This window comes from Mytilus galloprovincialis, chromosome 2 (genome assembly GCF_965363235.1).
Source record: "Mytilus galloprovincialis chromosome 2, xbMytGall1.hap1.1, whole genome shotgun sequence".
In the NCBI taxonomy this organism is placed as follows: Eukaryota; Metazoa; Mollusca; class Bivalvia; order Mytilida; family Mytilidae; genus Mytilus; species Mytilus galloprovincialis.
In genome coordinates this window covers 72327974-72400062 of record NC_134839.1, presented here as the reverse complement: position 1 = coordinate 72400062, position 72089 = coordinate 72327974, and the positions used below count along the sequence as shown (strand labels likewise).

At 32.0% G+C, this 72089-nt stretch overlaps 3 protein-coding genes across 7 annotated transcripts; 1 reads left to right on the top strand and 2 right to left on the bottom strand.

The window, feature by feature from the left end:
- Nucleotides 1-20386: 20386 nt before the first annotated feature.
- Nucleotides 20387-34118, bottom strand: LOC143064321 (uncharacterized). Of its 5 annotated transcripts, none has more exons than XM_076237072.1 (5): nucleotides 33596-34116; nucleotides 26729-26890; nucleotides 25087-25222; nucleotides 21606-21890; nucleotides 20387-20706 (listed from the first exon to the last, which is right to left on the bottom strand). In XM_076237072.1, the coding sequence occupies exons 1-5, from the start codon at nucleotides 34078-34080 to the stop codon at nucleotides 20500-20502; spliced, it is 1275 nt and encodes a 424-aa protein (XP_076093187.1). In that variant the 5' UTR covers nucleotides 34081-34116; the 3' UTR covers nucleotides 20387-20499. The 5 variants fall into 5 exon arrangements, with proteins under 5 accessions (XP_076093187.1, XP_076093190.1, XP_076093191.1 ...); XM_076237075.1 differs by having other exon boundaries at nucleotides 34009-34111; XM_076237076.1 differs by lacking the exon at nucleotides 33596-34116 and adding an exon at nucleotides 33028-33382.
- On the top strand, nucleotides 29243-32215 carry LOC143064320 (zinc finger BED domain-containing protein 4-like). Its single transcript, XM_076237071.1, has 2 exons — nucleotides 29243-29847; nucleotides 30228-32215. The coding sequence occupies exons 1-2, from the start codon at nucleotides 29671-29673 to the stop codon at nucleotides 31911-31913; spliced, it is 1863 nt and encodes a 620-aa protein (XP_076093186.1). The 5' UTR covers nucleotides 29243-29670; the 3' UTR covers nucleotides 31914-32215.
- A 3052-nt stretch (nucleotides 34119-37170) lies between the features above and the next one.
- LOC143062538 (uncharacterized) lies at nucleotides 37171-46514 on the bottom strand. Its single transcript, XM_076234203.1, has 4 exons — nucleotides 46353-46514; nucleotides 45727-45833; nucleotides 44668-44994; nucleotides 37171-37224 (listed from the first exon to the last, which is right to left on the bottom strand). Exons 1-4 carry the CDS (start codon nucleotides 46456-46458, stop codon nucleotides 37171-37173), a joined length of 594 nt encoding a protein of 197 aa, XP_076090318.1. The 5' UTR covers nucleotides 46459-46514.
- Nucleotides 46515-72089: the final 25575 nt, after the last annotated feature.

The following is a 72089-nucleotide window of genomic DNA, read 5'->3' as shown; positions in this document are numbered from 1 at the left end:
AATAAAAAATAATCAAACATCATGTACAAATACATGGCATGCCATTCGGATATTTTTTTAAATTTCAATTCAGCTACACTAGTAAGCAGGACATGCGCGAAGGAGTTCTTAGTAAGGAACAACTACAAGTTGTCTCTTTGCTGTTTAATCCATATAATTATTGGCGAAATAAACGCAAACATGTTATTTTGTAGATTCAAACTTTCAATATTCCCAATGTGATTAAGTTCACTTATAATCTCGGGTCCTACTAAAATGCGCCCGGGAGCGCCCGGGTGAAGAAAAAGCGCCCGGGGAAAAGAAAAAGCGCCCGGGGAAGAAAAATAGCGCCCGGGGAAAAGAAAAAGCGCCCGGGGAAGAAAAAATAGCGCCCGGGGAAAAGAAAAAGCGCCCGGGGAAGAAAAATAGCGCCCGGGGAAAAAAATAGCGGCCCGGGGAAATTATATAGATATTGTATTGGCATGAGACAACTTTGTGTCCGGCGATGAGATAAGTTATGCACATTGATTTTTTGTTCAATTTTAGACAAGTAATTTGTAAATTAAGATAATAGACATTTTTAATAAAACACAAAAACAAGTATAAATGTTTCAATTTTAACAATAATATATGAATAGGTCTACTATTTCGAAAGACAGATAGTAATGGATCACAGTTTATGCTGAAGATTTATAAAATGTAAGACATCAAAAGACATGTTTTTCAAAAACGATATCAAAATGATAAATGTAAAAAAAAACTTAAATTTCACAGATAAATATCAATCTAATCAATATTAAAAGAGTTACACATAATAAATCAGCAAATAAAGCAGTACTATACATGTACCGCAGTTAAAACAAGGGGGTAAAAAGCGGGAGTTTTGTTTAAATTTAAAACTAAGCATTAAAACCCTGATAAGCATTGCCATTAAAACAGTTGTAGTTTTATAAAAAGATATCATATATCTTTATCAGCATCTGCATAAAAAAGGTGTTCACCATGCAGTTGCTAAAATATTAGACCTCAGGCACTGATTATTTTTAAGTAACAAAATATACGTTTTGATCGAGGACAATATCGTTCATGATTCTTCTATATACTCTCATTTTTATTTATTTACTTATTTATATACAATTTTGATATCTAAAATGCAAGGACAGAATTAGAGTTCAAAATATAAATCTTGATCTTTTAATATAATGATATCGTGCAGGAAATCTTATCAAGAAGACACATGCAAGTTCATTGTAGATAATCTAGTTTATTGAATTATAAGGACAAATTTGAAAAAAAATGTCTGTCAAAATGGTTCAACTGTATAATCAGTATCTGAGAAAATAAGAGCTTAATAAACGCAACAGTAGTATACCGCTGTTCGAAATTCATAAATAGACTGAGTTAAAAACCAAATCCGGGTTACAAACTAAAACTGAGGGAAACACGTCAAATATAATAGAACTACGACACAACACTGAAATGTAACACACACAGAAACGAACTATGATATAACAATGGCCTTTTTCATGACTTGGTACAGGACATTTTTAGAAAAAAAACCGGTGGTTTGAACCTTGTTTTTGCGGCTATCCAAACCTCGCGCTTTTATGGCAATGTTAAATATAACATTAAAATGACAACATTACATGACAGGACTACAGTACAAATAAATGCAAGAACATTCAGGATAAAGAAATACACAAATTATAAGCATTACAATAGGACATTTCGACATGCTATTAGTTATCAAAGCTAACAGGCTTATAATTTAATACACCATACGTGCGTTTCGTCTGCATAAGACTCACCAGTGACGCTCAGACTAAAATAGTAAAGAAAGCCAAACAAGTACAAAGCTGAAGATCATCGGTGACCCAAAATTCTAAAAAGTAGTGGTTCCAAATACGGCTAAGGGTTATCACACGTACCTTTAATTCGAATTGAATTCGAATCGAATGCGAATTAAATTCGCTAATCGCGTTCACACACTCTTCTTTTTAACTAACTCGCATTAGAAATACGTTTATGTTAATCCGAATTAAAAATTAACGTCGTTAGGGCAGTAAAGTGAATTTGACGCGCATTCCAATGACGTTAGGACGTTAAACGTTTCGAATGCGAATTAAACTAATTCGAATTAGTTAATGCGAATCGAATTCGAATTACGTGTGAACTCAGCATCATGCGCCTGGGATAAGCAAATCCTTGGTATTTAGAATAATTCTTACTTTTGCAAACAGTGGAATTATAAAAATGACCATATAATTGATGTTCATGTCAACACCGAAGTGGTGGCTTACCACAGAATAAAAATAAACACGTAAAACAAAAAACGAAAGCACACAAAACAGTACAAAATAACCTTGCATTGTCACCTACAGAATAACGCTACGCTAAAAAATGACGTCACAGGTAAAAGTGATCTGAAAAAGATCTTCCTTTTTACAAAAATAAAAATAAAAAGACAGAATGCTCTCCAACAATTCAATGCCATTAAACATGAAAACAAATATCTCTTGTATTTTGTAATAGCCCAATCAAACATGTGGACAACATTTGAATATTTCTATAAATTTTAAATTGAGGATCGTGAAAGATTGGGTACCACTTTGTTGTGATCGTGAAAAGGATCGTCAAAGATCTGATGTCGCTTAATTGTTATTGTACAAATTATTGCAAATGAAAATTAATAAATGTAATTGGTAGGCTTACAGCAAAAGACTGAAATTACATGACTTCTTCCGGTTCACTTTTGTTTGTAATATTACTGTTAGCCTATAACTATAAGACCGCACCGACTAATTGGTGGTGCCCTATATCAATTACTGTTTGTCTGTCTGTCGTCTTACATTTTGTGTGGTATTATAATGTCAGGATTGTCTCATCTGATATCAATATTTTTGTATGAACAGTATCTATATCTATAAAAGGAATATCATTGCCCTTTTTGATTCAAAAGAAGAAGAACATTTTGTATAAATCTTAAACAAAAAAGGTTTGAGAAATATCATTTGGAGTTACAATTTCAATAATCAAAAATTTAACCGATAATTTCAAATATACTGCATTTGAAAATTAGAGGAAAATTGGATAAAAACTTTTTGAAATTTTCTGTTAAAATGTAAACACAATGAGATTTCCATATGTATGCGCTTCAATTAATTTCAAACAACAATCTATATTTAGGTGTAATATGGAATTCCTAATTGATGGCCTGTGTCATATTTTCGATAATGAATAGAAAAGTAAAAAAAATAAAAAAAAATTAAGAAAACTCTTTTTGTTCTAGGATTTGAACGAAATCAAATAATAAATTTTATTCTAAAAGAAAATCGACGTACAAAAGTGGTTTTATAGTAAAAACTCCCATTAAAGTATATAAAACATATTCAACTCTATTTTTAATAAGAAGTTTCATATGACTTTATACAGTTTAAACTGTTAAAGGAACGTCTATTGTTACGTGTATACATTTACTAAGAATCAGACACTCGGTGATTTATCAAATACTTGTTATAACCGGAGAAACATGTCTCAGTTATTACCCACACTTTCCCTGCTAATTTGAAATATTCATTTAATTTTATATCCAAACCCTGTGACGTAATAACATGGATCTGGTTCATCAAATTGTACACTTTTGTTGGCAGTTTGTCCGTAATGCAACTTAGTCGATCCCTTTTCTGTTGGAATCCAAGTATATCATTAGCCCGGTAGTTAGTATGTTGTTAACCATTTTGTTTTTTATATTGAGACTTGATAAAATTTTAGTTTACTAAAATGGTCATATAAACTTGTTAAATCATTTAATTTAAATGCTGAAACTATCTCCCTGTATAGATACACAAATGTAGGAATTTAAAGCATGAGCTGGATTTTATATTCTGTTAGCTATAGGTTATTTCTGCGTTTTACCTTGTGATTGTTTTGCTAAAATTACAAAAATAACCCCAAAATAAGTTACCGTAACAATATTTTTTCCCCAAAACGGATAACATCAGTGAAAATACTGGTCCTTAACTGTAATCACGATGTTTGATAACTCTGATCAAATATTTGAATATGTTTAGCCTGTAGTAAAATATTTATTTTAAATTACTTCATTTATAGTTACATTTATATGTGTACACTTTCCAAATTCATGCCTTTATAATTTAATCGTGAAATATTATAAGGGGATACAATTACATGTTCGAATTATTCGGTGCTGAATTTTTGTTAAAAGTGAATAATTTTGTCCAGTTAAAAAAGGTCAAACATTAGTATATCTGGAGCAGTCAAACTGGATTTTAGATCCCTATAACGAAGAATTGGCAATATTTAGGGTTAAAGCTAGTACATTTTTGTATGATTTTAATGTTGTGTGTCCCAATATTAGTTCACTACACTGTAAACATCTTTTGGAGATGAAACAAGTGCATTTGTTTTTAACTAGAATATATAGTCTAAAAGAAATACACTACAAAATAACTGTGTTTCCGCGCCATCTGCGCCATCTGCGCCATCTACTTTGGAATACTATATGCATTTGTCTTTAAAACTTTAAGTTTACCACTTTTAGTTAGCATTTTACATTTTGATGTATCATTACTCTCAAATATGTATACCATAAGATAGATGCAGCTGTTTTATCATATCTATATATCTTGATATATATATTGTACTATAGGGTTATTGCATGAATACTGGGGAATATTGTCCCGAGTAGAATTTTATATTGCACGAGCTTGCGAGTGCAATATATGTTCTACGAGGGACAATATTCCCCAATATTCATGCAATAACCCTTTTATTGTATAGCAATATAATATTTGAAAGTAAAAATTGGTTTAAACTAAGATTTAAACGTTGATGACGTCATGAATTTTGAAGATTTATTGCACTAGTGCAATATTAGAATTTATTGCACGCTAACTTTTGGTTACATTCTGTGGGAAATATTATATTGCTATACAATAATAATAAATATTTATTTCAATATGTTTCGTAAATAAATATGTTTGGTTAATAACAAATATGTACATATGAAGATAGTTTTAAAATGTCTATCGTAGGTACGTCGTGAGCAGTGGTCGTTACATACAAACGTTCACGTAATTTGTCCCAGTCAATGGATGAATTTTATGTGTCAATCAATGGCCACAGCCACACTGTTTTGAATTTCATTCTATATATTTATGTTTTTTTTTTCTTTTTTCAGAAATTGAAGCTTTACAGTGCTATTCTTGTTCTTATTCAATAACTGGAAACCCCATGCTTCACTATGATTGTATAACTGAGCCATGGAACGTCACGATGGGTACTCCAATAATACAATGTCCAAATGGACTTTGTATTACTAAAGTTATTTACGAACTAGGTATGTGACGCTTTACTTAAATTGGCTTCGTGCAATAAAACAAAACAAACAACAACAAAAAAACATAAAAAAAAAAAATGCAAAAATTGAATCTGAAATCAGATAAATACAAAATTGAGAAAATGTCGAGGAAAAACAAAATATAAAGAAAAAAAAATCAAATAAATAAAGCCAACAGTAGTATAACGCTGTTCGAAAGTCATAAATCGATCGAGATAAAAACAAATCCGGGTTACAAACTAAACCTGAGGGTTACACAACTATAAGAGTAAAACAACGAAACAACAGAAGCACTGAAGTGAACAAAAAACCCAAACCCACACGCCAATGCAACGAACACATTTTAAACATTTCAGGAAAAATTCAGCACCGAAATCCTTAATAATATTTCATGATTAAAGTATAAAACAAACAATATCATGTCTATAAAGAAAAACTTCGAAAGGAAAAAAAATAAAGTCGACGAAACAGTTCACAGAGAGGATTAAGCAACACGAACCCAGAAAAAAAAATTATGAGCTCATGTGCCCCCTGTGGAAGATTCTTCCTACTAATCTATTGCACTAAGAAATGATGAAAGTAGGAAGCATACATTAAACTCGATTTATAGCCGATTGTATTGAGTGTAGGCATAGGTAATATATTTTTTTAGCTTGCTTGCTAGCTGAACCGTGAAGTCATTATTAGGTTAGATAAACTACCCTCCTTTAAGAGTAGACTAGTTCGACATATAACCAATGTATCTGTCTGCAGGACTAGGCTACTTCTTAGGAGGGTGGCATACCTTAAATAATGATGACTTCACGGTTCAGCTAGCCAGCAAGCTAACCAAAGATATTACACTTGTCTACACACTCGATGCAATCGGCTGTAATGGTAGCATTAAACGGAATTAATTTGACTCCTTTAGATGCATATTTGGGCATATAATGTCTCCAATGATGATCGATGCCAAAATGTTTTAAAATCCAGAAGATATTATACAAATGGTCAATTTTTATAATAGATATAACTGAAAAGAACCAAAAGTATTGTGAACCACGTACAAGGCATCTGTGCATACGGGAGAGGTATTCCTTAGTTTCAAATATTTCCAAAGTTTTATCACCAAAAAAGTGAAATAGCAAAAACACCGAACTCCAAGTACTGGTTGGTACATATATTAAACTGCATGCAATTATGACGAAAAAATATCGATGATCAATAATTTTTTACATTTCAAGTCTTAAATCAATAAACCATTATTTATACATCAAATTTCTCCTACTTCATTTAGGCACACTCAGAGTATGGTCTGCTGACAGAGCATGTAGAGCCCCTGAGGTTATCGACTGTGGTGACAACTGTTGTGCTGAAAATTCTCACAATATTGTTTGTCAGTATCAGTGTTCAGGTGTTGGAAATACAGTTTGTAACAATCGAAATATCAGTAAACCACCAAAGAATACGAATGGTGCAACCGAAACACTACCAACAATAATAACAATTTTAGCAAGTGTAGTATTAATAGTATTAAACTCTTGTTTTGTTTGATTGATGCCGCGATAATGAAAACTAATGTTTATTCGATTCTTGTGCAGTTACCAAGCACATTGTAGGAAGTAATGTGCATTCCTTTCACTAGACACAGACAGTTTTGAATTGACAATTGGATTTCCACGACGTAGCGCTTAGCAGAATCTCATGTAAATTAAAATCTATTTGACTAAACGAGTCTTGGTATTCATGGCTTTTGAAGCACCAGAGCGTAGAAACTGATAGACAGGATACATGTATATAGATAATTTACAAAAAATATGTAAATTTTGTTTTGTCTGTTAAATTGGTATGACCTCAAATTGTGTATATGCTATAGACTGGGATATGTAGTAATAGAATAAACGGTAAGAATTTTGCTGCACCATGAGGATATCGACATTCAATGTCTCTTCAGTGATGCTCGAGGCCAACATATTTGAACTGTTGTAAGGTCAAATATTTGACTAACTCTATATTTCATCATTTCCTAGTTGCAGTCCATCCCCACCATCAATTCAAGTCGAATTAAGCGGACGCCTAACGATACATAAAGTTCGCTAATTTGATCTTTACAAACGTTTCAAACACTGTTTTGCTCCAGTTCAGATAGCTCTCTTTTGATTTGAGCGACTTTAGAAAGTTATTAACATTTTATAGTCGTCAAACCAATATGCTTTTTTTCTGTGAAAATGATAAGTTTTGTGTACCAACTAATTCGATAATATTAAATCCTTGAGATCTGTAAATTGAGTTGTATTTTTTATTTCATATTTTATAAAGTTGCTCTTCAACTTTGTACTTGTTTGGCTTTATAAATATTTTGATATGAGCGTCACTGATGAGTATTATGTAGACGAAACGCGCTTTTGGCGTACTAAATTATAATCCTGGTACCTTTGATAACTATTATCTTTTAATGATTGTCCTATTTCAGCATTTGTCTATCATCTGTTTTAAATTACTAGATGTTCATTTTAAACTTTTACATACGGCAATGTAATATGGGCATGGAAACTAGTATCCTATGTAATTTTAAAGATGAATATGAACACACAAACGTTCTAAGTCATCCTAGTTGGGGTTAAAATACAGCTTAATATCATAAGTTAGGTTGTACGAATTATGTCAAAATCCTCAAATGTGTCGATGTCTGAGGCTCAAACCGAGATTATATAGGTAGTATATAATACATGTTTTTTGTCGTAGCTAAGTGCATTGAGAAATACGTCTTATAGTCTATTAATTTATATAATAGCTGTATATATTATAAAAATTTTAAAATTGATAATAATTCATCCGGATTATATATTATACAGTTTGAATTTATTACAGGTGGGATTTTCCGAATCTGAAGGTTAATTCTTCTTTAAAATTTGTCTACATAATCAATGCGTAGGTTGCAATGGATGTGGTAATATATGTCTATTAAAAACAAATAATCACAATGACGACGCCCATTTCAGTATTTAAATGAAGAATAATATATTTAAGGTATTTTAAAAGAAAAGATCTACCAAAAAAAACGACCAATGTGTTCATTATTTCCAAGAATCTAATTTGTATTATGTTTCAAATAGCAACATTAAATTCTTAAAAAAAACCCACAAGTTAGATTACGTAATCTAATATATTACGATTAAATCGACAAGTTTCAAATTCAGTTTTACAAGATAATTGTATGATGAAATAAAATAACAAAAAATACCGAACTCCGAGGATAATTCAAAACGAAAAGTCCGTAATCAAATGACAAAATCAAAATGGCAAACACATGAAACGAATGTATAACAACTGTCATATTCCTGACTTGGTAGAGACATTTTCTTATTTAGAAATTGGTGGATTAAACCTGGTTTTATATGAAATTTCATCTTTGGTTATTTTGTTATTGCTGGCTTAATGATGTATATATACTTGTTTTATTTTATTGCCAACAACTTTTTAAGTGAAGACATTCTTAAACTGACGGTTGCAATACACTTTGAAATGTTTGCAGTATTGATTGATCCAATTCTAGCATAAAAAATGAGAACACCAAAAGTATGTAAAAAATTGTAAGAAAGCCAAAACAAGTACAAAGTTGATGAGCATTAATTAAGGACCAAAATTCAAAAAAAGTTGTGTCAAATACGGCTAAGAATACTAAGGATACGTGGATAAGAAAATCAATAGCATTACGAATAATTCATACTTTTGCAAACATTATTTTATAAAAATGACCATAATATGTAACTGATAATCATGTCAAGACTAAAGAGCTGACTTATAACACGTAATTTAGATGATAAACAAACGTCATTACATAGAATCTTTATTTCAAGGCAATCATGTTTTATTTGTGAAGTTGATATGCAATATTCATCAGCATGGTCTAAGTATCTTCCGACGAATTTTTTTTGTCGAAAAAGGACGAGGCGTTCTTTGACAAAACCCTGATCAATCAACTTTTTGCTCAGACACTGATGACGTTTAATAAGTCTGAGTAGAAAGTGCAAGCTCTTAAATACCGAATGAGTTGATAAATGTATATTCTGTAAGCAGACTACGTTGGTATATTGCTGCTAAGGTGAGGGAAATTTATAATTTCCAAAACTAAATAGTTTCATTTGTCATAGTTTCGGGTACTGAGAAAACTGGTTATGTGAAATTCGAGATATGTTTAAAAATGAGGCGGAAGAAGTCGTGTTTTGTCTTTTATTTCTTGTTCATTAGAGGATATACCAATGAAACCTAATGAGAAAGGTGTGTATTGATAATGAAAACAAAAACATCATTAATATATTCAAATGTGAAATAAAAAAATTAAAATCACCAAAATAAAATAACGAACTCTGATGAAAATTCAAAACGGAAAGTCTCTAAGTAAATGGCAAAACAAAAAGCTCAAACACATCAAACGAATGGATAATAACTGTCATATCCCTGACTTGATAAAGGATTTTTTTATCTTCTTGTTTTTGACAAGTGTCTGAAGGAACGCAGACTCATATGACAATAAGAATAGGCCGACAAGGAGAGATGCACAGGTCGTTTCAATAGGAACGCAGAGCAATTGTTGAAAAATATTTCCTCCAAGTACAACACTCATGTAGTCAATAGGAAACTCTAGCATACTGATCACTTGTTTCGTGGTGTACTTAGCAGCCATACATGCTGTACAATAACTACATGTATGTGTTATATGTTCGTTTAAATACATACATGTTGGGCTCATTGATTTTAAAACTTCTGTCATCCGCACATTTTCTTTTTATGAATGCCATTAAGAAATTCCAGGCAACACCTTATGTAAAAGTTGGATCTCGACATGGCAGCAACCGTAAGAAAACATGAAAAGGAAAAGAAACATTTTTTTTATTAAAAAAATATTGGATAAAAGTATCACAAGGTCGCAGTTCAGTAAAAGTGTTGCATATAACAATACTTAGTTAGGAAATACTTTGTTATATGCAAAAAGTAAAATCTCAAAAATACTGAGTTCCGCGAAAAATTCAAAACAGAAAGTGCCCAATCAAATGGCAAAACCTAAAGCTCAACCACATCAAACGAATAGAAAACAACTGTCATATTCCAGACTTGGTACAGTCATTTTCTTATGTAGAAAATAGCGGATTAAACCTGGTTTTATAGCTAACTAAACCTCGCTAGTGGCGTTAGGTATCCAAAACAAACAAAGTAAGTCCTCAGAATTGCTGTTCAATGAAATGTTTATTGAGGCAATGAAGGACTAATGATTCGTTAAAATCTTATCCCAAAAAGATAGAAAATCAGAAAAGAATTTTAACAAAACATGCTTTCTTAAAACAGCATATGGTGGTTATCGTATCAAGAAAATAATTTTTGTTAAAGAAAATTTCAAAAATTTAATTTAATTTTGTGTAATGAATCTAAGAATAAATTGTTGTCAAATGCTAGTTAAAATATATTAATTATCTAGGAATTCTGATTATTCTCCCCAAACAATTCGACCAAGGGTACTCATTAAACTGGAATTGATGATGTGTCAGAATGTAAGGATAAAGAATTCTCATTTAGAGAGAATTTAAAACTTTTTATAACCTCTCATTTCTTGTTTATCAGCCAAATTGTTCTTTCCAAACGCTCCACTGATACTAAAGAGGAATAACGGAGAGAAAGATTCCTTAAAAGATTATCACGTATAAATGGTTATATCCGTTGAATATTTGTTTCTGGTGAGAAAAAATTAGATATAGTTGTGACTATATACAATATAATAAAACGAAATGTTCATCAATTTTGACATGGAACAGAGCCGGTTATAAGAGAGTAAGTAGGACAAACATAATCAATTATTTTTGTTTTTTCTTTATTTGCGATAATCGACGTCACGTTGTTGGTGGACTATAATCAAAGAGCATGATAACTCTGATCGATACGATTGCCATTGTTTTCATTGATATATGTATTAGTTTTATTTTCAAAAATAATTCAACTACACAAAGTCATGTAAAATGTAATTTACATAAGTATATTAGCCAATTCTCGATACAAGTGTATGAACAAAGTAATTACTGTGTTTTATTTTTGTACTATCAATTCCAAGTTTACTCTCCACAGCAGTCACTAGAGTGAGAGAAATTATTTCACTTCGTATCTCATCACCTATTTTCCTACGTGAATTCTCGGTAGTACGTAGGAGGAACCCCATTTCTAACTCTTTAAATATTTAAATTCCTTTGGGTCAGTGGAAATGACTACTTTCCGTACCCATTCCTTTGTTTAAATTGCGATCGCTTTTAATATAATAGGATGTCTATCGACAGAACGAGTTAATTTTCTCAACGTATCGTCGTATTTGGAAGTTACTTATGGAAGGGAGACAACTCGAAGCGATAATATGGAAGACTCCATTTCGGTTGAAGGGGTGTTCTAGTTACATCTTTACGTCGTGGACTCCATTTATTTTAATTTAAATGATGCATATGATTTAAAATTATGCAAGCAACGACAATAACCCTCAATAGCAGACAGACATAGAAAGGATCGCATGAGTTTAAAATTAATCAATGGAATGGGGAATCCAGAGCAACCATTCGATCTGATACCCCTTGAAGTCAAGAAAACTATACTCATGTGCATAATTACATAAACAAACCCTAAACTTGTGATTTGTAGCAAGGACGTATATTAAATGTTAATTCATAGATTAAAAGAACTAGATGGTTCTCCATTTCTTTATGGAAGTACAATATCACATATCAGTTTCATAACGGTGACATATAAGAAAAACTCCACTTCAGTTTTTATATGACAAAAATAGATTTATCGGAATTCAGAGAACTCTCTAATTTTATCAAAACTGAAGAATTCCCTCTGACGTGTTTCTAAAATGAACGAAATACAAATATGTAACATATAAGGAAACGACAACCACTGATTTACAGGCTCCTGACTTCGGACAGGCACATACATAAAGGGTGCGGCAGAGTAAAACATGTTAGCGGGATCCCAACCTGGGACAGTGGTGAAACAGTACAACATAAAAACGAACTATAAAAATCAGTTGAAGACTTAAAACATATCAGATGGTGAACGTGGACGGGTACTTGTACATCCCAACAACAAGAAGACACCAAGTACAGATCTGAGAGTACTCACAGTTACTGACAGCAAGTTAAAGCCACTAACAACTTATAAAACTAGAGGCTCTCAAGAGCCTGTGTCGCTCACCTTGGTCTATGTGCAAATTAAACAATGGACACAGATAAATTCATGACAACTTGTGTTTTGGTGATGGTGATGTGTTTGTAGATATTACTTTACTGAAGATTCTTGTTGCTACAATTATCTATATCTATAATGAACTTGGCCCAGTAATTACAGTGAAAAATATTTTCTAAAATTTACAAAAAATTATGAAGATTGTTAAAAATTGACTATAAAGGGCAATAACTCCTTAAAGGGTCATTTGAAAATTTTGATCATGTTGACTTAATTCTAAATCTTTTTATGCTGAACATAATTGCTGTTTACAGTTTATCTCTATCTATAATAATATTCAAGATAACCAAAAACTGCAAAATTTTATTTAAAATAACTAATTTTGGGGCAGAAACCAAAAAAGTGGTTGTCTGATTTGTCTGAAAATTTCAGGGCAGACAGATCTTGATTTGATAAACAATTTAATCCCTTGTCAGATTTGCTCTAAATGCTTTGGTTTCAGAGATATCAGCCAAAATCTACATGTCACCCCTATGTTCTATTTTTAGCCATGGCGGCCATCTTGGTTGTTTGGCCAAGTCACGTCACACATTTTTTAAACTGGATACCCGAATGATGATTGTGGCCAAGTTTGGTTAAATATGGCCCAGTTGTTTCACAGGAGAAGATTTTTTTAAAAGAATACAAAATTTTTTGAAAAATGGTTAAAAATTGACTATAAAAGGCAATAACTCCTTCAGGGGTCAACTGACAATTTTGGTCATGTTGACTTTTTTGTAGATCTTACTTTGCTGAACATTATTTCTGTTTACAGTTTATCTCTATCCATAATAATATTCAAGATAATAACCAAAAACTGCAAAATTTAACTTAAAATTACTAATTTGGTGGCAGCAACCCAACAACGGGTTGTCTGATTTGTCTGAAAATTTCAGGGCAGATAGATCTTGACATAATAGACAAATTTACCCCCATGTCAGATTTCCTCTAAATGCTTTGGTTTCAGAGTTATAAGCCAAAATCTACATTTTACCCCTATATTCTATTTTTAGCAATGGCGGCCATCTTGGTTAGTTGGCCGGGTCACGCCACACATTTTTTAAACTAGATACCCCAATGATGATTGTGGTCAAGTTTGGTTAAATTCGGCCCAGTAGTTTCAGAGGAGAAGATTTTTGTAAAAGTTAACGACGACGGACGACGACGACGACAGACGACAGACGACGACGACGGACGACAACGACGACGGACGCCAAGTGATGGGAAAAGCTCACTGGCCCTTTGGGTCAGGTTAGCTAAAAATCATGCTTCTAAGACTAAATTATCAATCAGTACACATCCAACATCCAATGGATTTAGTGTAAAGACTTCATAAACAAGTCAGAGAAAAACATGACATTGTGCAATGCCAAGATACAGCTATCGACAGATTGTAGATCCATGAATGTAGTTGTGTATATAACAATAATATTTAGTTTGCTTTTAATTTACTGATAAGAAAATCAATATTAATACTAATAAATTAATAACACTATTCAATGATCTAATTACAGTGCTGAATTGGTAACCTTTATGCGTAAGTTTATTTAGTTTATTTAAAGGATCGATAAGTTTACCAGAATCGTTTCTAAATTTCCGGGCATGGTAATCAACATTTACGTAGAAATGAGGATGTTCTATCCCGTTTGAAATAAATTTTCTACAGGTACAACCAATCTTAAAACCAAATCTTTATGTCTATGTATGGTCTATGCAACAATTTAGTAAAGGTTTAAAGTATTTGTGGTAACAAAATCCCTGGCTTAATAATTTACCAGTAATACATAGATTACGTTCGTTAAAATAAAACAAAAACGTCACCACAGACATGGGCATAGCGAACGAGTTGTGAAATATAAACACCGTAAGAGGGTGCCAAAGGAACATCACCATCCAAAAAGAGAAAATTAACAATAAATACGAAACCATTTGTCGTAAATTTTAGTGTGGATGTTTCCCGTTTAAATCCAAAATATCTAAATCTAGGAAAGTTATTACCGTTTAAAATTAATTAATTTAAACCAAGTTCCTTTGGGATATTTCCGCAGTATATTGAGCAAATTCTTGATTATTTAACGAAAAAAATCATAAAGATAACGGTAAGTGTTGTTGAATTTATCAATTAAATGCAATCTAGACGGATCTTTACTGAATTTGGTCATAAACTATGATTCATGATATTTACTCGCAAACTAAAACTAAATTTTTAATCAATGTAACATGTCTATACCATGAAGGTTTTACTACAACTGTAACATAAACTTAAAAATATCAATCATCCAGGTAAATGAGGTCTACGTCAGATAGACATTTACCTTGCAATTATTCCATAAACCAATTATAGTTGACATAGTGCTTATGGTTACTGATAAACGTTCTTCGACTAATGAAGAAAGACAATAAGTTCAAAGTCAAATGAAACCTGACAGACAGAATTGTACACCTAACACTTTAACGGACGCCATCACGGTTGACCGTTATGGAATATCCGTTTCACAGATGATATCGATTATGTTCTCTATGTCGTAACTACAATCCCGTTCCCTTTTCACGAATGTGTCCTACCGAATTTGACCATTTACTGGGTTGATAATAAAATAAGCAACACCACGGGTGCCACATGTGGAGCAGGATTTGCTTACCCTTCCGGGGCACTCGAGATATCCCCAAGTTTTTGCTAGAGTTCGTGTTGCTCAATCTTTAGTTTTCTGTGTGTTTTGTGTGCTATTTTTTGTCTGTTTGTCTTTGTCGTTTTTTACCATGGCGTTGTCAGTTTATTTTCGATCTATGAGTTTGAATGTCCCTCTTGTATCTTTCGCCTCTCTTTTACAATAATTCCATACACCAATTATAGTGATTCCATGTAACAAATATAGAACTTAATCTTAGTATTCCTTATAAATGAATACTAAGTATCACACTAGCCTACTTACTGTACTTCTGTGTTGACGTGACTTCTCATTTATATGTAATTATAGATAACTGTTTACAAAACTTTGATTTGAAATTACTAAGGCTTTCCTACCTCAGGAATAGATAACTTTTATAGCTGTATTTGGCAAAACTTTTAGGAATTTTTGGTACTAAATGCTCCTCAACTTTTTTTGATTCGAGCATCACTGATGAGTTTTTTGTAGACGAAACATGAGTCTGGCGTAAATACTCAATGCCAATCCTGGTATCTATGACGAGTTTATCTATTAACATGACCAAAAAAAAAAAAAGAACAAAATTTTATTTTTCCATCAAAAAACAATAATATAACAGACAGAAGCGTTGTAGCATAAGGAATCTGCATACAAGATTGGACGCATACAGGTCTTAAACCTTCAGGAATATAAAGATTTATACCAGTAGTTTACGCCGTCGCCATCGCTAGAAAGTTACCCCTATGTCTCGCATTTTGTGATGCCACTCGATGACAATCAATATAATTTAAATCGAAAACCGGTCTTTGTCAGGTTAAACTGTTTGTGCAGTTCTGCTGTATTAATACCGATTCTTATTGAGCCCTAATTTAAAGGTCTCATTTATTTAAGGTTAGTTTTTTTCTGGTTCTAAGGGCGGCCGTTTTATGCATGTTTTAGTATAAAGACAACCACTTATGTACATGCATTTGTTTCCACCTGTCCTGTCAGGAACTTGGGATTCAATAGGCTATTTGCCAATTCCCGTAATTGACCCTGTAATTAGAGATCTCTTCTTTTAGTTGTCTCCCTTATGAGGGACATGAATTTTCATTTACAATAGTGAGAGCTAGCAGAAAGAGAAAATTTACCTGTGCGTAATGTGAGTAATCTTGAAGGTTTTCAATTCTTTTAATTACATTAATTTGTTGTTCAGCTAAATACTTTGACATCAGAAATTATTTTTCATGAAACATTAGTTAAACCGCCGATACATCACTTTCAATTCATCATGTTATGCATTGGCAAAAGCTATTTTTGTCCGGTATGGAACCAGTCTACGATTGACAAAGGGAAGTAATTTGTTTAAAAAGTGTTTTTAATAACAGAATCAAATCGGTAATTGGCAAATGGACTATTTACGCCTTTTATCTCGATCAGTGAAGTAACAAACTTTTCAACAAGGTACAATAAAAAGTACAGAAAGGTGGCAAAATAATCCACAATTCATTTCAATATATAAATGGCAGTATACGCTAAAAGTTTATTGCTTTAGGATACAGTGCGGCCCATTTTGTTAAAAGTGAACAAAAATGTCCAGAACGCTACATAGAGGAGAAAGTGATCAGTATGCTTAAGTTTCTTATTGACAACATATTTCTAGAATTTGAGGTAGAATTTATTAAACAATTTGTCGGAAACAAACTGTGTCTCTATTCTCTGGTTTCTTCTTAAATTCATATGAGTCGGAGTTCCTTCAGACACTTGTTAAAAACAAAGACCAAAGAAGCCAGGTCATTTAATACACAATGATTGATTTTCTCTTCGTTAATAATTCATTTTTTTCTGATAAGGGTCTTTATACATCCCTCCAGAAATCAAAATTAAAGAAACAACTGGTACAAGTTCCTCTGCCTTACACCTCGAATTTGACATAAGCAGTCATTTAAATACCAGAATCTATGACAAACGAGATAATTTCAATTTGATACCAAAACAATCCCCACATTAGCAGCAGTATACTATCTGCAACTGCATATATGGGATATCATGTCCCAACTCATTCGGTATACAAGATCTTGCCACTACTACTCAGAGAATTTTTAAATTCACAAAAGTCTGAGCATAAATTTGATGAACCAAGGTTATGTCAAAAAACGTCTCGTCCTTTTCTTAAAAGTTCATTGGAAGATAACAAGAAATTGTTGATAAATATTCTGTATCAATTTCACAAATAATACAGGCTGGTCGTGAAGTAAAGGACGGTATTGAATCTAAGTACTGACATTGCTTATCATTTAGATTACTTGTTGAATTTTCTGTGTTTTTCATTGTATATTTTTTAACCTTTATTGTTAAGTGATTTTTTTTTATTATATATATAATAAATGATGAGGCTCGGTTCTTGTTCAACCTGTCATTGCGTTATAGTGATTTGGATATTTTTGAGATATTGTATTTCAGTTTTGCCAATGAACTTCCTTTATACTAGAATGCCATTTTGAGATTTTTGTTGGAACGGTTATTTTTTTTTTAGAAGTGATTAAGGTTATAATTATTATCCTGGTACCTTTGATGACTATTTCCACCACTGGGTCGATGCCACTGTTGGTGGACGTTTCATCCCCGAGGGTATCACCAGCCCAGTAGTCAACACTATTGTGTAGACATGAATATCAATAATGTGGTCGTTTTTATAAATTTCCTGTTTACAAAAATTTTCTTATCCCAGGCATAGATTACCTTAGCCGTATTTGGCACAACTTTTTTTGAATTTGGATCCTCAATGCCCTTCAACTTTGTACTTGTTTAGCTCTATAAATATTTTGATATGAGCGTCACTGATGAGTCTTATGTAAAAGAAACGCGCGTCTGGCGTACTAAATTATAATCCTGGTACCTTTGATAACTAATTATATTACAAAGTTAATTGATGTACTCCATTTGATTTACGTTTTTAAATATTATGCATGATTGTTTTGCTCATAAATTGTTGTCAATATTATGGAATTCAATGACTGACATACAAGTGAAAAGTAAGACTAGCTTTAATACTAGTTTTTTCATCCACTATTTTCTACATAAGGATATACCTATACCAAGTCAGGAATTAAACAGTTGTCTTCCATTTGTTAGATGTGTTTGATCTTTTGATTTTGCAAGTCTATACAGGGTTTTTCATTTTGAATTTCCCTTGCAGTTTGGTATTTTTGTTATTCTATTGTAATAAAAGACAACAAAAGAACAGTTGCAAGGATTACGGATACTTAATTAAACATACACCTAATGGAAGCGAACTAAAGTAATTTACCACCTGATAATATCCCATATTATGTATCAATTTTCGGGTATTACAGTATGCTAATGTTGTAAAATTGAAACTTATCTGCCAAGTGAATGAAAACAGAAAAGAAGCTAAAAATTCTCAAAACTTTCACTGATACCATAATGAATAGAAAAACTATTCTAAAATATCTGTTTCAAAATTGACAATGGCTATTTTCCTATTTTTGTAACCATAATACGTCCTCTTTTCCTCGAATGTGACATCAGTTTATATATACCTGCATGAGCAGCAAGCTGGATGGTACATGTCGACCATAATCTGCTCACCCTTATGGAGTACCTGAAACCATCCACTGTCCTCGTGGGACATGTTGATCGGGCTTTTGTTTTCTATGATGTGTTATAAAGACTTCTTTTTGCCATGGTATTAAATTTACAGAATTTCTGATTAGCACATAGCCAAGAAAAATTGTCTAACAACTAATTAATAGAGTAAAAGTAAAATGTTTACAATGTCAAGAAAGTGCACTAGACTATTGATTTAAATGAGGACCATTGTTTAAATATATATAACATTGTTATTATATTTTCAATACACATTTGTAATATTTTTATAAATATATTAAAATTGACATGTGATTAGGAACTTTCCGATTTGATTTTCCTCTGAGTTCAGTATTTTTGTGATTTTACTTTTTCAGATTATTTAACTATTGTTTTTGGTTTTCAATATTCTGTCCTTCTGGTAATTAATCAACTGACTAAAAAAACATTGACAACATAATCTCCAATTCTATAACAAATGTACCTGAAGAAATCACCAAGAAACAACAAATTGCAACTTATATTTCTATATTTTTTCTACCAGCTATGACCACGGATCTTCGACCAATTGACACGAAAATGTCAAAAATGTCAATTGGTCTTTTTTCCCTTCATCTGAAAACTGTTTTTTTTCCATAAATATTTCACTTTTTACAAGACATAATTACCCTTAACCCACTTGACCAGAACCTAAATAGGCTTCGTCTTCTTTCCTATATCTTTCATCTTTCAAAGATTCATTTCAACTAAGCAAGCATTTGTTTCGTATAAATAGACAGACAAAGCAATGATTTTCTGTTTTCTATTTTTGCAGGGATCATATCAATCTTAAATCTGCTGACTGTGTTCAAGCATTTCATTATGGAATAATTCTTTGACCGTCAATTGTAAACAAAGGAGTAGGTCCAGTAAGACCCGTTTTTGGCCCCAAAATATAGCAGTTTTACAAAATTGTGAAAATGTAATCTTTTAGCTGTTTATTGGAAAGTATAATGCTTCTACTTCATAAATATGGGCTGTTTTTGACAACACAATGCACATATACATGTATTGGGTACCAGCATCATTAAGTCATGCTAAATTACTAAAATCTTCACAATTTTAGCATTTTAGTTAAATTCTAGATGGTTTCCGTCTAGAAGGTGGCCGCATTCGTGTTCATTCCTAATATTGAAATATAAGTTGTATTTGATGGTAATACATAACATATATAAAGGTTGAGGATGAACACGGATGCGGCCACTTTCATTTTTGACACTAGTGACGTTTTTTTGGTATATTTGATAGATTTTTCATATTTAAGCTTGAATTGGAGCGTTTTTCATGACTAAATCCGTTCAAATCTTTCACAATAACTTATCGAATCAATTGAAATAGACACTTAAGTGTTTAAAAAGTGTCCAAAATCTTACGTTAGATGACCCTGAAATTTGAGGCCAAAATCAGCCCTTACCGGATATACTCCTTTACTTTGAAGGATGATCAATGGACAAGCTTGTGAAACAGCAATAAAATTGAGAATGGAAACAGGACACAATACATTTATTTTTTATCATTTTATGAAGAAATAGTGGTATCTAAATGTTATTTATATCATATTGGTATTTGATAAGTTTAGATCATTATCCCCCATAATTATAATGTACACAACATGTTTCATAAAACACTCACAAAGATGTTGATGAACTACAAAGAAAATTTAATCAATTGTGAATTAACATTAGAATAATTACTCAGTCTTACAAATGACTCAATTAATAAATCCCGATCTTCCTTCTTTAAGAAATCCTTTGGGTCAGAGTAGTATATCCAGCTCCTTGAATTTTCATTCACACTTTCTTTACGTAGTTCATCCATGTGATCATAGTTGAATTCCAACAAAGTTAAAATGACCTAAAATTTAAATTAAATTAAGTGATACAAAATATGTACATTTTTGTACAATCAATTTAAAGGAATCATAATTTTGTTTAGTTCAATCATTAGTGATAGGGAAAAAGTGAAATAATAATTTGCTTTTAGCAGCCATTTGGTTAATATAATATAAAATAAGCCAAAAAAAACCCACAGATAATGAATTATACACTTGCAAATGAATAATTTGACCTCATTAATTCATGTGGACTTACATTGAACCTCTTAGCTAGAGATGGGTTTTACATGAATTAGGCGTGTTCAGCTGTTAAAAGGTCAAGAATGGAAGTGAAACAAGGCTAAACCATTTGGTTGACTGATTGATAAAAAAACCCTCAATCTAATACAGGTTAAAAACCATTATATTAACATATTCTTTTAACCTATAATATGAAATCAAATAGACCTAGAAAAATCAATTGCACGAGTTCTCTTCAGACTTTTTAAATTTGGATATATATGTTTAAGTATGTCATGTATGTTGAAAGTTGAATATGAGAATTTTAGTCAAATTGGTGAACAAGATAAACTCAGTTTAACCAACTTTCTTTTATGAATTATGAGTTTCTGTATTTGGCTAGAAATAATAGTCTCTGAAAAGTAGTCTTATAATGTGAATTCTCTGATACATTTCTGTACAACTAATGGAAGGGAAAATGCAAGGTAAATTAAGAACTAACAAATTTACTTACTTGTTTTACATTGTCATTTCGGGTTTTTCATAGCTGACTATGCGGTATGGGCTTTGCACATTGTTGAAGGCCATACTGTGACCTATAGATGTTAATTTCTGTGTCATTTTAGTCTCTTGTGGACAGTTGTTTCATTGGCAATCATACCACATCTTCTTTTTTATAAGAACTAACAAATATACTTACTTGAGTTCCTATAACAATCATTCCTGGATGTAATCTACAACGCTTCTTTTTACTAGCAAATCTGCCCCCATATGCTGGAGCATGTACCAAGAGCTCTCCTCCATGTTGTCCTAGAACAGTCTGATTAACTCGTTTATAAATTTCTGGTTTCCTGTTATCAGATATTTCATATTCATTACTTGAACTTGAAGTGTCTCCATCCATTCTTCTAAACTGTCTTTTGTTCATGTGTCTTTTCAAAAGGTTACATGTACTTTCATTTACTCCTTGGTACAATTTGTTTTCCTGATTTTAAAGACATATAACAGTAAATAATGATTTCTTTTGAAAAATACCTAGTAGATATCTTTAGCAAGCATACAGTATGGTTGACCAAATTATAACTGGTGACTTTGACATGTTTAAAACCTCTTCTCCAAACATGTTAGCCAAATTCCAAGGTGAGCTGAAATCCATAAACTGGAAATATTACTTAGAAATTCTAACAGACAATATGAAAAATGTAAAATAGAAGTGTTGAAACTAGATGATCTTAAAGAATTGGCTTAAGCTGGGATTTCCTTCATATAAACTATAATGAAATAAGTGTGCACACCCTGAAATGTCTCGCCTGCTGTAGTGAAAACGATAGAATGAATGTTGAAAGTCTTGAAGATAAAGGTTTTTACTACAAGTATCACATAAGCTGATCCATGACAATGAGGTTAAGGTCAGATACTTGCCAGACAGACATGTACACCTAGCAATCATTCCATACACCAAATATAGTTTACAGAATCTAAGAAGAGGATCTAACTACAAAAACTTTACATTGACACTGAACACAGAAAATGAGGTCAAGGAAGCTGATACCTGCAGACCAACATGTACACCTTACATTAATTCTATACACCAAATAACATTGACATATCGCTGATAGTATTTGAACAAGAGTGCACACACTGAAATGTCTCGCCTTCTTTACTAATTATTGATTTTATGTTGTTAGTCCTAAGTATAAAGCTTTACTACAACTTTCACATAAAATTATCATGATCCAAGAAAATGAGGTCAATGCAGGGGTCGAAATTAGCGCTAGTCCGGTAGTCCGGGACTAGTAAAATTTGCCAGTAGATTTTGTTAGCTGGTGGTCCGGCGGACCAGTAGAAATTTGTCGATAAAAATCACTGATTGCATCGCAATCTCTGTTTGTTTACAAAACAATTTACATGTGAAATCATGTAAATTGTTTTTACATGATTTCAATTACACGGTACTGGGGGGTATTACAATTGATCAAGTTAATTAATATCTCGGGTGAGCGTCATTCACAACAATATAAAATGTGGAAATTTTTGGAAGGAGTTAAACCGCCGGACAAAAAAATTAAGATAATTAACTGAAAATCAAAAGGAAGATCGAAATAAAGTACACGAAAGTGACAAAAGGAAACGCAAATACCAAAAATCATGGGAAAAAGATCGTGAATGGTTGCATTATATAGTAGATCGGAATTTAATGAACTGTACAATATGTGAAAAATTTGATAAAGAAAATCATTGAGATTACCAAAGCCTTTATCAAAATCAGAATAAAGACTATTCCTTTGTCTAACTTATGTAAACGAAAGCATCAAAAAAAAATATTAAACATCTGTCATTTATATTTGTGTTTGTCAAATTAATGTCATTTTTGCAGACCAGTAGATTTGAAGCCGGACCAGTAGAGTTTTCAGTCCACTGGTCCGGCTGGCCAGTACACAAAAAAGCTTAAATTCGACCCCTGGGTCAAGGTCATATAAACAAAACCTTACAAGCATTCAATACACTAAATATAGTTTAGACCTATTGCTTATAATTTCTAAGAAACAGACATAATCAAGAAAACTAAACATTGACCAATGAACCATGAAAATAAGGTCAAGGTCAGATAAACCATGCGAGGCAGACATGTACAGCTTATAATTCTTCCATACAACAAATATACCTGACCTTTTGCTTATAGTTTAAGAAAAACAGACCAAAACACAAAATCTTAACACTGAACAATGAACCATGAAAATGAGATCAAGATCAAATAAAATCTTCAAAACTGACATGTACATCATAAAATATTTCCATACACCAAATATAGTTGACCTATTACATATAGTATTAGAAAAAAAAGACCAAAAACTCAAAAAACTTAACTTTGACCACTGAACCATGAAAATGAGGTCAAGGTCAGATAACACCTGCCAGCTAGACATGTACACCTTACAATCATTCCATACATCAAATATAGTAGACCTATTGCATACAGTATACGAAAAACAGACCAATACACAAAACTTTTAACTATAACCACTATAAAACCATGAAAATGAGGTCACGGTCAGATGACACCTACCAGTTGGACATGTACACCTAACAGTCCTTTCATACACCTTGATAGCAAAAAAACCAGATTATTTTTACAAACATTTATGCATGTATTGCTGGGCCTGCTATTTATCAAAAGTCTTATTCTGAATAACTGACATACTTTTTTTTAGTAGTGAAGCTACCTATTGAAAGAATGGTGTGAACCAGATTTCCATACAGCATTTCTTGGCTCTGCATTTCCTCTAAATATAATTTCCTTTAAATAGGTTTATTAACAAAGAAATTTTAAACTAAAAATTCTGAACCGTAAATTTAAATTCTCTTTTGTAAAGTTAAATAGATGTCATGATAATTTTGTTTAAAATCATAGACTATCTGGGTTACAGATTACCATGAATATGCCCAAACTCCTCTCCTTTTCTTGTTTTTAGCATTTTAAAATCCAAATTTATTAAATTGTAAATTTTCAATTGAACATCAAACATAGACATTACAAGTTATGTACATGTCTATGACACTTTTCAAATTTATTATTCTAAATATGTAACCATTTAAATTTGGAGTTATTGATGCTTATAGAAATCAAACAAACTATAGATAATGATATACAGTAATAAGATTGGTAAAACCCTTGAATTGTATAGATATTGCATTTGCTAAGTGCATGTTTAACTGTGAAAATCCAAATATAATTATATAAGAAGTCGCTGTACATCATTTACATGTACTGAAAACTCATAAATTATTGCCTGCATATATATATATATATATAAATAAATTTGTTGTATTTACTGTCTTCTGATTTGTTAAAAATATTACTTTTATTTTCAATTTGTCAATTTTAAAGGCGACACACCCACTCTGATGTAGCTATATATATAGTGTATTCATACGCAAACATGTGTGTACGTTGTTATTGTTAATATAAATAATATAAAATGTTCTTTGAGCCTTATTTTTAATAGAAATTTATTTATAATGAATGGCAATAATTTATTTTGAATTTATTGAACCATAAAATTATTTTTGACTCTTTACATATGGTATAAAGTAATTCAATCAATCAAATGAACATGATGAAATAAACTAATTGTCAGAAGTGCTTGAAGAAACTGTAAAATATCTCAATTAAATTTTACCTCTTCAATAGAAACAACAGCCACTATACTTGGAGAAACAGAATCAACAAAATGTTTTGTCATTATAACTATATCTGATTCAGATGTAACAGTTTGTTTTAGAATTGTCATCTGTGTCTTCCATTCTTCACCTTGGCTGTAAAAATAAAACATCCAGAATTTAAACTGTCCTCATGTATATAGCTACTGATCATGGAACAATTATTCTTTCAAAACCTAAACAGGTAATAATAGCAAAAGTGAAATCTGAACTGGTTATGGACTTTATGATGCAAAATGTACATTTAAAAGGTTGAAAGGTATTTTGTATAAGGTTTATTGGTCCTTCTTCTAAATGCCTTAATACCTTGATATATTTTCGCTTTCTATGTTTTAATTATTTTGTACTTATTATTGATTTTAATTCTATTATTTTTCTATCAATATAATTATTTATGTTCATATATCTTTCATATATACGTTTTTAGTTCTTTTAAACATAACATTTTTTTTTATTTCATTTTGTTTTGTGGTTAACTTAATATATTTCTATCATGTATATATGTAAAGCGCCTTAGAGTGATTTTATTGTTATATAGGGCGCTATAGAAATTTTTACTATTACTATTATTATTATTGATATATTTCCCACCCTTTTCTGAATATTGAATTTGACTTTCACTTAATAGTAACATGTATTATTGCTTCAAGGTTAAGAAGACCAGCTCAAGAGCAAAGTCTCAGCAATTTACAAGAAATCATCATAAAAAATTCACATGGAAACGATTCAATTATGTTTAGTTAAAAGTACCGAAAATGTGTTCATGGTACATAGATGTCCAACTCCCAATATCATTTCCTATGTTCAGTAGACTGTAAAATTGGAGTAAAAACTCTAATTGGCATAAAAATTAGAAAGATCAAGTTTAACATGTAATAGGGAACATGTGTATTAAGTTTCTTCAAGTTGATTGGACATCACCCTTCATCAAAAACTGCCTTGGCCAAAATCTTAATCCTGAAGCGGTACAGATGGACGGACAGATGAACAAATGCACAGACAGAAAACATAATGCCCCTAAGTGGGGCATAAAAAGGGAGATTTTTGGAATAATAAACATTATTGAGACAACAACCCAACATTACAAAAAACTAAATGACATCTACATGATCTAGAAGTCAACATGTGTTATTCAACAATAAATCAGTGTCTATACAATATGTCAAGCTTCATTAATTATTCAAACCTGAAATGGTTATTTTATTGTAGCCCAAGAGGCCACTGTGGCAGAGTAGACAAAGTAGTTACTACTTTAATCACTAGCCAGTCAACACTGAGATTGTTGTCTTACCCTGTCAACACTGAGATTGTTGTCTTACCCTGCTCTATCAGGTGCACTCGACTTCAATCTTATAAATTGACTAGGATTGTCAGTTTTACTATTGAAGGTTCTTGTTTTTCTCTGGGTACTCTTAGCTTCTTCAACCAAAAAAAATTGGCCGCCACGAAATTGCCCCAAACACGGTTCTTAAAAGTGGCATTAAAAGGCAAAAAATCAAATAAAATATATTGTAGCCATAAAGAACATCAAACTTGAACTGCAGAACACACATACATGTAACATACTAGATTGCAAAGTTTAAAGGTACATGTGTTACTCACCCAGGAACTAGATTGACCATCCTCACCAAAGATTTAAATAAATCATTAAACACAGCTTCTGATAGATTCCTTCCATACTTGTTTATTTCCCCTCCACACTTGTCCCTCCGTGATTGGGAATGTACCATGAGTGCTGTACTTGTAGTGAAATCTTCTACTTTACTGGAAAAAAAATTAATATATACAAATCATGTTTTACCCCGCAGTGGTTCTGGTTCTGGTTCACGGGAGCCTGCAGCTTAGGATTTGAAATGAGCAGACATTCATACTGTTTGGCTTGCAATTATGGAACTTTTACAATAACAGGTAGACTAGCTAGCTGCCAACGTATTTTAGTATATATCATAATGTAATTATATTCAACCATATGCATGTATGTCCTTTAATCATGTTAATAAACATCTTGTTTATATTTACATTATGCATAGTTTGACAAATATCCCAGAACTTGAGTAAACAAATCCTTACTTCAGGTTCTAAAGCATTTTAAGCTGAGCATGAACTTGAGACAAAGTCCTATGCAATACACATTTCAGAACAGAAAAAAAGTCAAAAACCTGTACACTGTGAGTAATTCAATAGTTGTCCTTTGTTGCTGTACATGTATATTATATATTTCTCTTCATTTACAAATTGTACATAAATCGGGCTTTTAGTTTTCTTGTCTGAATTAATTTACATTTGTCATTCTAGGTCATTTATAGCTTGCTGCATGTATACTGTATGTGTTTTACTCATTGTTCAAGGCTGTACAGAGTCCTATAGTTGCTTACTTCTAAATTTTGTACCTCATTTGATCTCTGATTGAGAGTTGTTTTGAGTCGTTAGCAATCATGCCACATCTTCCTAATTAAAACAAATAATGATCAGGCAGAGTTATTTTTTCCTTCAATGCCCATGATGCCAGACTGATTTACATTGATTTAATATTAATGGATATATATACATGTATGATTCCAAAGAATTAGCATACATGTAGTACAATGTACATGACTATTTAAAACTTGAAATTAAATCATTTATTGTATAATATGACAGATTTTTTAAAACAATAATACTATTTATTATAATAATTAATACAATTTTGTATATACATTAGTGAAAACTCACTTAGACTATGGTAAGTCAGTATTGGCACCTTTCATAAAGAAATTTATTGAAATTGAAAATGTACAAAAAAGGGCAACATGACAGATACCTGGATTCAACAAATTAAGTTACCACGAAAAACTGAAAAAAATTAAGCTGCCAACATTGTCACCATGGTCATATAGAAGGGTCCAAAGGGACATGATTGAGACATATAAGATACATGTACTTAATGAAAAATATGATCCAGAAACAACTTACAAGTAGATTTCTCAAATTAATGTCAAACACCTAAAATAGGCAAACATGTAGCACAAGAGTTAAAAAAAAAATGTACATGTAATAGCAACAAAGTTATTCACCAACAATTAAAAACAACCTATATAAGAATTGCCAAGTTATGGAACAAGTTACCAGATAAAGTAACAATAGCGCCATCTATAAATGTATTTAAAAATAGATTAGATAATGACTGGGAATACGAAGAAATCTATTATTTTGATTAATTATCAAGCTGAAATAACCGGAAGCAGCAACAGAAATAATAGAGATAACAATTCAATATATGAGTTGAGTGAAGAAAAACTGTGAGGATCTTGTACCGGAAAACATCATTAGGTATCATTAAGTATATACTAGAACACACCTGTGATATCGCGGGTCCGTGACTGAATTAAAGTATATAACTATGCGCAAACCTTATTTTAGTATTATAATGGTCATCTGATAAAGTCATGCCGATTATAAGATACAACGTTTTCTCTGCTATCAAAGTCTTTCTGTTTGAACCTGTCGAACTGGAACTTATCAATTATTTGTAATATTAAATATTTAGAAAGCAAAAGTTCCTGGAATGGAATATTTTTTAATCAACAGCATTGTCCTTTATTAGTTATAAATAAAGTTGAATTCTTTGATTCGCTGTTTTACGCCATGCCCGCTAACAAATTGAAAACTGTACCTATACGCCTTATTTTTAGTCACAGATTTTTAGTATTCGTATTGTTATCTTAGAAAGTCTTACTGATTAAAATACTACAATAGGTAACAATTTGACAATTTAGTAGTGTCAACCCTGTGATTATGACCCGCGTATATAGCATATTAATCCTGAATACACCGTTTGGTGGTGCGCCTTATATGCGGAACGTACAGATAAGGTAATAGGTAACAGACAGACATGGGGTAATTGAAATATGTAATTGTAATTGACTGTAATTAATTACAATTTATCATGTAATTGAATGTAATGTGTAATTGAGCATTTTTTCAATTACATGTAATTGAATGTAATTAATTACATAGCCAAAATTGCCTGTAATTGACAATTACTTTTCAATTACAAGTCAATTACATTTGAAATTTTGGATCAAAAGATTAAATCTTGTGTTTTCTCAAAAAATTATTAAAAGCAATAACCTTAACAAATGTTGTAAGCTGACAAAGAAAAGCCTTCACAGTATACTTTCTGTATTAACACAACCATGGTAGATTCTTCATTTTGTATTGAATGATAAAAAAAATGTAGACACATGCCATAATTTTAAAAGAAACCACTAGGAAGTCACTGTCTTGACCTTAATTAGTAGATTTAGATAGATATTTTAAGACATTGATTTAACATAATTAACTTTATTCAAGGACTTAAATAACCAATAAATATAACCTCTGGCTATTTGTTTTATTACAAACTATATAATGACTGTTTTTATAACAGTTATGTTAAACAGATATAAGGCTAATTAGAGAGAGATAAATATACCCCTAGGGCCTATAGGTACATGTTTAAATTCTTGAAGGGATAATGCATATGACAAAATCTCACTTGCAAAATTTGTTCACTATATATATGAATGTTGAAAGAAAACATTTTATCAGATTTAAAAATGAGCTCCAAGAGTGTACTGGAACATTTTACTGTTCCTGATGACTTCCAAAATGGAAATACTTTCAAAGGAAAATGTATGCATTGTGGCACCCTCATTAGTGGAAGTTATAAAGTTACATCCAACTTTGTTACACATATGAAGGTAATACTATATAAGAATTTTAAAAATTAATAAATTCATAATGCTTCTTTTTCATTTCTAATCAGATTTCATTTATCTTATATCCTCTAATAGCTTACATTTAAATTTGGAAAATATTTTGTTTATTAAATTAATTAGTTGTGATTAAAACTAAAGTTTATTTTTGTTTTAAGAAGTCAGATTTCTAAATCACTTATTTAAGATAAATAATTTGAATAAGCTGGGATAAAAATGAAAATCATTTCAAAAAATAAAAAATAGTGCTCTTTTTTTGTATCATTTACAATCAAATAAATTTAAATAAATGTAAAATTTCAATAGGTAAATTAAAACAATTTAATATTTTCAAGATTTTAAATAAGGCCTTTTGTAATTTTCAGAGAAAACACAGAGATTTGTACATTCTGCATTCTGAGAATAAAGAAATTCAACCAACATTGACACAATGCATAAAAAAAAGTGTAAAATATTCACCGTCTGATCCAAAACAGTTAGAAATGACAAATGCTCTTATAATGTTCATAGCTGGGGATCTTTTACCACTCTCTATTGTCGAAAGTGAAGAATTTAAAAACTTGATGGAAAAAGCTGACACTAAGTATCAAGTGCCTAGCAGAAAGCATTTATCTTCGAAACTTCTACATGAAAAATCGGTTGAAATAAAAAATAACCTTGTAAATACTCTTAAAAGAGCTGAAAGTGTGTGTTTAACCATTGATCTCTGGTCTAGTAGACAAATGAGAGGATTTTTGGGAATCACAGGCCACTTTATTTTGGACTGGGCTATGAAGTCTGTCATGATATGCTGTAAACGATTCAAAGGTAGACACACAGCAGAATCCATCAGGAGTGAATATGAAGAAGTTGTTACTTCATTTGAAATAGGTTTTAAAATTGCTGCAATAGTCAGTGACAATGCTAGTAATATGGTCAAAGCATTTTCAATTCCTGGCTTTGATGACTTTAAGGTAGATCATGAGAGTTCTGATGAGGAAATTGATGATGTAGACAAAGAAATTGAAGATGACCAGTCTGATGATTTACATTTATCCGACTGCTTACCCAAACATTCAAGATGCTTTGCACACACCTTACAATTGGTTGTTAAGGATGGCCTGAAAGATTGTTCACCCCACCTTAAAACTGTTATTACAAAGGCATCAAATATTGTCAGTTTTGTTAGGAAATCTATTATTGCTTCAGAAATCCTTGAAGATTATAAAAGATTGCAAGCTGCTAATGCTACAAGATGGAATTCACAACTGCATATGATTTGCTCAGTTTTGAATGTGCCAGAATTAGAATTGGACAAAATAGACTGTAAAACTAAGCTTTCATCCTATGAGAGAAAACTGCTTTCTGAATTATGTACTATACTTGAACCTTTTGACAAAGCTACAGTCCTTGTCCAAGGTGAAAAAACTGTAACTGCTAGCTTGCCAATTCCTGTAACACTTGGATTAAAACACCAGTTAAAACTTATATCAGTTGACTATAATTGTAAAATGATAAAATCATTGAAATCTTCTGTTGAAGAAAGATTGTTTCAGTTTGTAGAGGATGAAGCATATATTCTTGCTAGCTTTTTAGACCCAAGATTTAAGACCAGATGGTGTGAAACTGAACAGATTGATCAGTGTTTAGCTGTTGTTAAGGACAAACTTAGTCAAGTCCCTACATCATCTGAGCCCCCTTGTGATCAAAATTCTCCCCCATGTAAGCGAGCAAAAAATGATGATCTTTTCAGTTTCATGCCAGCCCCATCAGTGGAAAGAAAAAGAAACCCTTCAGGGATTTCTGTAAGTTCAGAAATGGATGATTACTTGTCAGATAATTGTATTAATATGTCAAAAGACCCTCTTTTGTATTGGCATAGTAACTGTCAACGTTTACCACGTCTAGCTAAGTTAGCAGTGCAATATTTAGCTATTCCAGCCACATCTGCACCAGTTGAACGCTTATTTAGCACTGCTGGAAAAACAATTAGGCCGGAAAGGTGCAGACTGGCTGATGGAACATTTGAAAAGCTGATGATGGTCAAATGTAATGGGAAAATGCTTAAATAAGTTATATGACACAATACAAAAATGTATATACTAGTTGAACACTGTCTAATTGTTATAACTATAGAGCAATGTATAATACTTATGTACATATCATATAATAAATGCATGTTTTCAATGTTTTATCTTAAATTTCCTTTCAAATGTAATTGAAGTAATTAATTACATTTGCCAAGTAATTGGAATGTAATTAATTACATTGGTAAAAAAAGTCAAATGTAATGTGTAATTTAATTGAAGATTTTGTAATTGTAATTGAATGTAATTAATTACTTTCAAATGTAATTGACCCCATGTCTGATAGGTAACAGGTGAATATACTATTGGTATCGGTATCGGACTTGACCCGGAACTTCTTAATTATTGGCAATATTAATTACGTGGAAAACAAAAGGGCCTGGAGTGGTGTAATTTTTAATCTACACCTTTGTACTATATTAGTTATATATAAAGTTGAATTCTTTGATTCGTCGTTTTTACGTGATGACGGCTGACAAATTGGACCTCATAATTTTAGTATTATAGATATACATGTGTAACACTGTGTAATGAAAGAAATTAAAATAGATAAATTGATTGTTGCTTGCTATTATCAATAAGTTAATGTACAGTAGTAAATTTTTTGTGCCTTCTACATATTATAATACAGTATATCGTCTCGTATTGTGTTTTCGATCGTCTTACTTTTTCGACCTAATTCTACTTTCACACCCCGTATGCTGCGCATGCCTGCATGACGTCATTTTCAGCTGCTATACTTAGTAACAATGCAATAGCAAATGATACCATGTGTGGTGAAGAATTTTCAAATAAAGTTATTATAATTAAGTATTTACATTTTTTTATTTGATATCATATGTTTGTACCCTTTCACTAATACCAGTTTTACCTTCCAAAAGAATCGGTCTAAAATAAACAAATTTTTTAAACTTGTGGCAGATCGAGGTCTTTTTGCATGCAAAGTTAACTTCCAGATCATTAAGTCACGACTGTCAGGTGGTTAGTTGTAATACTTAAAAGTTAATTTGAATACGGAATGACATGTATATTTAACCATTTAATTGATTAAGCCATAAGTTACATTTGTAGATCGCCTCTAACACTATGATATTATTACGTAAGTATTTCTGTATTGGCCTTGTTATTGGTCCGAAGCTTGCTGTATTGGCCTGAGCCAGAACTATTCCAACGTCTGCTTTCAAAATGCTCTTCAAATGAATGTGACCGTCTTTAGCCTGAAATATATGCCATGCTGACTTTTCAGCATGTTTGAGGTGACTAAATGAAAACTGCGTCTTCCAAACAAATGTTTACTATCAGTTTGTGTTTATCGTGACTTTCGATGTAAAAACTAGAGACATTCCGAAATCCTGCACTTGTGTCATCTCGGCCAATACAGAAAAAATTCTATATTGGTCGAGTTATTCTGTATTGGCCGAGTTTACACCTTGTATTGCATAGGCAGTTTTCATCACATTAAGTCCAATAACAGTGTATACGTAGTTAATTAATAATTTGATATAAACTTTGGTAGCAAATTTTTAAACAATTCCGGATTTGTACGACACATACACATGTTGAAAATACAATACACGAGGATCAATGAGGATACATTTTGTATGTTATATGGAACCTGGGACCAGTTAATATAATATATATGGCAATAATATAATTCCCCACCTTACCTTAACAGATTTTTACTTAAATTCTCAACTATTTCTCTATAGTATTTCTCTGTATTGTATCTATGAAGGTCAGATATATTAAACGAGAACTCTATTTGATCTTGAAGTTTCTTCACCAGCTCTTTTTGGTTCGATGTTAAATCTCCAAACATTCCTGTTTGTTCGTATACCATATCTAAGATTGAATGGCAGGATATTGCTTCGTATTTGTAGTAGACACCAAGCGACTCAAGATAAGTTAGTGTCCAATAAGAAGTACATGATGGTAGGAGATCTGAATGAAAATCGGCACATATTTGATCATGTTGATCAGTATGAATACTCGAAATTTTTCGTCTATTCATGCTTTTTCGATGTCGTTCTTTAGGCACATCGATGTCCTCGCTAGATGATGAACTTTCTCTAATCCTTACATTTCCATTGTTTATAAATTGATCGATACCAAAGTCTGAATTAGGGATGCGTTCTTTTGTTTTCTCAGTCATGATTTTTATTCTGGGGCTGTCAAGGAAAGGGAATGCATCGTTAACATCGTTGTTTTCTTTTTAAAACCCTACAAGGTTGGACTTCATTATATCTATGCTTTACTTTAAAAAAAGGGACCAATATATCAATAAGAGTTCAATTTTACATAGCAGTCAAATATGGAATTCAGAAACAAAATTTCAATGCAAAAAAAACCCAAGTTGGCAACTTAGTTGCTTTCTTTAAAAAAAGAAAAGCAATACGTGAACATGATCACTTCCGGTTCATGGTGATGGTTGATGTCTCTTTTGGTGCTGGGAATATTTGATAAATATATTGTGTTGTATAGCGTTATAAACCATAACAAAGTGTATATTTTGTACAAAACAATTGATATTTAGTATTATCGACAAAAACATTCAAATTAATACCTACCTTTCCTGTCTACAAACAATAATATTTGGTAGCTGTATTTTGATTTTCGCGGGGCCCGTGCACATCCGGTCCGCGGATATTCAAACCAACATTCAACACTGAACAATAAATACTACAAAAACCTCATCTCCTCTGCAAATAGTACTATAAACAAATAAGTCTTTATGCTAATTCACAGAAAACTGAATAAATTCCTTCAAAGGAGTAGGTTAACTCCTGCAGGTCGACCTAAATTAACACCCATCATAATAACTGACAGTAAAGGGTTTAATTTACAATCTCAAGCATTCACATCAGCTGAGAAAGATCTAACCTGGTATTGTATGAGAGGAGCTAGAATTAGAAATTGTAGAGAGTGGATTCGAGAATCTATTGACGCGATTATAGAAGAAGAAGGCAATATATGGGTGTACATATGGGCAGGTACTTGTGACTTTACTGCTAAAAACGAGAAATATATATCCCTGCGTACTCACGACACTGAGTCAATTGTTGAGGACTTTATTTCAGAAGCTAACCTTATCATCCAATGTGTCAACGCCCATCCCGGATCTATAAAGTAACTATATTAGAAGTACCACTATACAGCATTGTAAGTTGGAATTGGGCAGCTGGTATAGGTAGGGACGACAGAGAAAGGTTTCATGACCAAGAAAAACAACTGGAAGAACAAATAATTGCTGTCAATCGAAAAGTAAGAGAACTTAACGAAGCAAGCGAAAGTTACTCTCCAAATAATGGCAAAATTTAGCTCAGACCTTACACTCATCCAAAAATATAGAAAAGGTAGTAACCATCAAGTAGCCAGAAGGGTACAACACAGATTTGAATTATACTTTGACGGGATACATCCTAGGCAATTACTCTCTAAAGTTTGGCTGAGAAAAATAGAACAGCAAACAATAAAAGACTGCTGGGAAAATATAAATTAGTATTCTATGATTTAAAAGAAAACATCTTATCTCTAAATTGTAAGCGTTGGTTTCTCCACACTAAACTGGAATAAATTGGAAACCCATCACCATTAAAGCTACACTTTTTTTTATACATCAATAGAAAAAGAAAAACAGCATATGTTCTCTCCTAGACAGTAAGCGTGGGTTACTCCACACTAAACTGACATTTTATGTGTATTGAAAGTGAACGAAGGACCAAGGTTATTTTAGATTTTAACAAACACAAGGTTGCATTCTTCTAGACAGTAAGCGTGGATTCCACCACACTAAACTGACATCTTATAAAGTTTGGCTGCATTCTCTGGAACAAGTAAGCGTGGATTTCTCCTCACTAAACTAACATTGTGTCTCTAGTGGTAAACAACCAAAGGATAGAGGTCATTTTAGATTTTAAATACTAATCCCATACAAGGTTTTAGTAACATTATTCTGAACAGTAAGCGTGGATTACACCACACTATACTGACATCCTATAGAGTTCGACTGCATACTTCTGAATAAGTAAGCGTGGGTTTCCCCACACTATACTGACATTTTACAGAAATTTATAATCGAGCCTACAATCAAAAAACCTTTAGCTTTTAACAGTGTTCAACAAAAAGCCTATATCCAAAGTTTTAACCACATCTTACCAGCATTTTATTATAAACTGCTTTTATCATTTTAAAGATCTGATCATAAATTTTAATCACATTTTATCAGATCTGTTTTTAGTGTAATGCATATTTTAGAACTAGCATTAATATAGAACTATTTTAACTCGTACCATATATCTTAGACTGCATTTTAAAAGAACTGCTTATCACAAGATAACATAATATTAAACATTATATAAATATATATATATATATATGTTAAAAAGAAGAATAATGGATAAAATATTATCAACACGCTCTGCTTCAAGGACATCTGAAGAAAAATACAGGCAAAAAACCTTCGATCTGAATCTTGACAAAGCAATCTCCAAGAAAATTTTAGCTGCAAGAAGAGAAGTGCACTTTGCATATGAACAAACAAAAGGTGGATTGGTCGGGACTGTTGATGCAGTGACATTTGAATTATAAAGAATGCCATCCCACACTACTATGAAAATATCATGCCAGATAATAGATACGCCAAAACAACAGACGATCAAGACAGAAGAGGACTCACAGTCAGTAAAGTTTTCAAAGTATTTAATAAACATCAACATCAGTATACACTCACTCTTTATTACACAAACTGTAAATTTCTGGTAAATGGTAAAGATGTCCACACCTTTATTACAACCGACATACCTGAAATACATAAAGTGATTCAGGAAGTGATCTTAAATGGAGACAAAGTAGATCTCAAACGGCTAAATGAGAAACTTGAAGAAGAACTGCATAAGCTGACTAATCAATTAACACAAGATCTGACACCCCAAGATAATAATACATCGCACAGACCGCTAAATTATAATGATGAGGCGCAATGTAGCAAATGTAACAGAAACGTGCAATCGCGAGCCATATACTGTGACAAGGGACATCACTGGGTACACTATAGATGTATCAAACTATCTGACACTGAAATTGAAGCAGCTGAAAAATTAAATGATAATGAGTATTATACATGTAAACTTTGCATATCTGACCCTCATGCTACCACACAACCATTGAATTCGATGAAAGCAATTAAAAATACATTTATAGATTCAACCTATTCATCTACTGAGTCAATTAAGAGTCATAATTGTCAAAATGGATTACAAGCACTACTAGATGAGGAATTACATGCTGTCTGTAATATCTGTAACAAAATCATAGATGCACAGGTTGTGCGATGTTCATCCTGCACTCAACCATGCCACATCTCTTGTACATCGTACGATGGACATGAGTACATATGCTCAAGCTGTGAAATTGACATTGATATATCAAAGGAAAGCAATAATAGCAGGATTGAGACCCTAGAAAAAGATTCAAACACTCAAATTAAAGAGCCTTATCCATGCTCAGTTAATCCAACAAAAACTGTAGCTCAGGACAACTCCTCAAATTCATCATCTATGAAAACCATTGTGGAGGAAAGTTTAGAAATTACCTCTCTAAGCAGTATCGTCCAAAACGCGCCAACAGAACATATCCATGTCATCGCTGAAAGCCACAATTCTCAACTTTCTGAATCTGAAACAGACATGCCAAAGAAAACTAAAGAAATCAAAATGAGTGAAATAAGACAAAGAGAACAAAAACTTAAGAAAAAGGAAGAAGAACTCAAAATTAGAGAAAAAATAAATGAAGAAATGCAAAATGAAAGAGTCTGGTTACAGTCATATGTCAGCAAACTTGAAATGAGGATCAATGAACTCGAAAAATCAAACAAAATTCTGCAAAAAAAATGTGATGTAAACGCTCACAATGTTGACAATAGTGATAATCAACAACAGCAGACTCATAACTGCAACTCTTACCAACAAAGCTCTGCTAACAAGCACATTGATCAAGCAGTCACAAAATTACATGAAAAAGTTTCAGTATTTATATTACAACAAATGGACACTCAATTTGATCAGATAATCAGCCAATTCAATGAGAACTCTAGCAGTCCACCTAACAACATTAGCAATAACCCTCAAGGTCATGAGCCAACAATCTATAAGGAGAGAACAGAAGTGGGAAACAACATGACTCTGAGATCACATATGACCCACAATACAACAACAAACACCACAGTGAAATCAACGACACATCCTCCGCCCACAACAAGACAAAATAATGATCAACCGCAAGTATGTCAACAATCTAGAAGGGTTGAGACTCCAAACCATATACCAGCACCACCTATCTTTGGGCAACCAATATTCTACAATGATAAGGTCCCTATTGTGACAAATCAGTCAAGATACAATGCACATAATATGAATGTAGCTCCTCATATAACACCAAATATCAATGATATTCAATACAATTCTCTTCATCATGGCATGCTGAGACAAAGTTATCCAGTTGCCTCTAATTATATCCAAAACAACCCTAACTTTCCAGTCCAACAGAACCATTTTTTAGGGGTAAGACCGAACCAACTATAATTTGCGCAACACATGATGAAGCCAGTTCACCACAAAATAACCTTCAAATTTTATCTTTTAACTGTAAAAATGCAAAGACAATTTCCCCTTTCATGGAAAATTTAAAAAACAAAATGGATATCTTATTGCTTCAAGAGCACTGGCTATTTGATCATGAACTTTATTTGTTAGACGAAATACACACTCAATTTTGCGGCAAAGGGAAAGCCGTTGACTCAGACAGTAGCACATGTGACTTATTTATTAGATCTCACAGAGGATATGGAGGAGTAGCAGTTATATGGGATAGAACCATTGATCAATACGTAAAACCTTTAGATGATGGCAATAACAGAATTCAATGCATTGAGTTAACAATAAAAAAACCAGTGCTAATTGTGTCAGCTTATTTACCAACAAAAGCAGATAATGACAAATATGATGAATATTGTGAGTGTATCGACCAATTATTTGAACTTATCCAGAAATATGATACAACCCATGATGTTATTATAGGAGGCGACTTCAATGAAGATATATCAAAAACAAATAATTCAAGAAGAGCACGTAAATTAAATAAATTTATTGAAGAATGCAACATGAAAATAGATTTAAAAGGTCCAACGTTTATTAATGTAAAAGGAGTCGAAGTGTCTGAAATTGACTATTTCATATATAAAGTGAACAACTTAAAGAATCTCGAATCTACAAGGCTAGTTGATATACCCTCCAATGTATCTGATCACTATCCAATCAAGGTTATACTTCCATGTGAACTTACTAAAAAGGACCCTTTAGAAAGTAATATACAATCAAGAATCAGATGGAACAAAGTAGGTACTGAAAGATATAGTGATATCATCAATAAACAAATTCCGATATTATTAGAAAAACTTAATACTCAGGAAGACTCAATTACAAATAGAGTGGAAGAAACAATGGAAATACTTTCAATATCAGCAAAGAAATGTTGTGCCCAAAAATCATACGGGAAAAACAAATTGAAGCTAAAAATATGGAATCCTCAAATAAAAGACAGTCTGCACCAAAACAAAACAGCATATAAAATTTGGAAAGATGAAGGTAGACCTAATGACCCTGATCATCCGTCAGTTAGAATGAAAAAAGAAACAAGAAGAGTTTTCAGATCTGAAATACGAAAAGAAGAAAACAAGCGTAAACATGTCGAAAGAGATAGAATAATAACTGCGAACACCCAAGATAAGAGACTGTTCTACCAACTTATAAAGAAGCAAAGAAACAATAAAAACATCTTTATCAATGACTTGCATGTTGCAAATAACAAGTATGAACATGAGGAAGTAATTGAAGGCTGGCATGAACATTTTAAAACCCTAGCTGTAGTAATATCATAGGTGAGCCCTTGCTCGATATGACCAAATTTATATGAGTATTGGGTGGAAATTGGGTTTGAACTTAGCCATATCGAGATACATGTACTTTCGTGTTGTTTTTTTTTTGTTTTTTTTTTGTTTTTTTTGTTTTTTTTTTTTTAAGTTTTGTACCGACGTCACACGTTCATTCCATCTGTACGGCACCACCATTATACACAGAGCATGTGCAAATCCACCTTTGTATCGACATCATGCACATAGTGTGTGCAAGTCCACCTTTGTATCGACAGCATGCACAGAGCATGTGCAAGTCCACCTTTATATCGACATCATGCAGAGCATGTGCAAGTCCCGCTTTGCTCTGATAGCAGCGTCCAAACTGAATGTATTGGTCAAATCTGGCGGGACTCACTTATGATATAGTAATATCATAGGTGAGCCCTTGCTCGATATGACCAAATTTATATGAGTATTGGATGAAAATTGGGTTACACAGCAGACCTCAATACTATAAGCTAGTATAACGACAACACACTTATAATTCCCAATTCTAACCTTTAACATTCCCAATACTCACCCAAAACTTAAAAATTGTCTTGTATAAATGAAGAAGTCAAAATTCTTAAACAAATGGGAGTTTTGAGTCCATGACAAAACTTGAAATATCGCCATCTAAGCAAACATCAAAAAGTTAAGAAATTTCAAATGAATACATCCCATGCAGAAAACTGGTAAAAGCAAATAATGCCAACTGCTAACTATTCCGTGTACTTCTTGTGTTGTTTCTGAGACTTTCACGTGCATGCTCCATATCATGAATTTTAACAAACGTATGCAACCTATGACTTAAATTAAAGTGTTAATATTTTCAGTTGAACTGCTCTTATGTTTGTAGACACCCAGAGCGAACTATCTGTTATGCAGTAGTTTTTGCATACGTCAAGAACGATCAAGTGGTGCATGAGCTCTAGATGGTTTTTATGTATTACATCGGGTGACTAAGAAATGTTTGGTGTCTTTGACCGTTATCCCTTATTTCCCATAATCAGGGAAATACTCTTGAATATTCAATACATCCACTACATGTATGAAAATAAAAAGAATGTGTAGAGAATGACATGTGTAATATGTTGTCCATTTTTATCTATATAAAATCAGATGTTGTTTAATTACCAATGAGACAACAAACCAGCCAAGATCAAATGTTGTTGATGTAAGCAATTCGCATATCTAAATAGAACAGAAACCACAAGTCTCCCTCTAAACTTAATAAACTTGTTTTCAAAACAAATTACGATAAACAGATTATGAAAAGTAATATTTATTAAAGAAAAGTGTATTCAATACAGTACGTCTTCACAAAATTCAATTTTAACATACATGTACAAAATAGTAATACATAATATCCCTCGAAAAATAGAGGCAAATCCAATTTAAAAAATTCTCTATTTTTACATACCTTCATACTTATAGAAATACATAATATCCCTCAAAATACAAGTCAGTCATAGTCAATATACATAAAAATAGTAGTACATAATTCCCTCAACATACAAAAAATAATTAAACAAGCATCAAAAGTAACAAACTTTTACTCTAAACACTTCAAATTGTCACTGAAAAGCACTGGAAAGTTTATTGACCTCACAATACGACTCGAATATAGATCTACAAATATTAGATTCAGAAACCCCTGTATTAGCCATGATGGAACTGACTAACCCTCTTCCTACCATACTTGACAATCTACTATATCTTTGGTAAGAGGACGAAGAAGACCAACCTATATGCTGCATGACGTCACTTGTAGACCCCCCTGACAAAGCTAAAGTAATAGCACAAGCTCCACGAATTCCATGAGGGGTCTCACCGTCGTAAATATCGAGTTTCTTTAAATATTTCATCAATCGATCATACATAGCATTCGAAGATACAGGATTGTCAGTAACATCTTTTCGATTTTTACTCAAAGTACGGAATAAATAACCAAACCGTAAATCAACTCCAAGTGCCCTGGCACCTTCAACATACCTTTCCAGTGCTTTAACTGGACAAAATAAAGTATCATCAAATCTTAAGATGGAAAATTCATTCACTTTCCCTTTTCCAAGTGTTTTGCCTACTGTGTGTGAAAATAGAAAACCGTCACCATTTGGTAATAATTTAACCTCTTGTGAAATACACAAGCCCAAGTCATTCGCTCTGTCCCCTGAAAAGTATTGAACTTTAAAGAAAGCTTGATCTCTAAGGAATATGAATCTTTCAGAGGATTTCAAAACAGGATCCAACAACAAATCATCAATATGAACACTAATTGATCGGAGTTTGTCTAAAAACAGAGGTTTTGCCTGTTTTTGTACAACATGGGATTTTGACTGCTCAAACTGAATAGCATGCAAATATTTGTCTACCTCTGGACTACACACAGGATTACCAATTTTAGTTATTTCATTCCACTCAGAACCCCGACCATTAGATTCAAATATAGCTTTTAATTGTCCTAGCATAGACTGAACAGTTCCCGCTGCTAACCTTAACGGACACTGACATGAATGAATACCCAACTTACCAAGAAATTCACATGTTAAGTCATGTACTTGCGTTTTCCCCCTTGAATCCTTCATGACCATAAATCGCCTTACATCTAAAGGGGAAGCGGTTTTTAAACACTTAACAGGTTCACCTCCAAATAAAAACTTCTCAAACTCTTTTTCCAGCGAAAGTTTTTTCTTATTATAACTAGTGCTTCCAACTGAACTGTCTAAATATCTCAAACGCCTTTCCACTGAACAATTACTCGTGATTCTTTCCGAACTTTCAATCAAAACGGGGTTTTGTCCACATGACTGGCAAAATTGATACCCAACATCATTTGCATAACCACACACTAAACACTGTTCTGCTGGCAGCCAAACTCGTGGTACACCATTCTACAAAAAGGTGAAACTAAAAATGAAGTCGTGCGACAATTAAACGCCATGGTAAACCATTAGTGTCCAACTTAAACCCTTTAGTAGATGGGTACAACAGGGCTTTGTGTTCATTTCGTTCAGCTAAAACATTCCATACTGACACATGTTCCCAGAAAAAAGGCCACCACACTGGTCTTGGAAACAACTCAGGAACCACAAATGTACAACTCTTAACCCCAATCTGAGCACAAAACTTCAAAACGGGAAAAATTAAACAAAAAGGGGGGAACACATAAGGGTTTTTTTCCAAATTCAAGTCCTGAGAAAAAACATTAACACCATCTGAAAGAACTGTGGGGAATGGTGTAAAATGTTTTAACGGATTACCATTAGTATCATTCATAGCATTCGAGTCTAATGCCATCAAATCTGAAGTGTGGGGACCAAACCTCTCTTCAACAAATTTCCACTTCATAGGAGATAACATAGCATCTGATAATCTCAACTTTCTGGACTCCCTGTCAGCAGGGTTTCTACTAGAACTAACATATACAAGACGTAGGTCCATGTTAACTGTTTTTGAAAGAGTGAATATCTTTCGCAAAACTCCATTCAACGAGGGGTCTCTACCTCCTTGATTACTCCAAGCATTAACTACCGCAAGATTATCACAAAACGCGTCCACCCGAGAGTCGACAATTCTCTCTTTAACAGAACAGAGGGAGTGTAGTAGGGCATTTGCCTCCTTAACGTGGATAGGAGAGCTATCATTCTTATTCCAAAAGTCACCAAACTCTACCGTAACCTCTTTGCAAATCATAAAGGCACCCCACTTAAAAAGCGACGAGTCAGTTGCTAAAATCAATTGTAAATGGGTTTCTAATCTCCAAGAGGCAGTTCCCTTCCAATTATCCAAAAAACGCCAATATTCTAACTCCTCTTTTAACTCTTTGTACATGTTAATTTTCTTACTATTTTTAGAAGCAAGGCTTATGGCCCTATTGATTTCCCTTGAAAACAATCTGGAAGAGGGGACAGCAAGAAAAAATGAAATACATTTTCCTGCGAAACGTTGAAGGGTTTTAATGCCTACGTCATTGCCATCAAGGATAGATTCCCTTAAAATTCTAAATGATTCTTTTTTCTGCTCCGGCAAGATAAAGGCCAGTTTAGCTGAGTCACAAAACATTCCCAAGAATTTCAAACACCTGGTTGGTATAAAACAACACTTTTCCAAGTTTAAAAAATATCCCAATCTAACAAGAACCTGACACAGAATGTACAGACTTTTTACCAATTCGGCATGACCTGATTTCTTCTTCAAACTTGTATTTTTAAACTCGCAAACTAACCTATCATCTATGTACAATAAAGAAGGTACACCAAGGGAGCGACAATAGCTAATTGGAACCAGACCAGTAGTGTGATAAATAAAAGCACTAGCTTTGAAGCCGAAAGGAAGAGAGTTAAAAACCATGTACCAGCCTGCAAACTGAATTCCAAAATACTGTCTAGAATTGGGATTTAAAAATATATGATCGTAACCAGACTTATCATCAAGAGATGCCATGAAAGAATCCTTTTCTATTAATCTAGGAACCTCTTTAAGAGTATCTAACGAAAAAGGGAAATCCTTAATCCATAAATTCAAGTATCTTTCATCATGGCACATACGTGGTTTTGATGGCTCAATAGTGATAGGTAAAACAAGTAACGGCGGATCACATTCCCCAACTCTGCCAATTACAGTTAATGATCCATTGGCTATTCTTTCTAATAAAGTGTCACACAAAAATTTCTCAAATCCTTTGCAACTAGCAGAATTTTGAAAATAAGCAGGTTTGGGAAGACTTGAATCGTAACAACGACCCCTAAAATTTCCCTTAAAATGTTTAAACAAGGGCCTAATATCTACCCCCTGTTTAATCCAGTCAAAAATTTCACCAGGACAACCTATTTTCTCCCATTGTTCTGAACAATACATTAAATTTCCTGCTTTGAAAAAATTAGGATCTAAAAAAGACAGATCCTCAAAATCATAGTCGCTACCATCTACAACCTCTTCAGCACTTGGTAAGCAATCAGAGGGTTGGGTGATCTCTCCTTTATAATTTACTAAAAGTATGTCACTTTGCTTTCCTAATTTAACGCTAAGTGGATCGAAACCCGATTTTAACTCCCAATCTGGAATTTCTGGCTCAAACTTTTCTTTCTTAGCCAAAGGTTCATGATCCCTGATATTCTGAAATTAACAAAAAGAAAATCTTTTCAACTCTGAAAAATTGCTTGAGATTTATAAAATAAAATAAAGGAGAGAGACACTCAACCCTTGCCCGCGTGAAAAAATTTTCACTGGAGATCGAAGCTCCTGGAAAAGGGAAAGGCATCTAAAAGATTAAAATTAAAAAATATACAAAATACATATTAATTAATTGTCTTTTTTCATCTTTGGACAATTTGCAATAAAATGTCCCGACTCCTTGCAAAAATAACATACACCGTTTGACACTCTCCTGCCTCTACCTCCTTGCATTCTTGGAGGCCTAAAACCACCTGAATTATAGTTTGGCCCTGGATAAAAATTAGGATACGGGAAACCAAAACCTGGATTCTGATATCCATATTTAGGAAAAGGAAATGCAGGAGCTGAAGTAGGTGGAGCATCTAATATATCCTGCCTCTCCTTTGAACCTGATGGTTCCTCGTATTTTTTAGATTTTGCCCAGTCTGAAATTAAGGAGGAAATCTTCTTGTCCTCCTGGGAACCAAATAACTTTAAGACGAGCCCACAAAAATCAACATTATCTTCGTATTTTTTACACATTGAAAAAGATTTTGAAAATAAAGAACAGTCCTTATGATTCGCCTTGTTAGCTGCATCAACCAACATTTCGATGGCCGCAAGTAATACTCCCGGTGTTGTGAGTTTTGGTCTTGCTGCCAAAGTTCTAACGTAAGATAGTGCTTCATCTACCTGTAAAACCTTTGAATTTTTCTTCAACTCATCCAGGTCTTGTCTCATTGCTTGCAGCTGCTGGTTTGTTGTGGATGGGTCTCCCTGCGCCGCTTTGCCATCACTTCCTACAACAAACAAAACGAAAAATAACTAAACTTCCTTGCAACAGTTTTTAAATATATATCAAAAGGAAAATCAAGAATATCAAAACATACTAGCAATACAAATACAGGACAATGTCTTGCTCTAAATAACATTCGTAAGCTGTAAATGTAGGAAACCATGAAAGTAGTGCCAACATTAAAACAAAATTAAGTGTAAAACGAAATAACGAAAAACTATATAAAATTATCAAGTCTTGTTTTCTGTAAAAAATTAAGTTTACTTACCAAAGAAATCCAGATTTCTTGAAAATGCAACAAAACAAGACTAGATCTGTTGCCGTGAACGATATGTTGCCGTGAATGAAATGTTGCCGTGAATAATATCTCACTTAAATAAACAAAAGCCTACATAAAGGTCCATAAACATCAAGTTACAAATAAGGAGAGATAATCTTCGATAAGCATTTAAAAAGGGCTAAATTAGAACAGACGGACAAGCAAACTTATCCAAAGAAAAAAGGTAAAAAGAAACATTCATACCTTTCGCCGCTGGTGTATCTGTACTGGGATTACTAGTACTTAACCTCTGACCTCTAGCACCAACAGAATTGGCTAACAATATGCTTTCATGCACTAGAAGTCTCATATTCTCTATATTGTCATCCTTCCCACACAGAACAATTAATACATCTTTAACTGATTCACCTGGAATTAAATAAGGCACTAATCAATCAAACGGAACAGATGCAATTTCATGTATAATGTGTAAAAAATCACGAACCGTGAAAAGCGAAAATCTCTGAGGTAACTTGCCAAGTTACCATCAATAAAATCATAACTTCTGATGACACTAAACAACAAGAATTAACATAAAAACCAAAGGCTAAATTTATCGCACCAGATGCAGATCTACATTTCTAACAAAAATGTTTGTTCAAAAGAGCATTATCGGTCAAATGAAGCTAATTAAATTATCAAAAACAAAAAATTAAAGCCATATTTACTTTGAATACAAGGTTCTCTGAAAGTCTTAAGAAAACGTTATAATAAATTATAAATTACCTGTCAGCTTCTCAAACTGAGCAATTTATTCGACTTTTGTTAAACTCTCTAAAGGTTCACCTTTTTTCAGTCTTGACAGCTCTAAAACCGCTTCTGCATCTGCGTTTTTTACCCTCAAAATGATCGGGATTAAACTTTTACCCGCCAGGGAGCAATTTGGCTTCAATACCTGAGCCATAGCTGAAATTAATAAAAATAAATTTAGTAACCTCATTACAAATCCGCCATTAAAAATCGTGCAATGCGGACTGTCTTCGTCATAAATTGAAGATACAAATATCTTTTTCTAAATTAACGTATGAACATTAAAAAAAAAAAAAAAAAAATAAATGTGCTCTTAAACTCCTAGAATGAACTAAACCAAAAACATTCTCCTTCAAAGTTATTATTTCCAATACCTCGACAATAACGCAAAATTCGGAGCTTTCTTCTCCCTAGATATATTTAACAAAAATCTCTGACAATATCTTCATTGAACGCTGCAACCTATGCAAACGCCACTTAAAGCTTTAAATCATACAACACTTCCCGACATACAGGACAGTTCTCAATACGCGTTGCAACCAATGCAGACGCAAACTCCATTTTAGTACATTAATTATAAAAACAGCATTAAACCACAACTACTAGCTGTTATCAACAAAATACATTGAAAGCATTAACTACATTTAACTAGTCTAAGATTTAAAAAACTTACTTCCACAGTAAGAAACTTCTTTACTTTAGACACTACAACCACGCTCTACTCAAGAGCTGTTAAAGTCCGTGCTGTCACGCTTGATAGCAGCGGCCAAACTGAATGTATTGGTCAAATCTCGCGGGACTCACTTATGATAAACCTATTTCAAACACAACCTACGATGGCAAACATCAAGACCTTTGTGAAATGGACTATAAAGCAATAAAAACTATATGCGATCAAGTACCGCCTAGAACTGTATCAAGAACAGAACTCTTGGAAGCCATTAAGGCAATTATCACTGGAAAATCTGAAGATATTTTTGGTTTATCAATTGAACATATATTATATGCAGGAGATGACTTCAATGATTATTTGCTAACTTTAGTCAATTTCATACTCAAGAACAAATTAATACCTGAAATTATCAAATTAGGACTACTTTCTCCAATATTCAAGAATAAAGGAAACAAAAATGAATCTAAAAACTACAGAGGAATTGTAGTACTACCTATACTATGTAAAATTTTGGAATATATTGCAAGAATTAATTTTAGACCAGTTTTGCTGAAGAACCAATCACCATTACAAAGAGGATTCACCCCGAATACATCGCCTTTAAATGCAGCGGTTATATTTGAGGAAGTGTACAGGCAATATAGTGACAAAAACAGTCCATTCTACATAGCTTTACTTGATGCCAAATCAGCATTTGATGTTGTGATTATAAATATGCTGATGAGAAAACTATTTCTATTAGATATTGACCCAACAACCTGGTCACTAATTGATGATCTCCACCTGAACACCAGTTGTAATATCAAATGGAAAAACCAGCTGTCAAAAGAATTTAAAGTACACCAAGGAGTCAAACAAGGGGGACTATTGAGTGCCGACTTATATAAATTATATATTGAAGACTTATTATCTCTATATGAAACATCAAATCAAGGATGTAAGATTGGTCACATCAACATTAATGCTGTAGCGTGTGCAGATGATATTGCAGTTTTGAGCGACAACCCTTATGATTTTCAAATTTTAATCAACCATGCTCTGCAATACAGTCAGTTACATCACTACACGTTACAACCACAAAAAAGTGTAATCATAGAGGTGGATAACAAAACTAGAAAAGCTACCAATCATAATTGTGTTTTTAACTTAAACAATCAAAAAATGCCAAATGTTACAAGTTCATCACATTTAGGTATAATTCGATCAACATCAAGAATGAAATCGGAAACACTTCATGTTGAACAAAACACAACAAAAGCACGTCGCACTGCATATAGCCTGCTTTCAGCTGGTTTTCACGGAACCAATGGGCTGGACCCAGTAACATCAATATCTATCTACAAAACATACATTCAACCAGTTCTCACTTATGGTTTAGAAATACTACAACCAGGTCCATCAAACATGACTAAATTAGAGAAGTTCCAAAAATCACTACTGAAAAAAGTTTTATCGCTTCCTCCAAACACCCCAGATCCAGCTATTTATATCATATCGGGTGTACTTTCAATTGAAGCATCAATTGACACAAAATGTCTAACCCTGTTCAACAATATATGCAGACAAGATGACAAATCTGTGGAGAAACAACTTGCATATAGACAACTACATATTGAATTAGACAGCAGTAGCAGCTGGTATGTTATTACCAAAAAACTTCTCTACAAATATGGATTTAGTGACATTTTTTAATTCTTGGATAATCCACCAAGTAAATATGAATGGAAGAAATTAGTACAAAAAAGATGGATTCATACTGGATTCAAAGAATAACCCATGATTGTAGATTCTATTCCTCACTGATTCATCTTAACTGTGATGCATTTTTACCGAGAAATTGCCATCCAATCATTGATCTGAAAAATGACAACAATCCATCAAAAGGGGCATTTTCAATAGGAATAAAACTTAAAATGGTCACTGGTACATACATGACACAAGCTAAACGTGCAAGCTTTACCAAGCATGAATCGCCGACGTGTAAGCTATGTGATGAAGACAACGAAGATATAGAACATCTGATTCTTAAGTGTAAAATTCTAGAAAATATACGTCACCCGTTTCTCAAACAACTAGATGACTTTTTGATAAAGGAAACAACAATATCGTTTTACAACATCAAGACAGACTCCAGATTACAATTAATCTGGACTGCTCGAAAATTAACCAACATCAGGCAGATATAATTTTAAATAAGAAAGTTGAGCAGAACTGTGAACTTATCTCTCGAAAACTGTGTTTTGCCCTTCATTCCATCAGAGCTAGAACGATAATTCAACAAAAAGAGAAAAAGAAAGTTAAATTAAAAATATAACAACTGTGATGTAATCCATCCAAAAAGTATGATAATATGCAGTAAGCGTGGGTTCCACCACACTATACTGCTATACCACAACTGAAAATGAACGAATATTATGAAAGCATAGTAAGCGTGGGTTACTCCACACTATACTGTACGATAAGGCAATTAACGCCGTCAGTTAACACTACGGTGAAAAGGAGTTCATTTCACACACCTATTTGGACTACAAGATAAGCATCGAATTGCGTGTGAAAGGAACACTGTGTACATATTTAAAAAAAAAAAAAAAAAAAAAAAACTGTATATATTGTGTACATACAACTGTTAATATATTCTTAATGGTGGAGGTTGACTACTACTCCTATGGAGGTTGTCCTGAAGGACGGAAGAAGATTCGGCGGTAAGGTAAGAACCTAACACCGCTGACTGTCCGTTCATCAAAAGATTGTTTCTGATTTTTTTTTATAACTTTTGAAATGAAATAATTGACTGTGCAAAGAAGAAGATAATGATAATCATGTTAAAACACCTTTATTAATAATATGCAATTGTGTGTACATTTACAAGTCAGCTGAAAGTGAATATCCTCGTCTCATGGGGTTTCGTGCTATTTTAAAAGATCTATTAAGGTTGTATTCTTCTGATGTTTCAGTCTCGTTGAAATCTCGTCCGAGAATTATTTCCAAAATACGTGATACAAGTGGAAAATGGTAATGAATTTAATAAAAATCATAATCAAACTAAACTCTGTAAAAACTGGGTATTTACAATCAGTAGTTTTTGAGTAATTAATTTTTCAAATTTTATTAGCAAACAAGGCAGTATATTTAGTCAAAAATTTGAGAAAATTTAAGAGGTACAAAAAAATATCTAACCAGAAACATAAAAATCCCATATCATTTTTGTCTTTTCAAATTACTTAGTCATGATTTTTTTAATCATTTATAATAAAAAAAAAACTTGAAATCATATGAATTTAGTTCATAAAACAGAGAAAAATCACAAATTTACAAAATTGACAGCATGCACAAAAAGCATCAAAATATGACAAAACTTTCTTATATCAACACATACCTATAGTTTTTTTCAAGTTAAATTTATTCAAATTGGTCGACTTCATCTTTATTGAAAGTATGAAAAAGTTCAATTGTGGAACTGTCATTTGTTTCACGATAACAGCCCAAAAATGGTAAAAAAAAAAAAACCGATGAAAAATAGGACAATCATCAAAATTGGTTACTTTCAAAGGGCTGTAGTAAAAAAAGAAGTGCACCACCATATGATTATTTATTCACCAATTATCTTTTTTCTGTCATATAAACCCCAAAAAATCAGGTTAAGAGCAAAAGTTTAATTCTTGAAATTTTTGGCTCCTCAGAGGTGTACATCCTTAAGAATGCATTATGACGTCACCATTTCCACTAAAACAAGCATGCGATAAAAATTTCCATATAGACTATTTTTTACCTGATTAAATCAAATATGTAATAAAAAATATACCTTCATGTGCTACTTTTTTAGTTAAATGAGGTCGAAATTTTGTATATTTGCTCTAAGTTCGGATCTGTGGCCGTATTTTCCCTTTCGAAAGAAAGAAATAACTTTTTTGTTTTAAAAGATAAACACAAATTGTTTTTTGTTGAACAATTTGTTATTTCTGTATTTTATAATTATCCCAAAAAATTATACATTTTTTATTCAGAAATAACTCATATTTATCAAATGTTCATGAATGTAGAAAAAAACATCATTTTTTGCTGTATATATATTAAATTTAAAAAAAAATACTATTTACGTTTTGATGAAAATTGGCACACATAATCTTCTCGCGTAATCAAACCAAATGACATTTAAAAAAAGAAGGGTCCATGAACTCGTTTTCAAGTTAAATAAGTTTGAATGATAAAACTTAGTCGAAAACTGAATCTTTTCCCGATAAGTCATAGTTTGACGTCGCGAAAATAACAATTTACGTTATCAGCATCATTACATCCCCTGTAACTTTATCGTTTAATACGAATTCATACGACGCACCAAACATAATATTTGAAAGTACATACATCTACTATTTTAATATAAATTCTAAAGCTCGAACGGTTTAGGATTGAACGTTGTTTTCAATTTAGACTTGTATATATATATATATATATATATATATATATATATGATGTACACTGAAATGGAAAAAAATATATTAATAAAGATAATTCTTTCTTTCGAGTAGCTTCGTTAAAAAAAGTATAACAAGAATGAAAAATTGAGAATAGATGGGGGGAATGTGTTAAAGAGACAACCCGACCATAAAACAGACAACAGCAGAAGGTCACCAACAGGTCTTCAATTCAGCGAGAAATTCCCGCACCCGGAGTCGTCCTCCAGCTGGACACTAAACAAATATATATACCAGTTCAGTGATAATGAACGCCATTCTAAACCCCAAATTGTACACAAGAAACTAAAATTAAAAATAATACAAGACTAACAAAGGCCAGAGGCTCCTGCTGACTTGAGACAGGCGCAAAAGTGCGGCGGGATTAAACATGTTTATGAGATCTCAATCCTCCCCTATTTCTAGCCAATATAGAAAAGTAAACGCATAACAATACGCGCATTCAAATTCAGTTCAAGAGAAGTCCGAGTCTGATGTCAGAAGATGTAACCAAATAAAATAAACAAAATGACAATAATACATAAATAACAACAGACTACTAGCAGTTAACTGACATGCCAGCTCCAGACTTCAATTATACTGATTGAAACGTTATGTCTTCATCATATAAATATCAGGCACAAGCCTTCCCGTTTAGTATAATACCATCATAACATATATGAGAAGAACATAACCCGTGTGATGACAACAACTGTTTTTTTTTTTTTTAAATAAATGTGTTTAGTTCCGATGCAAAGACCCTATAAGTGAACAAATATTAACGCCAAAATATGCAATCTTTAATGACTTGACAAAAGTATCGTAACTATATCCCTTCTCAATAAATCTATTTAAAGGTTTTGTTAGCTTCTGAGGTGAATACTGACATTTTTGTGCTTTATAAAGAATATTTCAATAGAAAATTGGATGTGAAATACCTGAACGTATAAGAAGTCTGCATATTGAGCTATATTTACGAATGATGTCCTTATACCGATGATATAATTAAGTAAATGTTTTGACTAGTTTGTGATATCGAAAATCCTGGTGTAATATTTTTTCAGTAATACATAAATTTCTCTCGTTAAAATCTAAAATATTGTTACATACACGAGCGAATCGTACAAGTTGAAATATATAGACACCGTAAGATGGTGACAAGAGAACGTCACCATCTAAAAATGGATAATTAACGATAGGGAATTGAAAAATCATCTCTTTTATCATAAATTTTAGTATTAAGCTTTCCGTTTATGATATAGATATAAAGATCGAGAAAAGGGCAGTGGTCATTGTTAGTATTAGCATTATTTAAAGTAAGTTCAACAGGATAACTTTCTTTAGTATACATACTAAAGTCGTCATTATTGAGAGCCAAAATATCATCCAAATATCTAAAAGTATTATTAAATTTATGTATCAGATGCTATTTCGATGGGTCTATGTTGATTTTTGTCATTAATTGTAACTCATAGCAATACAAAAACAGGTCCACAATAAGTGGTGCACAGTTTGTCCCCATTGGAATTCCGATACCTGATGATATACGGAATGTCCAAAGCGAACAAAAATGTTATCCAGTAAAAATTCAAGGGCAGATAAAGTATCAAAGCATGTCCAATTGACATAGTTTTTTTGTTTGTTGCAACTAAAAAATGACCCAAATGAGTTTGGACATATACATTCACATTCTGACTTTTTATATGCCCATTTAATAAGGTGTGTGAATTTTTTCTTAATGAAAATGTGAGGCAATGTGGTATATAGGGTAGCAAAATCAAAACTTTGAACAGATTCAAAATCACCAATATAAGCACGCAATTTACCAAGTACTTTCAACGAGTTCTTGACACTCCAAAAGTAATTTATTCCATTATTTTCGAAGGCCTTATTTGAACAATTTATTATCAAGTTTTTGATTGTACCAAGTGTACTAGTAAGAAGAATAGACAATTTAGTACTAGAACAATGGCTTGAAGACGCAATAAATCTATATTTGTAAGGTGTTTTGTGTAGCTTCGGAAGCCAATACATATTTGGGACTTTAATTGTATTTGGTTCTGCTTGTAAACCGGTAGCTAAAAGTTTATATTTGTTACAGATGTCGTTTTCTGAAAATGGAGTCAGTTGGAATGTTGGTTAAATGGTGATTTCTTTTTTCAGAACCTCAATGTAAAATTTACGTCAAACAATAATAATATTATTAGCAGCTTTATCGGCCGAGACAAAAACAAATTCATTAGCTAGTTAAGGTCTTTCCACTTTTCTGTGGAAAGACCTATTGTATTTGTGCTGATTATAATTATTTTTTTTTCGCCACATTTTGTTCTTGCGATAAATGTTTGTTTCGCAATATGTCGCTTAGATATTTCTTATATTGTATCGTATAGTTTATGTGGTTTTAAATTTCACCCTGCTAAGCCGAACCATTTTCTTAAACTTTGTAAGAGTTATCTCTCTATTTACTGTTTATCATCAGAGTTCATCTTCTTCGTAACATATCGTAAAGATATCGACAAAATTCTTTTTACAAATTGTTTGTTACATGCTCAGGAATTTTTGGCTAATTTGGATCGAAGCGATTCGATGAAATTTTATAGGAGTTATCTATCTTTACAAAAGAAATTTGTCGGTATGTGTTTTCAACTCATCAGCTATTAACTATTTAACCCTGTAATGTTTTTATTTGAGGCCCCTAGGTCTTAACTTAGAAAATGAGGTCAAGGTAAGGTCAAGGTTTAGTTCTTAATTTTGATTTTACCTTGTTTTGAGATTTTCTCCGTCAGTTTTCAAGATATACATTAAAAAACAAGCGTAAAATGTTTGCTTTATTGTAATGAAGATATGTTACATTTGATCTGATACAATTAAACTGCATCTTATAGGAGTTAGTGCCCCTGAAATGTCTCAATATATAGTTATTTGATTATAACTTCAACTAAGTTCATTATAAAGCCATATGACCTTGTACAAAAGGTTAGGTGACATATGACCTTGAAAAATGACAATCGGAAGTGACCTTGAGAAAACCGGAAGTAGCTATTTTTGCACTTTTTTCATATTAAAGTACTCAGAATCCATATATTTTGTAATTTAAATACATTTACTAATCATTAAAGACTAGTAAAGGCAACAGTAGTATACCGCTGTTCAAAACTCATAAATCTATGGACAAAAAAAAAATCGGGGTTATAGAAGTGACTTTCTGTAAACCGGAAGTAGTAAATTATATCCCGGTTTGCAGGCAAAAGTATATAGAAACTATATATTTTTGGAATCAGTGTTAAAGAAGCTATCATATGAGACCAAAAGTAACATTTACTTAACCGGAAGTAGCATATTATCTACTTTAGTTCACTTTCAAATATATCAAAATAATTATTTATCGCATCAGTCTGAAGAAACTAGCTTCTTTTCAAATTTTCTTTGATGTGGAAAGGCCTTTAATTGTTCTCTGAACCATTGGTTTTTATGTTTTTAGTTTATCTTTGATAAGATAAATAGGTTTATTGTGGTTATTGTTAAGAGTAAAATGTTTTTTAAAATGTTGAATACGTATATCAACTATGTTCATTACTGAAGATGTGTCCATTGTACACGGATGCTCCATCCGCACCATCATTTTCTATGTTCAGTGGATCGTGAAATTGGGATAAAAACTCTATTTTGGCATTAAAAGCGGGACAGACGATCGAACGGACAAACGAACGGCTACGAACGAATGGACAGACCAGAAAACATAATGCTCATAAATGGGGCATATCAACCAACTTAATTTATTTTATTCATTACAATGCATTTATAAAGCGCATTATGTAACATTACAACTACTCTCAGCTCTTCACATGTTAACATAAACACAAATTTGTACATACACCAAATAAGAAAGTAAAGAGTACATTTAAAATCATACAAAAATCAAATATAAAATTTCAGACTCGAAAGACTTCACAAACTTGGATAAAACGTGGTTTGAAAGTATTTTCAATGAATTAGTAAACATTTCAATAATTATTATCTAGATTTAATAATTTAAATAAACTTAGAATTTGAATAGCCATAGACTTATCCTTTGGAATTGCTGGATGATACTACTACTTTGTATTCCTGAAATATGTTGCCAAAAGACATCGGCTCATGGTAAAAAGTTATATCAAAATATACAGAAACACATCACTCAAATCAAAATGTAAAAAATATTATTACATCCAATCAATATATGTCAAACACAATCAATTCCAGATTCAGGTTTATACTGTAAGGGATCAACAAATGCAATTTTGAAGAAATGATTCTTTTAGTCCTTTTCTATATAGCTCAAGTGATTGTTCATATCGAAGATTTGCTGGCAGGCTATTCCACAGAATCCTCCTGACAGCCACATCTAACCTCTACTCACCATAAATTTTATGGCCTCACGGTTGAAATAATAAAAAGGTGAACTATTCAAAGAATTGTTGATATCTGACGTCTGTAATATAACACATTCAATTTCTCTTTCAAGACAGTTTTAGTCGTAGGAAGAGAGATAACTGTGATGTGTATTGAATTCTAATTGTTGATGTGACCTCTGTATAACAATATCAAAGATACTTTTTACTTCAAAGTTAATCATATGTTGCTACCGGTTCACTAAAACATTGATTTGAATATTTTCCCTCTTTTCAATCAAATTGTTGTTTTATTTTTGCTTCTTTATCCTTTACACCAATGTCCCTCGTCTCCTCATTCTAGTCTTAAATACATATGATATCCAGTCCGAACATCTTTCAATATGCTTGATCTTTAGATTTACAACTTATTAGTTTTGCATGAATATGTGTTCTTCATCAAATAATCGGTATTTCTATAGAAACAAGCTGTGTTGTCTTCTTGTCGACTTCTTCCGTTATTCTTATGAAAATGAAATCATAGCATTGTCCTTAAAAGAGGAACGAAAGATACCAGAGGGACAGTTAAACTCATAAATCGAAAATAAACTGACAAAGCCATGGCTAAAAATGAAAAGGACAACCGACAAACAATAGTACACATGACACACCATAGAAAACTAAACGATAAACAACACGAGCCCCACTAAAAACTAGGGGTGATCTCAGGTGCTCCGGAAGGGGAGGCAGATCCTGCTCCACACGTGGCACCAGTCATGTTGCTTATGAGCTTAAACTTCATGTTTCCGTATATAGTCAATGTCCTTTGAATAAATGATAAGAAGTTGCTTGACTGAAAACACTAAATTCTAACACATACGAAGTATTCCTGTAAATATCTTGATTGATTTGGATTCCTGTCTGAATGTTTTTAATTTTTGTCTTTAAGTAGTTTTTGTCTTTTATGAAATAAAACATGGTTTGTTTCTCCTGTTCATAACACACAATGTTTTTGAAAAACATCGTCAATGAGTGATATAGACACTCAGATGTTAAAAATCCAAATTGATTGATTATGGATGAAAAATGTATAGCAGGATCGTCCAGAACAAAAGAAAACCAATAAAACTTATAATAACAAAAATACCGAACTCTAAGGATGATTGAAATCGGAAAGTCCAATATTAAATAGCAAAAGTAAAAGCTAAAACACATGACGTGAATGAAAAACAACTGTCATATTCATGACGTGGCACAGTCTTTTCCTTTTGTAGAGAATTATAGCTCTTACATGTATGACAGTCGTATACAATCCGTTATATTGACAACAATGTGTGATTAGAATAAGCAGACATAGTGGGTAAAAAAGTCAAATAAGTCAATACACACTCTTTGCCATCTAAGAAATCGACATTCAGAATCAAACAAAACAACCAAAACCATTTAATGTCATCCTTTTTATGAATTGGAAATGTAAAGATAATTCAAATTAATTATTTTTTTATAGTAATACATCATTCAAATTATTCAATATCAAAGCACTGACTATTGATTGATTGTACCCTCGTGCTCTGTATTTGGTTTTTTTTTTTTTAGAGAATCCAGAATTTAATGATGGAAGCTACTGCAACAAAGCTAACGAGACTACAGTAAAGAATTTTTATCAATTTTAAATTTATCCTTAAATTACAATTACTTTCAGGATTCATATTACTACTGAAGACATTTTAGGATAATATTGGAAATTTTGTAAAGTTTGACATCATAAATGATTATTTTAGTAAATATCGATATTCCAATAAAATAAATGATCAAAAAGTAAAATCACAGAAATACAGAACTCCGAGAAAAATTCAAAGAGTGAAGTCCCTATTGAAATGGCAAAATCAAAAGCTCAAACGAATGAAGAACAGCTGTCATATTCCTGATTTGGTACTGGTATTTTTACAAGATTGATACATAGTGCAACTTTGAGCAATATATGGACATTTGTAATATGGGCACACGTTCAGAAATTTTCAATACTATTGATAACGCATGAAGAAAATACAAGACAAATTGTTGTGAATTTGAAATGGATAGAAGATCGTATTGAAATTGTTAATTTGACAGTGAAATTAACGTGTCTCTGTACTTATAGGTTGCACTTTGTAAATACAGCTGTTTCTCAAACCACGCCTCTTTTGGGAAATATTTGATATTCATAGATAATTTGATTTGTTGACATACTGATTCCCAGATATGATCTCTATATTTCATCTCATAGAAATAGTAGTGCATATCAACCTTCCATTCTAGGATATTATTTTTCACAAAACTTCATATTAGTAGTTAAACTTTGACAGTTTTAGCCGCAAAGGGAGTTCCTATGGAAATTGCATTGTCTATATTAACAGAAAAGCAACCTATACATCCCGTCATTATGTTATTGTTCTATGATAATTCTTGTGTTCTTGTCTTTCAATTTTACTAATGTACTTTTTCTGTGTGCCTTTGTTGTTTCTTTCTTGCATGTGACGTCGCTCTGTACTTATACATCCCGTCATTGCGTTATTGTGTCATGGTAAAAGCTTGTTTATATATCTGTTTCTTTTAATAGTGATTACGATAATAACACAACGTTGACAGCTTTCCCTTATTTTTGACATTTTAACCTATTATGTCTGTTTGTTTTGTTCACATATCGTTGTCATTAATGGAATTTTGTACGACTGTCATACAAATGAGGTCGAGAGGTTTAGCTAGCTATAGAACCAGATTAAATCCACCATTTTCTACATAAGAAAATGCCTGTACCATGTCATTTCACAAAAAGGGTGACATTAAAGGGTTTTGTTTTGTTTGATCAGAATGTCGATTTCTTAGATAACAAAGAGTCTATATTGATATATTTGATTATTTTTTTTTTATAGTTATTACACATGCTAACGTTGACTACTGTTCCCCCAATTTTTGACATTTTTACCCATTATGTCTGCTTATTTTATTCACACATTTTTGTCAATATAATGGGATTGTGTACTACTGCCATACAAATGATCTCCAGATGTTTAGCTAGCTATGAAACCAGGTTTAATCCACCAATTTCTACATAAAAGAATGTCTGTACCAAACTTAAGTCAGAAATATGACTGTATGTTAAAAACTCGTTTGATGTATTTGAGCTTTTGATTTTGCCATTTGATAAGGGACTTTCCCCTTTCAATTTTCTCGAAGTTCAGTATTTTGTGATTTTCCTTTTTACCATATCTTTTTTTTTTACTTTCTCCATAAATGTAAAGAATTATCAATAGATATAAAGTGTTTTAATCAAGGAGACATATTTTGTGAACTTGGTGGTGCATTAGTTCTAACTTCTAAAGGTTGTCAAATTTTGCTAGATTTACTCCCCTTATATCATATTTCAAATGATTGCCTGAACACTTATGGGAGAAACGGAGTTACCACAAACACATCATATATAACAATTCATAATGCGAAATCGGAAATAAATATATGAAATGGAGAGACGATCCTTCATTTAAAAAATATTTTGGTTTCTCCTTGATGTATCATTGCAAATGCCGCCTACACAAAACGTTTCAAATTACAAATAACACAGAAAACAATCAATTAAAAATATTTTGAAGTTTCTATAATGTGCAGTGGTATTTATGTTCACCAATTAAAACTGGTCGCAATGATATAGCCAAAATTACTGAAAGCAGCGTTAAACACCAACAAACAGGCAACTTTGATGTTGTTATTGACATTATTCAATCTGGCATGCCTTATAACACATTTAATGTTTCTTAAATGAGATATCTTGTTAGAACCTCAAGCTCTTGAAAAGATAAAGAAATATAACAATAGAAGGACTTCAATATAATGCAAAACTCAACCAGGGAATACCAAAGCATAAATAAATGTTTTCGACTTGGGACTCTAAATAAATTTATAATGAAAACTATATATAATGAAAAGCTTTAAAACGTGAAACAATAACCAATAGAAATACAAGATGAGTCGAAGAAAGACAAACGTAATGATAAAAATAAGTAGATAAACTGGAGTCCATATTCACTCTACATAAAACTAGAAATGCCTTACACGAATCTCGTCATTATCCGGGATGATGAAGATGTGGAGATTTTTAAACTTCAAATGTCAATGACATTAATTTAATTCACTAATAGCTATATAATGTAATGTTATATTTGAGTCCATTATTAATGTCAGCCATTACCTTTAATTTGTTGTTTATTGAGATACTACACATCTTGTCATGAAGCTTTAATATTCAAATTGTGCCTATAAAAATTCTCAAAATTGTACTGTTGAATTTCACCTATAACATCTCCATCTTCTCTCAAGGCCTATTTTGTTTTTTCTATTCATCCCTATTCTTGAATTTAACTTTAGTTTTTGAAACCTTTTACAAAACAGCTGCTTTCGGAATATGGTAAAATTAGTTGACATATTCAAAGTTGAATAAAGCTTCATTACGTATCGTACTTGATATCTAGTTGTATTTATTTAGTTCAGTAAAATACATATATACCTACATGTATTGTAATAAAAGTTTGGAATTTTATTTAGCAACTTACATTTTCTTTGCAAGGCAAAGTCGAGTACTCTGGTTGACATCTACGTTTAAAAACTACTAATCCGCATTAACAATTGAGCACATTTTTTAGTGAATTTTTAAAATTTTCCTAGAAAATAAATTCTGTTTTGTTTTTACTCGAGCGACTAAAAGCTTAACAAATTGTGTCATTGTTGTATAGTCAGACACAAGTCGTTTTATAAAGACTGTATAGTTAACTCTTGACGCATATTACTGTTTTGGTCGTTAGGATTCTTTTTTGATGACATACGTCCGCTGTCATTCATTAATAAATGTTATATATTTTTCACATTTTCACATATATATTAGAAAAAAAGTAAAGTCACAAAAATACTGAACCGCGTGGAAGATTCAAAACGGAAAGTCCCTAAACAAATTGCAAAATCAAAAGATAATACACATCAAACGAATGGATAACAACTGGCATATACCTGACTTGGTACAGACATTTTTTATGTAGAAAATGGTGGATTGAACTGTTTTTTTAGTTAGCTATACCTCTCACTTGTATGACAGTCTCATCAAATTCCATTATATTGACAACGATTCGTGAACAAAACAAACATAAGTATTAGTTAAAAATGTCAAAAGTAGGGGTACTGCAGTCATCTTTGTGTTATAATCCATATCACTAAAATACAAACAAAAAAAGAAATATTTGTTAATTTATGTATAATGCGCGATGCAACATAGCTATAAATATAAATAGCAATCTGGTGGAATTTTCTGTTACAGTTGAAATAATTTCCACACCAGGTGTCCGATAAACGTATATAATTTCAATTACTTGTTTCAAATATTGTGGTTAGAAAACTAACGTATAAATACCCAAAATACAGGTATCAATGTATTCTGTAGGACAATAATTTTCAAAAAATAATAACAGTTTATTGAATTAAATCGGATTTCAATTGAAACCTACCATGAATTAAACGTGGAAAATAAGAAGACAGGTGATTCTTTTAAGGAATTCGATAAAAACTGTAATTTGTTTCTTGTAAATTAGAATTTAAGTGGTAAACGCTTTCATCTGAACTCAATTATCTTACGTCTAGTTCTTATTAAGTCCTTGTAAAAAAACTAACAACACCTTAATAAAAAAAAAAAGCATTCCAAGGAATTTGACCAATGTAATAATACTAAGGTCGTCATAGTAAAATTTAAAGTCATATGAAACCTCAATTAAAAAAAAAATGATGCATATGGATAATTATAATCCTGGTACCTTTGATAACTATTTACACCACTGGGTCGATGCCACTGCTGGTGGACGTTTCGTCCCCGAGGGTATCACCAGCCCCAGCCCAGTAGTCAACACTTCTGTGTTGACATGAATATCAATAATGTGGTCATTTTTATAAATTTCCTGTTTACAAAACTTTGAATTTTGATTTTCTGATCCCAGGTATAGATTACCTTAGCCGTATTTGGCACAACTTTTTGGAATTTTGGATCCTCAATGCTCTTCAACTTTGTACTTGTTTGGCTTTATAAATATTTTGATTTGAGCGTCACTGATGAGTCTTATGTAAACGAAACGCTCGTCTGGCGTACTAAATTATAATCCTGGTACCTTTGATAACTATAGTTGTCATTATTAAACTTATGTACATATACTTTTTTCTGATAAAAATTCTTTAATTTGTCTACATTTAGAAGAAGTTTACTTTTTTTAATTGCTAATTACAGGAAGCAATTTTCCGACATATTTTCCGTATTCAAAGTGACCTTAGTCTGACTCTCCTCGTAAAAATCCGGTGATCGCATTCCCTACCATAACACATTTGTATTCTTACATTGAGTACATGATATTGCCGAAAATTAAATTAAAGTTCAAGGATTTGTTGCGGTAATAGTACTATTCTGTATAAGTTTTTCAAAATTGCTCAAACCGAAGTATCTTTAACTACCCAAATACTTGTACTTAAAAAAAAACCATTTACACGGGAATGCTTTAAAAGAAGAGGACAAATAAATGCTATTCAACTTAACAAATGATTTTTTGTATGATATTAAAATACCTTATTTCTTTTCTTGAAAAATGTACTTACATTTCTTACAATTTACGAGAACAAAGTTTTTTTCTATGTAAAATTAAGCTAAACTTATGAAAAACATAATAAAATTAAAAACGAATTATGTTGTGGAAACTTATTCAAATAGACGCCGCCAACAACCTACTTATACTCAACTGACTAATACTTCAACTTTCACAACAAACAGATTTTCCCCCATATTGGTTTAAAACAGTTGAATATTATCAAAATATATAGTCACCTAACAATTTAAAAAAACAAATAACAACTTATTATTTTAAACATGCATCAGTTATTAAAATCTTACAATGTAGGATTTTAACAGTCTATTCTAATCTTTATGACAAAAATCGATTATAATATTATGAATGTTTCTAAATTTATGTCATTTAATAGGCACGACATTAATCAGATGATCACTGCGAAGTGTGCATAGCCAATTATTACGATATCCCTTCAAGCTCTACATCCGGTTCTATGCTAATTTAATCATAGGGTCAAATCTGGATATCAACTACTTTATTGATTCTTACTAAGGTATTATTGTTTAAAAACAGTATCATGAGTTTATGAACAGAGAAAAAAGGATTTCAAACCTGATATGATCTTAAGAATGCAAATTTTAGCCATAAAACTTTTATTAAATGTATACGAAATGACTTTCCTAATTCTTTGAATCTTTATTCTTATTTATTTTAGACCTCCATGCAAATTTAGTCCTCATATCTAAAATTGTTAGTTATAATTAATAACATTTCTTAGCTAGATCATGATAAAAAGATTAATTGAACTCGGCAAATAAAAAGTGACAATCAAATTATGTATACATAGGCCTATAGGAACTAAATGAAAAAATATAAAATGTTTGCAGAAAATCATGAAAAACCTTTGTAAATATGCACGTCTATTTAACAGCTGTTGATTGTTAATATTACAGATGGGCATATTGATAGTTTATAATGTTCTTTATAATAATTTCATGTTATTGTATTATTGTAAATATGAAAATATCACTGAATGAAAAGTGTGTGTCCTACACGGTTTCCTGGATTTATCTTCATCATAAACGCTAAACCAATGATGATATACGAATGTGTAAATACCTGATTTTTTTTAAATGAAAAATAACCAACAAAACTCGAAGAATTACATACAACGGACAACAGAATGCCAAAATAAAAGACTAACATACAACATCATGTCAAAATGAAAGACAAGCAAAGGACAACAGTATGCCAAACTAAAAGACTAACATACAACATCATGTCAAAATAAAAGACAAGCAAAGGACATCATGCAAAATAAAAAACAAACAGACAAAATTATGGCAACTTAAAAAAAGATCAACCGAAAACACCAGGGCCAAAAAAACCCTAAAAAAACACAACATCCTTGCAACTATATTGACCAACAGACAACAGCATGGCAACAGAAAAGACCAACAGACAACATAGAAACCAAATAAAAGATAAAATTATGGTTAATAAAAAGACAATCAAACAAAAGCATGGCAAAATAAAATACCAACAGACAACACCATGGTCAATTTATTGTAAAAACACAGGACAAAAATAAATCATCTATGAGTGAAAAACAACATTTTAGTCTAACCAAGCTCCACTGACATTTTTCGTGATTACAAGATATGCAATAGACTGAGCTCTGTTTGTGGCATCTGGTTTAAAGATAATTTGAAAGATACGACCAACAGAGTCACCAACTTCGTTATTTTCAGTGGTATTGCAACTGTAATCTTTATATCCAAAAGTGAAGTTGGAAGATAATCATAGCATCTTTTATTTTTTTCCTGAAATCCCTTAATTGAATTTCGCTGCAACAAAATAAAGGATAAAATCGGCGCGAAGATTGAGCTGGTTCCAGCAGGAATGCAGAATTTGTTGCAAAAAGGCGTTCATCAAACGTAAATGATCCTCATCAAACATCCTGGTGATGTTAGTTTCTCACAACATTTCTTGGAGTCATAATAGTTATTTGCAACGAATGGTTTTACCCTTTATCAAACGAACTATTTGTTTATTCATTTCCCATTCGGTTAAATGAAAGAAATTATTACTTATCATACATAAATATAAGTAGATGTAATATGAGTGCCAATGAGACAACCCTTCATCCAAGTCACAATTTGTAAACCGTTATAGGTATAAAAACCGGCCTTCAACACGGAGTCTTGGCTCACACCGAACAGCAAGCTATAAAAGGGCCCCCAAAATGACTAGTGTAAAACAATTCAAACGGGTCAATCTGTCTGAAAAGTAAAAATGAGGTGTTGTTGTCGATTGTTCAAACGATATAGAGTGTGTCTACGATTATTAACATAACCAACAGGATCCAATACTTAAAATGTGTTCGTTATTCCAAATGAAACTACATGTATATTTGACTGTTATACTATGGTTATAAGAGCAACATAGGGTATGTGTTTAACAACATAGGGTCTTTGAAGTTGTAAGAAGCAAAAGAGTTCATTTTTTATATTTTGTATAGTTTGTATAAACAACTTTGCAGCTTCAAATCACTCGGAAAAGGTGACAAAAGTAGTTTACTTTTAGATCCGGCAAACCTCAATGACAAATGACCGCTTGCACAGAATAATTTTACTTTGCGGTCCGCTAAATGACTACTTTCACTTTATGATTCATATTGACCGAAACTATCCAAAGGAACTTGAAATAAAGAAGACAACAGATGCAAAAAGTCTGCTTCTAGACTTGCAACTTAAATTGTCATTGATGGTTTACTGATGACTAAACTTTACAACATATAATGACTTTTATATTATTAAAATATTCCCCGTTGTTAACTTTCCATCTGTGAAGCAACATTCCAAGACGTCTGAAAAATGATCTCTATGAAAATTTTCTGACGTCATCTTGAATCAGTAGAGTGATACGCCAACTTTCTTAACTTATGTAGTCTTCTATTTAAATTTTTAGGAAAAAAATAAGCATTTGAAAAATCTGTAAAAAAATACGGTTTAAGAGTATTCACAAGTGTTTGTAATTTGTGATATGTTTATAAATAAAACATAAGAATTTTAAGATATACATATTATGTTTCTTGTGTACAATTTGGAGTTTAGTATGGCGTTCATTATCACTGAACTAGTATATATATATTTGTTTAAAGGTCAGCTGAAGGACGCCCCCGGGTACGGTAATTTCTCGCTGCATTGAAGACCTGTTGGTGACCTTCTGCTGTTGTCTGTTCTATGGTCGGGTTGTTATCTCTTTGACACATTCCCCATTTCCATTCTCAGTTTTATACTGAATTATGATATGATGAATTGAGATAAATTAAAACAAAAAATAGAGGACAAACTTGGTTTGAATTTTTTTTACGCATGTCATTCGGTTTTAATCCTTTTTGTTTAAACTGATTTACTCCGTAGTCAAAACGTTGATAATACGAAAAATATGCGAAATTTATACAAGAGAGACAAACTTGAAATTTCAACCATACTGAAATGTAAAGGTCTGAAAGTAAGGTCAGGTGCAAAGCATTTCAATACAACGTTTTTAATTATAAAACCAGTAAAATATGTTGTAACGCTCAAAAAAGGAAACAGTACTTTCATCGTGTAAAACACGAGGGCGTTTTGCCTCTGTAATAATAAAAAAGAATAAAAATACTTAGATATTGTTTTCTTTTGTAAGTGACGTTTAATTACAATGTCTGGCAAAACGATAAGATAGTGCTATAAAAGTGTCATTTTTAAAAATGTAAACAATCTTGGCAGGATGAATTCAATAAAAAGGCGTTACCTTTTTTCTAGAGGAGTTGACAATTTCTTCTGTAGTTAAACCAAATATTTGATGATGTCCTTTTTTCGATTACTGTCAACAAATTCAATTTTCAACACAATTGCTGTTTATTTTTCTTGGCTAAATATGTTGTATTGTGCAAATACGATATCATTATGTCAATATCAAGCGAATAAATTATTCCTATGTTTTGATTTCCGAAACAATAAAAGTAAGCAGGTCTTTTAGTAAGAAATATTACAAGATATGATATATACAGTCTACAGTTTGTTAAAAGGTGTTACACAAAAAAAGAGATTTACAAGTAGGTAATTTTAAGTACGATCACTCTGACTTCTTAAACATTTCAACTAAGAAAATACAATGATTACGTTTGCAAACATCATTACAAAATAAATGAAGAACTTTCGAACAAAATAGTTCATAATGCATACACTCGAAAAGATAAGTACTTTCAAAAACAGTGTGACCCTGATCAGTTTCAGTCGTCAAGAGCTTGGAGGTAAATTCCAGTTACTGCAAGTACTTTAAGATCGGTACTTTGAGTCATTTGTCGTAGTGTTGAACTTATAGGAAATTACCGCACCTTGAGTTAACTTATGACTATGCAGTTAGTTTGATTTTGTCTCGTGGTTACCACCTGTGCATCCGTACGCTGTCAGTAGATTTCACATTCGTTTAATGGCGTCATGTCTAATGCTATTGATAATGTATTTCATTCCTTCTGTTTGATATTGTATACAAAACTTATCAGAAAAGGTCATCTGTGAATAAAATTTATCATACTGCTTGCTAATGACCCCCTACGGACCACAAGTTTATATTTCTTACTAACCATCTATAAGTCTGTAGAGGGTCAGTAGAAAACTATACACCTAACATGATATGTTTTGTTTAATGTTGAAGGACTAACTTACACATATTGAGATGAAAAATGTCAATAAAAGACACGTTTTTTTATATCTTTTTTTCGTATATGCGTATTTATCATTCGTTCTGAATTGATACATCATATTTTTTGTTCACTATTAGGTTTGTATTTTAGCGCGTAAAAAAATTGAGAACCCCTTCAACATTCTTAATGAGTCCATTCAAACCAGAAGCCAGTAATCTAGTCGTTGCTTTTGATTGTTGCTTTTATTTGGTGTTCTGTTTATTCGTATTCGACCTAAATCAGGTTGTTGATTTTTTCTTTGCATGGTTTCACATTTTGAAGCCGAGAAAATTTACAGCTTACTATAGTGTACTTATGTGTCTTTTGCTCATTGTTTGACATATGTAGATGGTTATATTCTTGCCTTGTGATTTTGCCTGTTGGGGATAGTTTTCTTTTAAGGAACAATAACACATTTTCTTATATAACTCGGCTTTTGTTACTTCTGAAGTTTTCGCATACCCTAATTTCACATGAGATTCAAGCACGTCCCCTAATAAAAAAAACCTACAAACAAAACCCCAAACTCATACTAATTAACAATACAAAACAAAACAAAAGGTTCGAAACTAGATGCACAAAATTCTCTACTTAACAAACAGAAAACTGTTTTAAATTTAGGATAAGAATTTATTAAAGATGCAGGCCTTTAATTTTGTAGGCCAGACTCACGTCGGCTACAAAAGACTCGCATGTACTGCTGGAATCAGAAAATTTAAAAAGATCAAAAGTATTTAGTTATTATTTAAGTATCTCCATGATGCAAATACTTTAACTCCGTAAAAAATATTCCAATGCGAAAAAAAAAACATCAGATAATGCATGAGCCAAGCAAAAAAATTGCAGTTGTTGTCCATTCTTTTGATGTGTTTGAGCTTTTGATTTTGACATTTGTGTACAGACTTTCGGTTTTGAATTCCCCCCAGATTTCGGTATTTTTGTGATATTACCTTTTATATCAGTTTATATTATAGAAAGACTAGCCCTCTTAAACTTTCAACGAATAAAAAATCTTCTTTAAATACTAAACAAACTTGATCTCTTCAAATTTATGCTTGAAAATGGTATTATAAAAATGCTAAAGTGTTAAGTATCTTTCATGGCAGTTATAAAATTCAAAATTTTGAAATGTGATCTAAGAAGATGTTATCATTACAATAACGTATCACTATATATAATATACTATGTACAGTAACAACAGGTCAACAATGAAACGGTGTTTAAATCGGATATTATATCTGTTGCTTGAAGGATGAAAAGACATAAATGTCTGTATATGTTTAATAGTGAAAAGTAAAGTTACAACAGTATAACTTCATTGGGTCTATTTTGGAGGCCATTGAGAGCACAGGAATTTTAAACTTATTTCGGAAAGAATAAATGATATACCAATTTCTATGCATATCTAAAGAAAATAAGGACAATAAAGTGCATAGGAGTTTTTCAATACCCTTTCTACTATGAAGAAGCTGTAGGGTCTCACCTTTTTCGTAGGATAATTTACATTTGAACGTTACTGATGCTGAACAATTTTCTGGAGTTTTCAATGTTTATCTTACTTAACGATTGCATACTCTTTTACATTACTGTTGTTTTTATTGTTGAGAATATATAGTTTTAAATGGTCAGAAATGTATATTTTCTAAATGAAAAAAAAAAGAAACCTATGCAATTGCTCTTCCCTATTCGCGTTGTATAGAAATGCTAGTGATTAAACAATATTTTAGATCAATATTATACATTTCAAATAAACATCTGATTGTAGTCGTGTCTATGTACAATTAATAGTCATTATATGACATTTTAAAGGGATATAATAGTTTAACGATAGGTTTCAGTATATCATGACTTAACACTAATTTATTGAAATTATAGATTGATTGAATTTAATTGTACTCCAATTGAATTAAAGAACGTTGGGTATGTGATAATAGGAGAAAAAAACAATTGTAACAGGTGCAATAAGCATTTCTGTTTCCATACATTGCCATACTTGTTAACATTGTGAAGATGTAGTTAACTGTATATAATAGAAAAAAAATTGGTATTCTATTCACTGCATATTTTTATATTATCATCGAAATAAACTTTTAACTGAGTTTACAGTATCAGTAGTTTCCCGATTTTCAAATCTTGTCAATCGATTAAGACGATACAAGTAAAAGTAAGAAATTAAACTTGAGGGAATCACACGAACTACACAAGGGAGGAATACCGGATGGTTCGATAGGGTACGTGTCTCCTTCTATGCATGCATTATTCACTATGTATAACCACACTCAGAAATATTGTCATAATCGGGCATATAGCACACTTGGTAAATTTACAGATAATACGTAATACTGGTATTTGAAAATATAAGACCGTGAAAATATGTCGCTAGTCAGTTGAAATTGCAACACATCGATTCGACCAACCAATCCGTGATCCTTGTAGTGATTGACTATGAAACTTCTGTAGAGTTGAGCAATTATTGTGTAAGGAGTACACCAACTCCTTCCGAAGTTCGCATAATGTGAAAATGCAAGTACAAAAGATATAAACCGAAATATGAAAACGTCTTACGACGAAGCAAAGGTATGCTACGGTTGAAAAATGGGCAGTTGTCTATTGGAAAGTTGTATCGTCATGTTTGTCATAAATTTTAATTCGAAGTCGTCCGTCTTTTAACATATTAAGTATATAATTAAGATATGAAGTATATGTTCTTCTAGTTTCGTAAACAGCAAGTTCACGTTGATATAAGAGATGTAAGTTCTCATTGAAATATGAATTATTTAGTAACAGGATCATCCATATATATGAAAGTAAAAACAAAATGCAAGATGCTTTTTCTTTCTGTCTTTGAAAAGTTTCTGTATATATTTCGGATTCCTATGGGTACACAAACATATTGGCCAGTAGGGATGCAAAATAAGCACCCACTGGAATACCGACTGTATATTGAAATATCAATATACTAGACTCAAACACAGAGGATGTAGATGAAAAATGCACTCCTTTGATGATATCATCGTTGGTGAACTAATTGCAGGAATCAGTGAGGTTCTTTGCAAAGTTAGATTTATAATGACCGAAAACATGGAACATGAATCTTTGATATCTATTCCCTATTCTTTACTCATCCAGCGTCATAAGTAAATTATATGTATTGTCCATATATATATATATATATATATATATATATATATATATATATATATATATATATATATTATATATAAAGTGCCTAGAAAATCAACCTAACGATGTTAGAGTAGATTTGATTCGTAACTTCCTCCCCGGCGCCGGGGCTGGAACCTGTACTTTATTTTCTAACTTCTACGACAACACCGCCTAGCATTGCGCAGAGACCTTATCCCCTCCTCTAACTCTAGCTTATATATATATCATTGTTAACAAAGCTATGAACACCTTATCACAATTAATTTCTTTTCAACTTTGTTTTAATTGATCTAGGTTTATTTTCTTTTGATGACATACAAATAAGAAATCCTTTTGTTCATAATCAAATGAAATATAAAATTATAAAAATTTAACAAACAAGGTTTATCCTTACATTTAAAAACTTAATCAAACACTAATTGTGCAAAAGTATAACGCTATTGAATGATTTCGGACAACACGCAAGCTTAACAAAATCAAATGATGATCTATCACAAACGTTATCATAACAGGTGCAAACACTATACAACTTTACACACAGAACTCTGATTTTTGTCTATTTAAATGTCAGTAAATTTTTAAATGATATTGATATCATAATACCTTTTAGTTTGAAGTTTTTCTTTGAAATTTGCAACCTAGCTTTTAGATATACCAAAAGCGAGTGAGGTGTATGTACACTTTTATATCTTTGTGTCGTTTATTTCACATTGTAAAATTTTATTAATCAGTTGGTATGTTCTAGAACTATGCTTGCAATGGAATAAACAAATTTATTAATAAGGTTTATGTTTAAGAGACGGTAATGATAGCCAGGACCAGATTGTAATCAATAATTTGCACACTAAAAAATTCTGTTTTCTTGCAAATCTCTCTGATTGTTTGCAACATGTTCAGTCTGTGTAGAAAAATACAGACACTACAATCTATGATTTCCATTTAGTTTTTTTCTTTAGATTTGACACATATGGTCGATTTTAAAGTACGATATATGAAAACTCTTTTTCGTTGTCAACTACTTATTTCAGCATAGTAGGATACTAGGATACACGATAACGTCATGGCGTTTACATGTCACACTTTATTATATTAGCAATGTTATGCTCGACCAGATTGATGAGTAAGAACAATTGAATTCAATACTACATAAGTTTAAAAGAGGGACGAAAGATAC

Coding starts and splice junctions, on each gene's coding strand:
- LOC143064320 (XM_076237071.1), top strand. CDS start 29,671: ATGTTGAAAGAAAACATTTTATCAGATTTAAAAATGAGCTCCAAGAGT. Junction 29,848..30,227: donor ACTTTGTTACACATATGAAG/GTAATACTATAT, acceptor TGTAATTTTCAG/AGAAAACACAGAGATTTGTA.
- LOC143064321 (XM_076237072.1), bottom strand. CDS start 34,080: ATGACTGAGAAAACAAAAGAACGCATCCCTAATTCAGACTTTGGTATC. Junction 25,223..26,728: donor ATGGTCAATCTAGTTCCTGG/GTGAGTAACACA, acceptor TTATTTTTACAG/CCAAGGTGAAGAATGGAAGA. Junction 20,707..21,605: donor TGATTGTTATAGGAACTCAA/GTAAGTATATTT, acceptor TTTAAATTTTAG/GTCATTTTAACTTTGTTGGA.
- LOC143062538 (XM_076234203.1), bottom strand. CDS start 46,458: ATGAGACTTCTAGTGCATGAAAGCATATTGTTAGCCAATTCTGTTGGT. Junction 44,995..45,726: donor AAAATTCAAAGGTTTTACAG/GTAGATGAAGCA, acceptor TGTTAATTTCAG/AATATCAGGGATCATGAACC. Junction 37,225..44,667: donor TTGACTGGATTAAACAGGGG/GTAGATATTAGG, acceptor ATTTTGTTACAG/ATATTACAGACAGCATGTAA.